The 72,089-nt window shown below is 42.0% G+C and overlaps 4 protein-coding genes across 6 annotated transcripts in view; 2 read left to right on the forward strand and 2 right to left on the reverse strand.

Annotated features, from left to right (window-relative positions):
* Positions 1 to 2,754, reverse strand: part of LOC143292302 (bone morphogenetic protein 4-like) — a 6,730-nt gene extending 3,976 nt beyond the window's left edge. The window contains exon 1 of the mRNA XM_076602490.1: positions 2,466 to 2,754. Within this exon, the coding sequence (XP_076458605.1) occupies positions 2,466 to 2,754 (289 nt within the window). The remainder of the gene's footprint in view (positions 1 to 2,465) is intronic.
* Positions 2,755 to 19,795: 17,041 nt separating this feature from the next.
* LOC143292970 (uncharacterized) lies at positions 19,796 to 45,271 on the reverse strand. 3 transcript variants are annotated; one of them, XR_013056701.1, is made up of 6 exons: positions 45,185 to 45,234; positions 41,978 to 42,148; positions 26,830 to 26,940; positions 25,661 to 25,708; positions 23,807 to 23,917; positions 19,796 to 20,849 (listed from the first exon to the last, which is right to left on the reverse strand). XR_013056701.1 is itself a non-coding variant. In XM_076603697.1 (5 exons), exons 1-5 carry the CDS (start codon positions 28,178 to 28,180, stop codon positions 20,736 to 20,738), a joined length of 420 nt encoding a protein of 139 aa, XP_076459812.1. In that variant the 5' UTR covers positions 28,181 to 28,398; the 3' UTR covers positions 19,796 to 20,735. The 3 variants fall into 3 exon arrangements, 1 of the variants encoding a protein (XP_076459812.1); XR_013056700.1 differs by lacking the exon at positions 41,978 to 42,148 and having other exon boundaries at positions 45,185 to 45,271; XM_076603697.1 differs by lacking the exons at positions 41,978 to 42,148; positions 45,185 to 45,234 and adding an exon at positions 28,145 to 28,398.
* A 62-nt stretch (positions 45,272 to 45,333) lies between these two features.
* On the forward strand, positions 45,334 to 59,523 carry LOC143292969 (uncharacterized). Its single transcript, XM_076603696.1, has 6 exons — positions 45,334 to 45,448; positions 46,266 to 46,313; positions 47,054 to 47,126; positions 47,900 to 47,925; positions 54,888 to 54,914; positions 55,734 to 59,523. The coding sequence occupies exons 1-6, from the start codon at positions 45,377 to 45,379 to the stop codon at positions 55,923 to 55,925; spliced, it is 438 nt and encodes a 145-aa protein (XP_076459811.1). The 5' UTR covers positions 45,334 to 45,376; the 3' UTR covers positions 55,926 to 59,523.
* A 10,097-nt stretch (positions 59,524 to 69,620) lies between these two features.
* The window catches only part of LOC143292971 (ubiquitin carboxyl-terminal hydrolase 39-like), a 47,058-nt gene continuing 44,589 nt past the window's right edge, over positions 69,621 to 72,089 (forward strand). Inside the window, exon 1 of the mRNA XM_076603698.1 lies at positions 69,621 to 69,722. Coding sequence (XP_076459813.1) covers positions 69,662 to 69,722 — 61 coding nt within the window. The 5' untranslated portion in view covers positions 69,621 to 69,661. The remainder of the gene's footprint in view (positions 69,723 to 72,089) is intronic.

Raw genomic sequence — 72,089 nt, forward strand, 5'->3', positions numbered from 1 at the left:
TTGAACTTTGAAATTAATTTCCTGATGATCAAAAGATCTCGAAAGGAAAATCGGTGTCTGTTAAAAGACATTTTTCTGTGAAGACATTTTGTTCATTCAATTTCCAAATAATTTTCCACATCCATTTCCTTTTAAAAATAAAATCCGTATCTATTCGATCCCATCTGTTTTGGAAAAAAAAAGGCAACTCTTATTTGATCTCATGTGATTTTTCAAAAGTCCACATTTATTCGACGTAGAACCATGCACCCCACCCCAACCCACCCCCCAGTCCCCCGGCCGACATTTTGTATGTCTCAAAAATAAATCAAATCCTTTTGAACATGAAATTTATCCTTGCATTTTGATCCTGATATTGATTTACGTTGCTGAAAAATATCGCCCATTTTATTGAGGAATAATGAATGTCTACATGACCCGAAGCCAATGTCAAAATCCATGTTTAGAAACCATAAATATTTACGTAATCCTAAAAACTTCGTAAAGTCAATCCATGCTGACATTATTTACTTGTCCTGATTTTTTAAAATTTCTAGAATACTGCATATGGAATCTGACAAGCAATACATTGTCCTGAGAGACAAAACTTATCCAAGTCCTATGCACACACATTCCGCACAACAACAAGAATAGTATACTTTTTTAAGATCTTTACCGTGGAGTACAATCAAACTCCTGAAAAACATTATCTTAAAAATATCTTGTCAAGCTATCAAGAACAAGCGGCTTTGGTGTTTATTTTCATTTCCGTCCCGATTATAATAGTAAATAGACGCAGTAAAATCTCGTTATATTAGTACAACATATACCTGCTACTGTGAGACCAGTTGTTCTTGTATTCTCAATGAAAATAATGGTATGTCCGTGTCCGAGTTATTTGGCTTACACTTGGTTCGATCAGCTTCTAATTAATCAATTTATTTAGTATAGAAAAGATGCCACTCTTACCACTCTTACTGCGGCATATCTCGACCCAATCGATGATTCCGTGCTATTTCAAATGTAGATACCCTGGTATTGTTTAGCAAACATTGTTTTGGCAAAATCATTTTGATTTTTTTCTTCTTCATTTTCCATCGATTTTATTTCATTTTTATCATTCTTTGTCAAAACAAAATAAGATATCTAAGAGGAATACGGTAAAGTAAAAACTAAATAAAAAGTGTAAAGAAACCTTTTTTTTTTACGAAACACACACACACACACACACACACACACACACACACACACACACACACACACACAGTGTGTGTACAATATTCTTCAGCTCTGTTTTTGACTGACATTATACATATATTTAAAAAAAAAAAAACTCGCGGAGAACTCGCATATATTAAAAAAAAAAACCCACTCACACTGAAGTCAGATTTATTACATATAGCATGTATGTTGATCAACCATTTGAATTATACAGTTCATCTTGCTGTACTGCGACAATCTATAAGAAATGAATTTCACTAACTGAAGCATTTCTGCTTCTATTACATCTGCAATACTGTGATACTGTGGTAAATTAACGTCAATCTGATGCTGACAACATTCCCACGCCCATTTTATCTTTCAGCAACAGTTTATGTCCATTGATGGGAAATTTTGTACCAATTGAATCTGATTCAAATCCTTTTGAGCAACGGGAGCCCGTTATTACACACATCAAGACTCCCTAAAATCATCTGAATAAAATGAACATATCTATCACCTTTTTATTTCAAGAAGATAGAGCGGACAAAGCAATATATACATATATATATATATATATATATATATATATATATATATACAAAAGACCATATAACCCCACCCCACCCCCTGGCCGTTACAAGTGTACATGTCAGCAACGTTGGGTTTGTTTGGGGTATTTTTTTGTTTGTTTTGTTTGTTTTTGTTTTTTGTTTTGTTTTGTTTTTTAAGAAGAGGACTGATAATTTGTGTAAAAAGCCAAGAAATGATCCCATAATTCCTTTATATCCGTCTGCTATTTTCTACTATCATTAATTTTAACAAAGCCGTCAGTGAATTGTCTCGCAAAGGAAGAACATTGGTTATGACATTTCTAATAAGACAAAGGAGATTCGGAGATCATTTAGCAACATTTTTTTGAAAGCTGACTTACAAACAAAATAAAACAAGAGAGAGAGGGAGAGAGAGGGGGGAGGTACTGTCCTGAAGACGGGTAAGGTTGTTTTGTGTGTGTGTGTGTGTGTGTGTGTGTGTGTGTGTGTGTTTAAGGGGGGTGGGGGCGGGCGGGAGGTGGGGGGGGGGGCAAACTTTGTTTCGAAATACTCCTGCTCTATCCATTCTGGTCTCAAGAGGAGTGACTGCTTGGCATCTTCTCAGCATGAAAAATTGATTTTCTCAGTAAAAGCAAACAAGATTAAAAGAAGAAGAAGAAGACCCAACGAGTGTTCGATAAAGTACCCAAACAGTTGGCTAGCAACGCTCACTGCAAACCTCTTTCAACCCACCTCTAGCAGAAAAGCTCCTGATGGTGTTGCCGGGTGGCGAGTGTGTCTGTGGCTGGCCCTGACGACCCTGGATCAGGTCGTTGAAGAGCTCCACCAGGAACACGGTGGAGGCCCTCCGCTGGTAGCTGACGCCCAGAGGCCCGTTCTTATACAGGTGATACATCACCTCCTCCTCCCGCACCGTGTCAATGGCCATGGGAGATCGGCGCATGGAGGCTGAAGCGTCACTGTCCACATGACGACCTTTCCCTGTCGCGGTGAGGAACTCTGAGGGGTGTGAGGCCGGCATGGTGACGGGCAGCGTGATGGTCAGTACTGGCCTGCAGGTCCACACCAGCACCACCAGCCACACCAGCAGGGGGCTCACGTTTCGGCACCAGCGACTATCAGTTAGGATCAAGGACCCGCGTACGCCACACCCACGTCGTTCGTGCCGGCACTTCTCCCGGGGAAGTGGGCACACTGTAGACGGACACAGCTGTAGAAACGCCATTACAGCCGCCGTGTTATGTCTTGCCACAACTGCATGCCATTTCCGTGTGACTGTTGAGCTGTTTATGGGCAGTTCTGGGGACAAAACAGGTAGTGTTCATCTACCCACCCCGTCAACCTCTCGCTGTCCCCATTTCTCTCCTTTTTTTCTTCTTTTTTTTAATAACTTTCTCACGCACAGGATGGGTCACTGGGGATTAACGGCGGTACTATCTCTTTCAGCGAATTCACACTCCGTATATCCGTGTCTTTTTGACGGGGAAGACCTGGCCAAGCCGGCTTCAAAGCGTCGGGGTAGAGGGAAGGGGAGAGCAGGGCTGGAGCAGCTGCGGACCGCCGGGCCGTGAGTGTTGGTGGCTAGTGGTGCTCTCTGGCCCCTGGAGGTGGATTAGTGGTTCAGCAGGCAGGTGATATGTGCCCTCCTCATTGGCCACCAGCACAGACTGCAGGGGGGTAAGGGGGACACGCTTCGTGGCTCACTGCTTTTGATCCAGGGGAGCCCACTTCACTGCACCGTTACCTTCCCTGGTACTTTCCACATTCTTTTTTTTTTCATCTGGTGTTCTGGTGTATAATTCCGTTGAGTTTTCTTCTCTGTTCTACATTTTATCTTCTCTACTTTTTCGCACTGTTTTAAAGAGGGGAGTCAGAGAATGTGTTCCTTTCCTTCGCAACTAAAGCTTCAGGTTTCCAGCAAATTCCTGTCGTTGAAAAGAGTGTGTATCAGAACGATTTCACGTGAGCAATGCGTTCAGGATGTGCACTGACGCTGGGAATGAGAATGTCTGGGTTTCTAAGCGAGACTAACCACGCCTTCCTCTACTCTCCTCCCTTCTTCGTCACCTTTCGTCCTCAACTCTCACTACCGTTCCCTCTTCTCACCCGTGCTCACCCACCCATTCTCCCCGGCCCCTCCCCCCCAGGCCCCCACCAACCCTCTGCCCTGGACTGTACTGGGGAAGCAGAGAGTCTTTCATGCTTTTCAGGTTATCTGGTTGTCCTCGCGCCTGAAAGGCACTGCTGCAACTGTTGATTTTGTAGTATCGGTGACCGGAGGCGGAATGTAACACTGTTTTATTCAACTTTTCCAGAACTCTGTGTGTGTGTGTGTGTGTGTGTGTGTGTGTGTGTGTGTGTGTGTGTGTGTGTGTGTGTGTGTGTGTGTGTGTGCGCGCGCGTGTGTGTGTGTGTCGGTGTCTGTATTTCTTTCCCTTCTTTTAACGTCTGTCAACATAATTGTTTTTTTTAGACGAGTGTGTGTGTGTGTGTGTGTGTGTGTGTGTGTGTGTGTGTGTGTGTGTGTGTGTGTGTGTGTGTGTGTTGGTTTAAACTGTATTAGAACATATGAATTATAAAACGTAGGCCTAAACACTAATCAGAGAGAAGCAACAAACACACAATTTATATCTCAAAAACTAGATAGTGATCCACAAACTGATAAAGGGACTGATGATATTTTAGACAAATGCGATGATGCTGCTATTCTTTTCATACACCAGTAACCATTGTAATATCAAAACGTCTTTTGACGACAACAACAACAAAAAGATCTCCTGCATGGAAAACGAAGTTTTGCAAAAGAAACAAACCATATGAAGGACTGAGGAAGGTATCTAGCTACCAGATAAGAGAATGAATTTAGCTCTACAAGGCTATATAGCCACATAAATGGCATCGGACCCTAAGGCCCCACATCAGTATCAAATAACAACTTCCCCAACGGACTTTCACAACACGCAGCGGAGTGTGGAAACCGATCCCATGTTACAACAGAAAGTGTCAAAGATTTTGACCGACAAGAGATTAGAATTAAATACGTTTTGAAAACTCAGACGGATAGTTTGAAATACATGTTCGTTTATTTCGGTTTGGAGGTCCGAGCTCCCCCTCAAAAGACGTCAGTCTTTCGTGGATATTGTTTTGACAGATTTGAAAGTGTCGGCAGCTGTGTCATTGCAGCGTGGGTCAATAAGAAAACAGAACATGACCCGCCTTGCACTGCCACAATCAGAGAGTGAGTCATTTTCTAGATGACAAACATAATTACAAAATCAAAAAAGCCAATCCCTGTATGAAACCGGCAGTGGGTTTGTTCCTTTCTTTCATCAAGGTAAAATTGTTTGGTCACTATGTTAACATTAGTTAAAAATAACAATAGGTTGTGTAAAATCAAAAGTACCGCAAATTATGTTGCAGCAATATACTTGTTCCACGAACAGTCCCAGTGATTATTGCTCCAGTGTGCTTTGTCTTCAAAAGCTTACCATTGTGTATCAGTCATATACAATGTCGGAATAATCAAACGGGAGCACAGTATATGATTTGATTTATGTATCACAGGAGGCAAAATAAGTATTTAAGGTGTACACCCTTAGTAATTAAAACAGGTTTGACGTTACTAAGGGTTAACACCTTAAAATACTTATTTTGCCTCCTGTGTTATAGTGATTCTTCGGTCAACAGACCATGGACTGTGGACCCTGCTGTAGTTTGCTTAACTTCTAAGTTTGACCTGTTTGTGTTGGGACTTATACTGCCCGGCATTTACAGTATGACATGACATTTATTGGTCAGTTGTGGTATACCAGGATGCGTCTTGCCAAACCCAGCCTTTCAAATTTTAGTAATTAAAACAGGTTTGACGTTACTAAGGGTATACACCCTAAAATACTTATTTTGCCTCCTGTGATATATGCATGATTTCCAAAGCTTTCTTGTTAAATTTGTGCTTGTAATTGTTCAGTATTTGACGGCTTTTCATTGTTTTTATGAAGTGATCTCTTACAAAACTATATTTTAAAAAATCATTCAGCATGTTCAAGACTGTCAAATGTTGTGTGGGACAGACAAAGCAACGTGAAACAATAAAATCTATGAATGACTGAAGCGGATGCACAGAAACATAAATACTTGCGTAACGATCTTGTTATGCTGTGATACATTATGTCAGTGTATCTTTTCTATAGATTTTGTTTTCCGTAGTGTAGTTGTGTAGTGTAGCGTAGGTGGTGCAGCGTATGAATTGCAGTTTAGTGTCGTGTAATGTTGAGAAATGTTGTGTAATGCAGTGTGAAAGCGTGCCTATCTGCGGTCCAGCAAGCGCGTGTGCTTACTCACATGGTATGAGTGTGTGCGTGCCTTTCTGTCTTAAAGAATATTATAAAATCAACTGTGACTTACAGCGCCTTAAAAAAAACACACCCACAAAAAACACACACCCTACAACTTAAGTTCCGAGGTGGAGGGAAAAAACGGAAACATTAAACAGAACATATAATGTTCCCCTCCCCAGACACACACAATTGATCGGAGCTTTATATGGATGTACCTCCTCTTCCCCTTCATTACCAACACCCTCACCCCCTCTCTCTTTCTCTCTCTTTTATTCTTTCTTTCCCGCTTTTACCTTCTCCTTACCTTCTCTGGCCATAAAGCCATCCCCGTCTTTCCCCATAAACATCCTTCCTCCTACCCGCCTCACCCTCCCGCCCTCCCCAAACCGGGGTTTGTCCCAATGGTGAGCCACCCAGTTTCACGCTGACAATGGCGCGCTCCATAATACACGGGCTTAAGTGGGATTAAGGGGAATCACAAAACTTCAAATCAACTTGAGCGCGGCACTGACGACCAGGACAGCCACAACACGGCCTGCCCCCACGAGGCGGGCACTGAGTGGCCTGCCTTCTTTGCTGCAGGCTGGAGGCCAGGGGTGCTATAGTTCGTTTGTGAACAGGCTACAGCCCATGTTGTTTATCTTATGCGTAGTCTCTCTCTTTCGCAAAAGAAAGGAAAGGAAAAAGGACAGGTTAATAGACGTTGATGCACAATATTCCTATTGATGGGGACGGAAAAGGATGGGACCACGGATACAGTCATGCAAAACAGCTTTCCGGTTAAGGACAGTAAAAACCAACACTATATTTTAGTTCGGGTACACTTACATTGATTACCTTCCTCACAAATAAAAAAAAAAATGCTTTTACTACAGGTATTTTATTGCTTTCTCTCAAAACAGGTTCATATCATTTTGGAACAGCTCGCTTAAAAAAAAGAAAAGAAAAAAGATCGTTCCAAAGAACAAACACTATCTGTTGTGAATGCATTTGGCGCGCACAGTTTCGGATCGAGGCGCCGACTTAGGATCCAGCAGTCAAGAGTGATCAGGGTTCGAGGCCCGTTTCAGCATGGTGTTGTGCCCTCGTCTCCCTCACTCCGCCAAGGTGTCAAAGGGTACCTGACTTCACTTAGGGATGGTTAAACGACGGAAGGAGAGGATTTGGTCCCGCATTCCTATGCCAAGCCCTCGACACAGTGTTTATGAATCCACTGCCCGGATGGCCGTCAAGGTCTACGGGACCTTTAATCGTTTTTAAATCTACCCAAAAGACTATCATTCAGACAAGGCCTACTACTCAATGTGTAGAGGGGGAGTAGACGGTGCAGTTAGGGAGGGGTGGTGTCATCCCGCTCATGCGTGATTCGAACCACAGGGTCGCTATTGTCGAGGTAACTACTTGCCGCTCTCTGACATGACCCAAAGCTAAACAAACACTATCTAACACCAACAAAAACTTCCCTCGGGAAAGTCCTGTATGTAGATTCGATTTCATCCAAAGCCCTTTTCAATAAAAGGGCTAAACAGCTCCGCGTACCGGAATAATCTCTCAGTAATACAAAGCTCTGCAACTGAACAGAAACGAATCTACCCAAACTATACAGATAACAACATGAATCGGTTCCTGCACATCGTCCGAAAGTAACAAAGTGGGGCCCTCAGGAGGCAAATGAGAGGCTGTGAGGGTTTCTAATTCGTCGTGTTGATTCAAGTAACGAGCGACATACCCGTGACAGGCGCTGTTTGGCGTGCCTTTAGAAAGGCGCGTAGAACGACGCTGAGGACAAGCGTGCTCAACACGGAAAAATAAACGGCCTCCAGGTTTTCTCCCGCGACAGCGGAATTGCCAACGAGGACGATGGAAGCGTCTGGGCCATTGTTGGCTGCTCAACAGGGGGTGTGAACTCTCACACTACCCGTGACCGCCGCTGAGGAGCTTAGGCCGTCCCTGAGATAGGGCGTAACGGCTTGTGGCTAACAGCGCGCGCTACACCGTCGGACAAAACTGATTTGTTTCTTTTCCGAAGATGACCTTCTAATGTAGAATAAAGACTGGACAGCGGGAGAGTGGATGGTTGTGTCCCTTCTATTCACCCCCCTCCCCAACCTAAACCCTATCTGTGTCACAAATAGAAAGTAGACGCCCGTCATGTTGCCTGACACCACTACGGGTTGAGGCCGTAACTGTATGGATGTGTAATATTTTGCATGCGATTACAATTTATGAATTCATACTGCAGGAATTTGCAGACCCGTTACCCGCTATAATTTTCAGATCCCTTGGGCAGAAGTTATTTATAGAAATCGATTTCAGCCTCTTATACTGATAGAGAGACTGAGAAGCTAAAGATTGACATTCTGACATGCAAACATGCACACGCACTCTCTCTCTCTCTTAATGGAGTTTTCAGTGAAAATTTTTAACATTAATTTGTTTTTTTAGTGAACTTAATCAGACATTTGTTTTTCCAGTGTAACTTATTTGATTGAAATGATAAGAACGTTTCCTTCTTAAAAGAAGAATAGAAAAAACTCTCTCTCTGCCTCTCTGTTTATACATTTTTTGTTTTGTTTTGGTTGTTGTTGTTGCTGTTTTGTTTGTTTGTTTGTTTGTTTTAGTCGCTTTTATTCTGTTTTATTCAGTCAGTATACCACAATATTCTCAGTTCATACAATGTCTGGAGCAATCTTCCTCACGCCAGCTATACACCATTTCACCATTGCCATTGAATTCATTCAACCATTACATGGATCTGCTATGGTCTTCTGAGTGTTTTTTCTGGAACACGGCTAAAGCGGTAAAAACGAGCACTTTCCTGGAGTCCATAAAACGCCCCCCCTCTCCCCTACACACACACACACACACACACACACACACCTCCCCTCCTCCCCTCCCCCATCTCTCCACCACACACATACACAAAAGCATGTGTGTGTGCACACAGAGCGAAGTGGAAGAACTCATTTGACATGGCACTGCTGAGTGTGCCTTCAGCATGGGACTGTGGGTGTCCTGTGAATATTCAGCCAGATCAGGGATGATATAAATGAACACCGCCGGTGATCCAACGGCAAGGGTCTCCTGGATGGCCCAGTTGCGATCAAACTAACTGGCGCTGGGGCTGCTCTGCGACAGAACGATGCTGAGAGCGGCGATGTACCATTATGTAGATGGGGGTTCGGAGTCAGCGGCGTGAAGATAATCAGTTTCTGAGACAGCATGGAAGGTACAGTACAAAGTGAATATATAGATAAATTAGAAGAAAATATTTCATATCGTTCAAACATATCAGAATATAGCGATTTTTATACTTTTATATATACACACACCTATTTATATTCACTCACACTGGGACACACACACACACACACACACACACTGTGTTGTTCATTTAAATCGTGCCTGCGTGTTTCATTTCCATACAAAAAATCTTGCCTACGATTTCAGTTTCACTTTCGTACACTTTAATTAGATCTCTTTTTTTTAAGTATTAGAAGTTCAATGATCTATTTTCACGCAATTTTCGTGCACAGTTGAAAAAGTCGCTTTTGCCAGTAGTAGATATTGCAATCCATTTTCACTGGCTTTCGATTCTATTTTAATGGTTATTATCCTTAATTTTCGTACATATTCAATCCCTACACTAATGTGCAGCCATCTTGCACGGTCAAAAAAATCTGTAATGACGCGTTCGTTCAGTCTGTGGCGGTGGGACAGCCGCTCCTCATTCCATTTTTCCGCATCAAACCCACCATGAAAAGCTTACAGAAACACACACAAAACAACAAAACATGGCAGCTTGAGTCGCAAATGTCGGTTCGTGTATGAGAAGGGTGGATGACACACACATGTCATTGCCTGCATTGCAAAACAAACGGAAACCTTCGTTTAACTAAATCCAAGAATTTAGGAGAGCCTACCAATAAATGATATTACCATTTAAAAAAAATTTTGAATGAAAAACAACAACAACAACAACAACAACAACAAAAAACATCAGCAAGCTCGACATTTTTCCACCAGTAACAATAAAGGCTTGATCACCCCTTTTCATGGAAAGGCTTTCGTATCACTCAGAAAGAATCACTAGCCTGGTAAGGGAGATAATACAATAATTAGTGATGGTGTTTGTCTTCGACCCGAAAGAACGAAGGCGGACCGCAACCCAGTACTCCGGAGAGTAAATCCCGGCTTTGAAGACTTCAGACGGCAGAAACATTTTAGCTATAATCAAACGTCCATCGGGAGGGCAGGTCTGTGATAAAGTAGGGTGTGTGTGTGTGCTCGGGTAGAGCCACCTCCGGCACGGCAGGGGACATTCCTTCACAGACAATCTCTCTGTCAATCAGACACGGCCTTTATTAAGGAGGTGTCTAGCCCGGCTGTCCGTACACTCCAAGTAATTTTTATTATCGTCTGTGAGATCGCCTTTGATGTGAACGTGTGGAGCAGTGCCATTCAAATGATGGACGGACGGGTGGATCAATGAATGAATAAACGAATGAAAATGATTACTTGAGGGATTCAATTGAGAGACACTAATTTATAAAGGGAAGAAAAACGACAGAGTTCTTTTGCCGGTCTAATCCTGTTCCTCAAAAATAATCTTTTTCGGTGTATTGATGTCATTTTACCATAAAGACTGGGTTTTTCGTGCACTGTTCAAATCTTCTAAATAAAACTTGGAGAGTCCCGCTGGAACTATTACAAGTTAGCGTTCTGTACTAGTTGTTCTTGCACGGGACAATTTCCGTGAGAGAGAGAGAGAGAGAGAGAGAGAGAGATAGACATAGTGTGTGTGTGTGTGTTCTCTATGTTTTTTTCCTATGTAGTTTATTAATGCCATGCTTGCGCCTATGTGTGTGTGTGTGTTTTATTACCATGCTTATGCCTTCATGTAGTATTGTGTTCGCATGCTATGACTTTAAGTAGCAGTGTGTAGTGCATGCATTGACATTATTATAGTATTGTGTAGTGTAGACCCTGTTTCAGGGCGGGGACTGGATGAAAAAAAGAGCGTCAATGCTCATCTATTATCCTCGAAAATAAAGAATTCTCTCTCTCTCTCTCTCTCTCTCTCTCTCACACACACACACACACACACACACACACACACACACACACGAAATCACGTGCTAAGTTAACTCGTATGACCAAGGTGCCGTTTAAAGATTATAAAGCATCAAATAGTCTTAACTGTAAATGCAATTGCACGTACGCATCAAAAATTCATTTTAGCCAATGTGGATTTTCGTTTGTCTGGGATGATTTAATCAGGGGAGTGGAAGACAGTTTTTGAAGCGTTATTGGCTGCAGTTGGCAGGAATGGAATGACAGCAATCAACACAGTGATCAATTTGACTTGTACAGAACGTTTAAAACCTAAGCTAGAATGGAGCTATATATATATTTCAATGGGTTTTTTTCGGTGTTAAACAAGCACTGACAAAATTAGCTATGGTGCTTCGGATATTACTGTACATTTAAAGTTCCATTTTCTCAAGGAGGCGTCACTGCGTTCGGACAAATCCATTGCGCTACACCGACCACATCTGCTCGGCAGCTGCCTGACAGCAGCATTACCCAACGCACTTGTCAGGCCTTGAGTACATGCCTGTATATTTGTGTACCTCTCAGAGTGGATTTCTTTTTACATGTTGCCAGAGGACAGCACTCTCGTTGTCATAGGTTCTTTTTCAGTACGCCAAGTGCGTGCTGCACATGGGACCTCGGTTTATCGTCTCATCCGAAAGACTAGACGCTCAGTTTGATTTTCCAGTCGAACTTGGGAGAAAGGGCGAGAGCGGGATTCGAAACCACACCATCACAGACCCGCTGTACTTGCAGCTGAGCGTCTTAACCATTCTGACACCTTCCTCCTGTGCACTTAAAAAGACATAGAAATGATTATTCTCAACATGTATTATGTAATTTGTGCGATTCTACAACTCAGGACTAAACATTTCGTTTTGGAGTGCCCAGCTCTTCGTGACTTGAGGAAAGAATTGATTCCGCAGCCAAATTGGAGCTTCCCCACAGGAGTCAAGTTAACTTTCCTTCTATCATCTGTGAATAACCAAACGGCTGTTAAACAGCAATATTTCTGTATAAATCTCTCAAAAAAGGTTACAGACGTTACAGAAACTATAAACTGATAGTGTATCCTGTAGTTAGAGCTTGCTTTTGTACTGAAACAATGGTTGGATGATTACTACCCTGTTTATACCTCTTCGGTAGGGTCAATGGCCTGTCTGAATAAATCGTATGAAGTCTAAAGTCTGAACTCTCTCTCTGCTTTTTGATTCTGTTTACAGGACTATGCTTTAGCCTATTTTGTTTAAAATCGGTATTCATGGAAAATTATACAGATGCATTGTTAGTATGATTGTATAAAGACTGGGGTGCGGTGTGGTGGTGCATAAACGAACTATACTAACTGTACGCCAGGAGTGAAACAAGGTGATGTTTGCAGCCCTGTTTTTTTGTTTTCTTCATTCTTAAATGATTTTATGGAAGTGTTTATTCTTCTTCTAGCTGATGATGTCACACTTATGTCAGAAACAGTGACTGGACTGCAAACTCAAATATATAGTCTACAGAGAAGTGCCGCATCATTACAGTTAAAAATTAGTGTGGCAGAAAGGTAGCATAATTGTGTTTTGTATTTCTCTTTTTATCACAACAGATTTCTCTGTGTGAAATTCGGGCTGCTTTCCCCAGGGAGAGCGCGTCGCTATATTACAGCGCCACCCTTTTTTTTCTTTTTTTCTTTTTGTATTTTTTCCTGCGTGCAGTTTTATTTGCCTTTCCTACCGAAGTGGATTTTTCTACAGAATTTTGCCAGGAACAACCGTTTTGTTGCAGTGGGTTCTTTTACGTGAGCTAAGTGCATGCTGCACACGGGACCTCGGTTTGTCGTCTCATCCGAATGACTAGCGTCCAGACCACCACTCAAGGTCTAGTGGAGGGGGTGGGGGGAGAAATATCGGTGGCTGAGCCGTGATTCGAACCAGCACGCTCAGATTCTCTCACTTCCTATGCGGACGCGTTACCTCTTGGCTATCACTCCTTTAGATACCTTGCGATGAGAAAAGATTGGACTTTAAACGAAACCATAATGCCAGTGATTAATGTGTATAAATATTTAGGTGTATACTTCTCTGCACGCTTAAGTTTTGCTTTTGCGTGTAAAGACTTGGCCAGTAGAGCAGAGAGAGAGAGAGAGTGCTTTATTTTGCATCATGAAGAAATTATCTTTGTTTAAAAAAAAAGAAGAAAAAAATAATCTCTTGTATTGTTTTGGAAATAATTTGATGCTCAAGTCCAGCCAACTGTACAACATGGAGCCGAAATATGTGGTCTTCATCCTACTGCTGTACAGTGTGAGAAAACCCATCTTTTTGCTCTTGAGGAATTTCTTGGAGGATTGCCACAGCGCCTAACGATTTGGTGTATGATGGAACAGTTAGATATCTCTTATCCTTGCTTTCTATTAAGTGCTTTCAGTATTGACTTAATCAGATCAAATCGCAAAAGCTACCATAAAATATATAAAATATTGCTGGAATAGGATTGCAGAGATAAGAGAAACTGGGCGTTAAATGTATGAATTAATTTTTCTAGTAATCTGGTTGTGGTTCCGTTTGGTTGAATCAAGATGTTGAAGATATAAACGCTTTTGTTCGCATATTTCCAGAAATTATAACTGGTTGTTTGTGGCAAAACTGGAACAATCATGTTCAAAATAGTAAATGATTTGAGTATTACATAATTTTCAGTTATATAACTTGTTATGTTTATGCATGCTGACAGTCATTTGAATCACATTATAACCAAATTCAGGTTTGGAATTTCTTTTTCCATTAATCATAATCGCTATCGCCAGAAATGGGTTCGCAATTCTAAATGCCCAATATGTAAATCTTCAACAAGGGACGAAGGATTTTCGTACTTTCTTGTCCTGGACAAATTGATATTATAGAGCAGTTAAGTCCATTCAAGTACTGTAAAGACCCATGTTTATTTAGATTGATTATATTATTGTCATCAAGGAATATATGTAACATAATAATTTGAATATGTCTTTGTCACTTTCATGTACACCCCCTAAGGAGGTATGACTTGCACTGATGAATAAATGATATCGGACAGTCTCAGGCCCAGCCTCAGTTTCAGTCACACACACACACACACACACACACACACACACACACACACACACACACACACACACACACAAACACATGCGGCCGGATGACAACACCATCCTAACTCATCCCAGATTAAGCGTGGGAAAGGAACTCTCAACTTAGAGACTTCGTCCGTGCCACAACCATCCCACCAAACTACGGCCCCCAAACAAACACACCTCTCTGAAGCCAGTGATGCCGAATTAAAGACGAATCGTTTGAAGGAATGATCAGATCTCTCTTGATATTTTGCCTACGCCTTCACCTCTCATCCGTGACCAAAATGTCTAACGGCCAGTCACAACAAAACACCCTGGCGGCAGTGTGGAGACACCCGCGGTCACAGCGAAGCCTCGAACTCACCCAGCCTGTTTCAACACTTCTTTGTAAAGATTGTTCGTGGGCACATCCCCCGAACGTTTCTAAACGATTCGAAGTTAATCAAAATAGATCGCGTTAATATTTTTAGACACCGACCGAGTTTTCGCGAAGAAGGAACAGACAGAAACGAACTGTGTCCAGCCTGCCAAAGCAACACAAGACATTCGGAGATCTCCCCGTCCCTTTCCCACGGTCTCTAAACGTCTTAGCTTGCTTTTACTAGCCGTTGTTTTCGTCGGACACTGTGAGAAAGGCAGAAAAAAGAAGACAACATGATCCAGATTTATACAATGGTAGATTAATTGTTTGAAGAACATGAGGAAAAGCCTCAACTTTGCAACTGTGTCTTGGACCCTCTGGTCTCGATGCACAGCTGTTTTCACTTTCCGCTGAGATTTCCGAGTCACCAGTGATCGTGTCACAGCAGCGTGGGAACTGAATGTGATATTGGAAGTGAACCTGGCATGTCCACACAACTGATATTGGAACGGATTGAAAGAGAATCAGAGAGAAGATCAGGGGATTGGAGTTCATCTGAAACAGTATGGACGGAGCAGAAAGAAAGATAAGAGAGAAAGGAAAGAAAATAAAGAAGAAGAAGAGGAAGAAAGAAAGAAAGAGACTGATGAACTTTATTATGACAGTTCCTACGGTAACATTCCAAAGGCGGTATACTTTCGATTCAGGATTTTTTTTTTCTCTCCATTAAAGATTTTAAACCCCAGCATCACAGTTCGCTATTTTAACTCACTGGCGAAATTAGGACAGCTTCTGCAAATCTGATCACCCCACTTTAACACCACACACCAAGCTGAACTGACGCATGAATGCTCTACATGATAGTGATTTTAGTACACACCGCCTTGCGTAACATTTTAACTGCTGCGACTTTGGGTCCCCAAACCCCCTCACAACCCTTTTTAGTCCACGCTTTCTCGCAGTCTCATGCTTTCTCTCTCAGACTTATTACAGACTTATTAACAGAATATCTACCGAACCTTCATGTAGCTGGCTCAAGGCGCGCGACTATTGTACTCCCCAACTTAGTGAACGTGAAAGCCGAAAGAGCATCATGCTGTACTGGCAAGGACTGTTATAGGCCCTTCATCTCTCTTTAATATACCCCGCGCTGGAAAGTTTGGATGAATTCGCACCATACACACTATCAAATCATCCAGCTACAAATCCTTTGAAAGAAATTTAATTGGATTTAATCGCAATCAAACTGTAAGTGTTACACACGTTGCATGTCACGGTTTTTTCTAATCGAAAATCGAAATTATTATTAAACAAAATGGCTACTCCCCTTGCGGAAAACACACACTCATAACCCCATTCAGCTCGGCTTTGGCGCTCCAGTTTCTTCGTGATATGCATGTCTTGTATAAAGTATATCTAACGATAATTTTGTCTTAAGTGTTGGAAAACATCTCTTTTTTCAAAACTCCATAGACCCTGAAAGTTCATAGATGAAATTGTGAAAAAAACAACAACATCATTTTGAAGTTTTTGTCTACCACTACTGACTGTTTAAAAAATGTCTTGATTAACAATACCATATCTTATACTTCTGACAAACTGAATAAACAAAACATCATCAGTGTTAAAGCAATATTTTAAAAAGCCAAAACAACAACAACAACAAAAACATTGTAGTTTGGATGAGTTTCATAGAGCTTCCTGCACTTTGCAAAGCACACGAGTATAACCGGCAGATTAAGAAATGAGTGAAAATTAAACTTCCTATAAGTCAGTGCACGCAGTCACATAAACCATCGTGTTCAACGTCTTCCTCTACAATTTTATCATTCCACCACTGTTGATACACAAATCACTTGCAAAAGCTTTTTTTTCTCTAATTTTTTATTTCTTCTTCTTCTTCTTTTTTTTTCTTTAAAAAAACAAACAAACAAATTAAGAAATGAGTGAAAATTAAACTTCCTATAAGTGCATACAATCACACACACAATCGTGTTCAACGTCTTCCTCTACATCAATGTCATCATTCCACCACTGTTGACACACAAATCACTTCACGTACAAAAACATCTTTGCAACGCGTATGACATATTCTGCACGAAATGTGTCAGCAACAAAAAGAGAGCGAAGACTCGCTAGACGCCGCGGGAGGAAGGAGAACGGAAGGTAGGTGGGGGAAGGAGCTGCTGGAGAAGCGAAGTTACCAGAATTTTTAAAGATCCATCATGGTAAGTGAGCATTCGAGTGAACATTTCTGTGTATACACATCGGCACACTTTAAATTCAGCACGTATATTTTTCAAATGTAGCGAAACATTTTGTGTGAAAAAGATGGTCTGGGTTTGATGTCTCAAAATATTCCCACAGTTAAGAACGGAAAAACTTTCACACTTCCGTTCCCTGCATACTTAGTTGTGTTTTTTCTTTGTGCGTACTATAATCTTATGATTGTTATTATAATTTGTATATTTTGTTTTTGTATTGTTATTGTTCTTATAACTCAGCCGACGGTGATACTGATTTTTATGGTTGTTTTGCTCTTTCTGTATCACATAAACAGCGGGGATGAGTGTACGATAAGTGCTGTGGTGATCTTGCTGTTGTGTTTTGTAGAAATTTTATGCGGAAGGAATGTGTTTGTGCATTCACGTGTCACGTGTGCAGTGTGTGGATTGTTGTGTGTGGGGGGGCGGGGACTGAGTCGGCCGCCGGTGTGAGACAGCATGCGTGAGCCACCATTGTTTTTCAGTTGCCGGTGGAGCCGTGCGGGGTGGCTGATGGAATCTATTTTTGATAACCCTTGTCCATACCAAATTCTTCTGTCTAAAGCGAATTCAGTCCTGCAGTCTTGAGAAACAAAAAAAAAAAAAAAAAATGTTTTGAAAACCTAAACTACATCATCTTTAACTTACGATCCTTCCGGACACATCGTAGAATGCTTCAAATCAAGGCCTACAAAATGCTCGTCACGGCCGGTGTGATTTAAAGTTTCATCCACGTTGGCATGTGACGTATTTACCGATTTTTGTTTACCGGCGTTTTGTTTTGCCGGTTTTGGTCAATTGCAACAAAGCCGGACTTGCTCAGTATGCATCGTCTCTGCGGAATCATGGACACTGATCACTGAGTCCGGGCGACCACAGTACGAGACGGCACTTGCGTCACTTTTAAGTTAACCTTTTCACTGATCTGAGACGTCGCTGACTGAAGACTGACATCAGGCTCGATCACGCACTTTGCTTCATTCAGTGTTTCAGTGAAACCGGCTTGCCATAACTTATCATAAATACTATTTAATTAGCATATTTTATTTGTAGTGTAGGCCTACTGTTGTTTTGGGTGAATGACTTTAATAAAAAAAAACCACCTTTATTATTATTATTATTTTGTATTCTTCTTTTTATTTTGTGTTGCTATTTATTCAGTTCCAAACGCCCGCCCGCTAGCAGTAGCCTTTTACCCCCTAGAGAGTTCCGTTCCTTCATGACTTGCAGCGGCGTGTCACATGATCTTCACTCTCGAAGTTGATTGGCTCTCCGAATTTGCGAGCAACGAAGGCGATCAAGAGAGGCAGAACGTAAAAACATCAGGCTTCGTTTTTTCGAATTTTAGCTTCGTATTTCAGTTTTCTTGATGTGCATACGATGGTACTTCATTGTACAGTGTTAAGTTGTAGGAATGAAATAATGGACAGCAAACTGAAATCCACGGCTTTCCGCACGGATCTCCCGAGTGCTTGTAAGTTTGTGTGTGTGTGTGTGTGTGTGTGTAGTTTAACGACCTATCGGCAAATAGCCCTTAAGGTCAAGTTCTTCATGGCAGATGTCTTTGAGTGCTTGTGCGACGGATGCACATTTTAAGTGATCATCTTTGTCAAGGTAAAAAATGATTAGTGAACGCAGATGTGGAAGATGAAATGAATTTTTATTGCCTCAGGGGTGAGAAACTCTGTGGTGAATTCACATGTAACATCAGTATATGCACAATCTGTAAGTTTCACCCAGTGCTGGGTTGGGGGGTTGGGGCTCATCACTCATGCACCAACTAAAGTCGGCCAAACAACATCACAATAATGAATAATGTTCAAACTATGAAACGAACCGTTAGAGATTTCGATACTTGAACATAAAAAGCTCAATGATTTTTTTTTTTTTCTACAAGTCGTATCCTGTTGACTGATGAGACATGAAAGCGGCCGGGTATGATCAAACGCAAAGCAGTACGGCCGGTAATCATCAAGTTCTTCGTGTTCCGGCCGATCACAAAACACACACACACACACACAAATCTTATCTTGCAGCAAGAGTTTGTCAAATGAACCCTACACTGTCTTTTCTCACGCGTAATAACTATTTCATCGCTTTTAGGGTTTACAAACGTGGGGACTGAAGAGAAAAAGTGTCGAGGTCGCACATGTTTGCTTCTTTTGCCCATGTCGATCGCCTCTGGCATTGCTCGCATTTGGGATGAAAGTTAGATGCGCATGCGCAAGATCCAAGATGGCTGCAGAACTCTCCAGGTGTGAAATCCATAACATCCATAATATGGAAATTAACGACGTGCGCAATCGTGCTAGTCAGCCAAGTGGTAGCATGATAAAAGTGGCCATTTGTAAAATAAAGTTTAAAAATTACAAATGAATTAACATGTCAAAGAAGGAAATAAGGAAAAGAAACGACTGACGAATGAATGAAAAAGAAATGGAAGAAAGAAAAAAAAAAGAAGAGAGAAAATTAATGAATAAGGATAGTTTGCATTTATGAAAAATTGTGCTAATACCCAACTGGAACTGAAACAGAACGCAGTATTGATGAGCTAGAAATGTAGCCTACTGACAAAAGACGAAAATAAGAAGCCGATACATGGATGACTAAACCTATCTGGTTTCCAAAAGAAAGCGTCTGGCAAGGATCCAGGACACGCTGCATTGGGTATAAGGAGAAACAAAATCAAAACAAAAAAGGCTGAAAAAAAACCCAAACTTTTGTGGACTAGAAAAGAAAGGAAATTTGCTGGCATTAAATGATAGATATGTGAGTTCTGACATTATTAACAAAAACAAAAGTATGTATGCCTAAAACGAATTCTATCTTTAGAGAATATATCCAAAACTATTAAAGCATTCTAACTTCACAATATTCCTTTCAACATGATATATTTACAACATCACATATTTTGAATTTACATTCACTTTATTGCAATATCAGCAACTTAATACAGGATAAGAGAAAAAATAGCAAAATAATACAGATCTGTCATATGCATCCACCAGAAAGCATTATGAGAATGTGTAGACAGTAGACCACATGTGTGCTGAGCAGCTGTATATATATATTGTTGCATGTATGGCTTGGAACATACACAAAGACAATATGAGGTTCCAAAAGATGAATGAACACAGACCAAGTTTCCTGACCAGTCAATAACATACACTGGACCAGGCGCAAGTGCTTGAGACAAAATGTACTTGACACAGACATATGCATGCACACGTTTATCAATAAGTCAGTGTGTGTACAGATGTGAGTGAATGTGAGTGTGCACATGTAAAAGCATGCATGCATCCTTGCTTGTGTATGTTAATTTGATTTGTAAATAAACTTTCAAATTTGAAACATTTAAGATGATGATTAGTTGGTCAACAGTTGTCATGCAATTTCATAACCATCCCCATCAGATTCAAATATTCAAAGAGAATAGACAAAAACATAAATTGTTCATCACCAAATCAAATTTCTTACACTGTTCATTTTTATCAGAACCAAACGAGCAAACAATGGTACAAGTCCAGTTCAATACAACACTTTAAAGAAAGAAGATAGGATGTTTTACTGCTGTACTACACTGTACCATATTACGGTCTGCTGCTAAATGATTGCAGTGTTTCACATTCATTTAAACAATAGAAACAACATCAGTAATAATATGCAAGAGTAAATATATATATATATATATCTTCAGATCAGATAAATGTGGGTATTTACCAAAATACTTGTCAATGTGCAGCTGTAATACAGTTCCATAAACTTTTTTTAAAGTTCATGTGTTCCACACAGTGCAAGGAAAAGGTCCTCATCAGTACAATATGTTAATTCCATATATTGTATCCAAAATCACTGGAAAAGAGCAATATTAGTGAAGACTGATTCCAAAAGAACAGCTCCACCAACAAAATACAGGAACCATGTTTTTCCTTGAGGCAAATGTCCTCGCTGAACAAATATGATCTGAAACAGACAAAAGCATATATATGAACGCATATATGCATGTGTGTGCAGCCAGACATTCAGAAACACGCACTCACATAATAAACACAAACACATGTGCATGCATACTAAAGTGCCAATACACTGAACAATAAACCCTCATATGTCTGCTCTCTCTCCCTCTCAGTCAACATAAATCTATATTTTACAATAATAATACATTTGTATGGCACCCTTTCTCTCTAAGAGCTCAGAGTGCTTTACATGAAAAAGTTACAAATTACATAAACCACTTATGACCACCTTCTGTGTGTGTGTTTGTGTGTGTGTGTGTGTGTGTGTGTGTGTGAGTGCATTGATTTCCACTGACTACCAATGTTATTATGTGCTGCATAAGATACAGGCTAAAAATCAATGCAAACAGAAGAGCAAAGACTGCTGTGCAAAGCATACAAGATGCTGCTGAACCTGACCAACAGAGATAAAACTAATTGGCTTCAAAAGTTTGTGGCACTTAAAAGCTAAAAGCTTCTATTACGTATGGGAAAATCAAGATGTAGGATGTTTAAGTACATTAATATAAAAAAAAAAATCCAGACAAAGATTAGTAGACTGCAGATGGTAGAACTGGGATTAACAATAGTGATAGATTCATTCAGTACAGGAAACAATACAATATGTAATATATAGTTATATTTTCTAATGGATTTTAACATATTTTCTAGCTACATAATATATTTGGTTTCATAGTGCATTCTTCAAGATATGAAATAAGTGGAGAAAGTGAAATGAAATGTTCCTTGTGTAAGTCTGCTTCAGAAAATGAAATCCATTTTGTTATTTCTTGTCCTGCTTCAGATGATTTGGGACAAAGTTTGATGCATGCAAAATACTACAATAATTCTAAAGACTTCAGACTGATTTTGCTATTGGCTTCAAGAAGGGAACGTACCATTAGAAATCTTGCTGTACATTTCTGCAAAGCATTCAAAAGAAGAAACATTGCTCTATCTTGAAGAAAAAGGTTAACTTGTTGCTGTTTGATGACTATACTACACCATGAGTATTTTATCATCTTAATTTCATCAATGTCACAATTTATTTCTATTTCAGGTTGACTTCATACTTGTGCTGGTGACATGATTGTTCATAATTATTAGTGTGTACTTTGCTTATTTGTTCACACTCCTTAAAATGGGGTGTTAGTCCACAATTTCTCGCTATTTTTCACTTTCTTCTACATAACAAGAAAGTGTGGTCATTCACCTCCCTCGTTTTCTCCTAATAGCTAGAAAGCATGGGGAGCTCCCTCTTATTTATATCAAAACTATTTCCTTTATCATTGGAGTTGGTTTCTTATCTTTTCCCAAAGCAAAATCTTAGAGAAAAAGAAAAGGGAAAGAAGGGCACGACGACAACGATCATGATAATAACAATGGTGTTAACAAAGACATCAACAGTAATGAAGCTGAAACTGGCATCTATATATTTTATTTCACATAAGATGGGTCACTGCAATGCATCAACCTCAAATTCAACATCTGAATCAATAGCAAACAACAAAAGTAATGCAAATGTATAACTCTAACAGAAATCTATATACCAAGACTTGAACCGAATCTTTCCCATGGGATCCTGGGAATAACATTGAAATGATTCAACTTTCTACATAAACGTGAGAAAAAGGTGTTTCACAATGTTTTACAATCACATAGGCAGTGTGAAAAAAGGACCAAATAAAGTTTTTATGTTTGTTGTGATGCAACCTTTCCTGTCACATTTATCTAGAATGTTCAACGCTTGTTCGTATGCTCATCTGATTGTGTAAGCATCCTTTTGTATGCAAGGTTGCACTAAAAATAGATTCTCATTTTCAGAGATGACATTCAGAACATGAAAATATAATTTCAAAAATAAAGTGTAAGAAGAAGAAAAAAATCAACCAGCCAAGGAATCAGACAAAAGGAAACACACACACACACACACACACACACACACACTAACACTAACACTAACACACACTAACACACTCATACATGCACATATTTTCTGAAACCAATACTGTGCCATTGCTGTCACCATCTTCACTAACGTCACTATCATTATCATAACTGTCATCGTTGTCGTCTCCCTCTTTCTCTTTTCCTTTTCATTCCCAGTTTTCTCTAAGATTTGTGTTGGTTAAAGACAAGAAACCAATGCTGATGACAATGGAAATGTTTTTGACAAAAATAAGGGGGATTTCTAAAACATTGTGAGAAAGCATGTGGGCGGCCCTCATGCTTTCTCATAACTGAGAGAAACAAGGGAGGGGAACAATCACACCTTCTCACAATTCCACGCTTTTTTGTAAAATGAGAGAAAGCATGGGAGTGGGGATAGGGGCACCAGGGCGCCTCCCCCCTCCCCCACCCAACCCCCCCACCCCACCTCCAACCCTCCATGATTTCTCTCAAAGAGAGAGAAATCATGGGATTGCAAGAAATCATGGGCAAACATGGGGCTTTGGCCTTAAACTGAATTGATTCTCTCTCTGTTTAAGCATTCCATCAAATTCCGGGGTGGGAGAAAGAAAGGGGGTGGTCTGAGAGAAAAAGAGACAGAAACTGAAACTGACACACACAGAGAAATAAGCCTATCACATGTTTACACAAAAAAACTTGCTTTATCAAGGTTTTTCTTTAGAAAGGATAAATGGTAAACTCTCCATTTAATACAACCATAATTCTTTCTTTCAAATCTGCTTCAAAAGCCCCACTTATTAAAATCATATTCTTTTCTGCATCTATAACCTTGAATACTTTATGACCAACTACATTGGTACTGTCAACATTTGTCAGAATACACTGCCTAATACAACTCATTTCTACTATGCCTCACTCATCTTTTTGACACTGTTCATCTTTCATAGTCTCCTAATCAGTATCAAAGTGTGTACAATTCTTTACAATGTATACTACTTTGTACATTTGACTCACCATAATGATTTCTAGAACACCAAAAGTGATGAGGTTAACCCCCAACAAAAGATACATGATGCCATGACCAGTCGCATCAAAACTTCGGTAAATACTCAGTCCAATGGTAATCTGTCAAGAAAAAAAGAAAAAATAATGTAGCAACTTTTCTGATCAGCTGTGCAATGATTAAGAAAATACACTAGAATGTGTGTGAATTTGTACGTGGGGTAGGTCCAAGGGATTTAATTGCTCAGCTAACAACCATGTGTTGCAAAAGCAGAGTTGCATCCCTTGGTGTCACCATCCAGAAAAGGGAGGGTGCTTTGTGCTTGGTGAGCATTTATCCCTTTGTGTATGTCCTTCATCCCAGCATGGAAGGAGGGCATACCTGAATCGGGAGGGGCATGCTGCGGGAGGGGGCCCATGGCTGAGCGCCACCATAGCCGTCACAGGTCATATTGGTCATGTAGTGTTGGTCAGCCCAAGGGAGGTAATTACATCACTGCGTGACAAGGTTGCTGGCAAGGGGATGAGCGTGTTATTTGTGTGTCTAGAGGACCAGGTACCTATCTGTGTAGAGGGAGGACATCCCTACTTGATCATGGCCTGTGCAAGGCCCAAAATGGTAGGGGCATGCCACATGAGGGGTCCATGAGCAGGTGTCATGGCTGCCATGAAGGGTGAATGTATTGTGGGGGCTAGTCTGTCAGCATGCCATGGGATTGCATCCACCTGTTGCTGGAATGGTTCCCCCAAGTGGACCACCCATCAGATCTGATGGATAAAGGGATGGACAAGGGTAGCTCGGGCACTGCCGAGTGGCAGTGGCCTTTCAGCTGATCTCCTGCAGGCTTGAAATGTCCCTCAGGTTTATCCTGTGGGCCTAGTCCCTGATGATGTGGAGTGTTTTTGAGCGTGATAAGGTCAATGAGGAAGACCATGCTCTGATCTCATGAGCCCTGTCCAAAGGGTCCCCCACATGGAATCCATCATAAGCATATGAGGCTTTAATAGTATGCAGTACCCATTAAGACAGACAGGGGCTGCACATGTCACATGCACGAACAGAGTTGCAAGAGAAAAATTGGTGTCGTTTGGATGACTGTAAGGCCCATTGTACAAGGGGCATCAAGCAACAAGTTTCAGGCGTCAAACATCAAGTTTCGTGAAGAGCCTCATGTGTGAGCTTTTCAGGCAACAAGTGTCAGACAATGGGCATCAAGACCGATAATGCCAGGCCCAATAAGACGTTGCATGTCCTGTCCTAGTCAAATGTAACTAGGCAGGCAGAGGTTGAACTTGACTGCAATGAGGTGCACATACAGCCCGATTCAGTGGTCCACAGGGCCAAATGTAACAGAAATTAATCTGTTTTAAGGCATCTGTGGGATCAAACATCGGTAGCCAACCAGGATGCTGGGTTTGCCTTGGACGTGACAGGCAGATACATAGAGCTCTCCATCTGTTCCCCAATTGGTGAGTTCCTCCACATGGACAGGTGAAATATTCAAACAACTGCATGTGTCTTAAGAGCTAATATTGTTAAGTATTCTTAACACATAATATGTTGATAGATGTGTTGATATAACTTGAATGTAGCTTTATAATTTCATGTTATCTCTTGGCTACTTAAACACATATGTGTTTATTATATGCACATTTTACCTTTGAAATGTGAGCTTGAGCAACACAACCACCTGTGAATTTCTCTTTGGAAATAATAAAGTTGACTCGACTTGACTTGACTCTACTTTCTTTCAAAAAATATGATGGAAAAGGACAAGAAAAAACAATCTAATTTAATATATGAAAAGCATTTACTGTGAAAAGCATATAAAACCAACTGACAGAACAAAATAAACAAAAACTTACCAGTACCAACACCACCACAAGACCCACAAACAACAACTGGCACATTTTCTGGGGAGAAAAAAACAACACAGGAAACAATTAATGAATTATGCCAGTATTATTAGAAATACAAAGACTTTGATGATAGATCTGACAGATGGTTTTCAAACACTGGAAGTAATCATGATCTTATAATATTCTCTTTCACTAGCCTGGTGTTGCTGATGTGATTAGTTGTGGTGTTGACAGGTGTGTTTATGTCATGACAGTGGTTTGTGTAATTGTATACATGTGTGTGTGTGAGAGAGAGAGAGAGAGAGAGAGAGAGAATGCAAATGGGAACACTTCATTCATTATAGGCCATAGCCCGTCATGAAGGGGTGGTGTGAAAACAATAGTTCATTTGAACACAAAATCAGAATTGAATTCAGCACACAAAATCATAACAACATACCGGTTGCATCCAACAAATAGATAAAATCTTAAACATCTTATTCAAATACATTGCAAAATTGTTTGACAAATCTTCATTCACATATGTCAGTGGACTGGTGTCTATAAAACTTCTTATGTATTCATTACTGTTCTCTGTGATCATCCAGGCAGAACAACATGATACAAAATGTACATCACTTTCACATGCATCTTAACTCAATGGATAAATAAGATCACTTTCAGTATACTGTCTATAAAACCCATGAACAGGAATATCTAACAAGTAAAATCTAAATACTGTCATTACAAACTTATAATGTTTGTTTCATTGACACAGAAGTTGGAACACAATCAAGTAAGAGAGAGAGAAGTTTGTACATATCTTTCTGAATGCCACAGAAGTGATCCATGTCATCCCATTCACATCTGTTTTTGAGTGCTTCATGATATTCTGGCTGATTCAATCTAATTAAAAAAAACACAATCTAGTGCTTTGTATATGCAATGCACTGCATGTAATCATGTAAATTCAATGTCTGCTGCAGGCAGGATCAGCCCTGTACCTTCCCCCTTTTTACTTCCATCCCTCCAAAATATAAATCTGAAATACAAGTTGTAAATTCTATAAAAATTTTAAAAAATTTAAAAAATGATTAAGTGAATAAATAAAAACTAGACAGAAACAACAAAATGGTGTGGAAACAAACTAAAGTAATGCTACAGTGCTTCATGTATTCTTTTGAAGAATTACTCACTGATCGTGAAGACTGTGACTCCTCTTGGTATGACATTATGCCCTCATCAGATGTGGAAGATTGGGGAGGTGGTATGATCGGTTCTCTCTCTCCTGATGACATTGTGTTGCCCTACAAACATTTTGACATTATCATATCATTTGCTATAGCTACCAACTAATCCGTTGTTAGTTGACAATAACAGAGCATACCGCTGTATCTGTGCATGATGAGGTAAATGTATAGTGATGAACTGTGAATAAAAATGGGGGAAAATTGTTAAATGTTATTTTCTATTCATTCACACATGTGCATGCATGCACACAGTTTGACATCACTGGAAGACAAATGCACAATGACCACTTCAAACACAACTGGAATAAAAATCACTACAGGTATGAATGAGGTCTGCTGCCGCTCCACTCTTTGAGAAAAAACATTTCTCAAAATGCTCTACATTTGTTGAAATACTTAATGCACGATGATCAAAATAACAATGCAATGCACAAGCACAACAAAAATAATAATTTCACACAAACTAATGAACGATATATGACAAGCCATGACCATAGGCAAAAGCAGTAGTTATTTTGTCCAGTGCAATATCATCTGCATCTGCTTGCAAAAGTAATATATATATATATATATATATGCATCTGACAGAGGAGGGACAGATGCAAAAATGTCACAACTTCATTTTGAGGAAGTATATGGGTTTGTCTCAATGTACCTTTTATTTACCTGTGTGCTAGCTGAATCAGTGTCATTGGCAGCATTGACTTGAAGTTGCATACCTTGTGTATGGAGAGAGTTACTACTCTTCAATGTTTGTTAATCATTTACTCTCTTAGCTTATCATTCTTCATATAGATGTACATAATAAGTATTTTAAAATTGTAATAATAACAATAATGATGATGATAATGTAATAATAATAAGAAGAAGAAGAAATCATTCAACTCAGTGTGCTGAACATAGTCTTTCAGTACTTATCTCCTCTTCCTCCTCCTATTTTCCAGATATGTCTATATGGTCCGTGGCTAAACACTTCTACATTCAGAATGTAGCAGAAGACAGGAAACAGAAAGGAAGCAGCATCTATGACTAGCTGCTTTAGTGCCCTGGACCAGAGGTTATGTGGTGGTTATGAGTGTTGAGGAGTATTCAAATGCACTGGTCTGATGTAAACTGCAGCCTGTTTGGTGGAGCAACTGGTGTCACTAGGAATGATGCACATGGTGTATGGTGGTGTAACTGGTGTCAATGAGAATGATGTACATGGTGTTTGGTGGTGCAAGTGGTGCCAATGGGCATGGTGTTTGGTGGTGTCTCTCACATGGTGTCTGGTTGTGTCACTGTGCATATTGCACATGGTGTCTGGTGGTGTAACTGGCGTCACTGGGCATGTTGCACATGGTGTCTGGTGGTGTCACTGGTCATGTTGCACGTGGTGTCTGGTGGTGTAACTGGCGTCACTGGGCATGTTGCACATGGTGTCTGGTGGTGTAACTGGTCATGTTGCACATGGTGTCTGGTGGCGTAACTGGTCATGTTGCACATGGTGTCTGGTGGTGTAACTGGTCATGTTGCACATGGTGTCTGGTGGCGTAACTGGCGTCACTGGGCATGTTGCACATGGTGTCTGGTGGTGTCACTGGTCATGTTGCACGTGGTGTCTGGTGGTGTAACTGGCGTCACTGGGCATGTTGCACATGGTGTCTGGTGGTGTAACTGGTCATGTTGCACATGGTGTCTGGTGGCGTAACTGGTCATGTTGCACATGGTGTCTGGTGGTGTAACTGGTCATGTTGCACATGGTGTCTGGTGGCGTAACTGGCGTCACTGGGCATGTTGCACATGGTGTCTGGTGGTGTAACTGGCATCACTGGGCATGTTGCACATAGTGTCTGTTGGTGTAACTGGTGTCACTGGGCATGTTGCACATGGTGTCTGGTGGTGTAACTGGGCACGTTGCACATAGTGTCTGGTGGTGTAACTGGCATCACTGGTCATGTTGCACATAGTGTCTGTTGGTGTAACTGGTGTCACTGGTCATGTTGCACATAGTGTCTGGTGGTGTAACTGGCATCACTGGGCATGTTGCACATAGTGTCTGGTGGCATAACTGGCGTCACTGGGCATGTTGCACATGGTGTCTGGTGGTGTAACTGGTGTCACTGGGCATGTTGCACATAGTGTCTGGTGGTGTAACTGGTGTCACAGGGCATGTTGCACATAGTGTCTGGTGGTGTAACTGGTGTCACTGGGCACGTTGCACATGGTGTCTGGTGGTGTAACTGGTGTCACTGGGTATGATGCATGTGGTGTTTGGTGGTGTAACTTGTGTCACTGGGCATGTTGCACATGGTGTCTGGTGGTGTAACTGGGCATGTTGCACATGGTGTCTGGTGGTGTAACTGGGCACGTTGCACATGGTGTCTGGTGGTGTAACTGGTGTCACTGGGTATGATGCATGTGGTGTTTGGTGGTGTAACTGGTGTCACTGGGCATGATGCACGTGGTGTTTAGTGGTGTAACTGGTGTCACTGGGCATGATGCACAATGGTGTCTGGTGGTGTAACTGGTGTCACTGGGCATGATGCACGTGGTGTTTAGTGGTGTAATTGGTGTCACTGGGTATGATGCACATGGTGTCTGGTGGTGTAACTGGTGTCACTGGGTATGATGCATGTGGTGTTTGGTGGTGTAACTGGTGTCACTGGGCATGATGCACGTGGTGTTTAGTGGTGTAACTGGTGTCACTGGGCATGATGCACATGGTGTCTGGTGGTGTAACTGGTGTCACTGGGTATGATGCATGTGGTGTTTGGTGGTGTAACTGGTGTCACTGGGCATGATGCACACGGTGTTGGGTGGTGTAACTAGTGTCAGTGGGTATGATGCACATGGTGTTGGGTGGTGTAACTGGTTTCACTGGACATGATGCAGTTCTGTCTGAACTGCTTTCTAGTGACTTCAATTTTCTCAGCTTTCTAGATGATCAGTAACATTAAATGGCTGCCAGAGGGTGATGTCTCCTCCTCCTCCTTTTGTCTTTGTGGGCTCTGATGTTCACTCACACAGATTCATGAGTGGGCTTTAACATGTGCGACCATTTTTTACCCTGCTGTTCAGGCAGCCATACTGTTTTGGGGAACTTCCTTTTCATATGGTGCTTGATATAGAAGCCAAGAAGCTTTTAGGAACACACTGGCACTTTCTCCTTCACCCTTTATGGGTGGTTAATTGATAGCCAGTAAGTGATGAAGCTTCTGTACTTCTCACAGGCACTCATTCACATTTTACAGCTTCTCTGAACTTTGTTTCTTCTTTGAAGCATCTAGCTAAGCCTATTCCAGTATTCCAGTTGTTGATAGTCAATCTGTGAGCTTGGACTGCCAGCACTTTGTGTGCCATCAGATATTTCAGAACTGCTGGTCATGTGTCTTTCTCTGGCAGTTTGGGGCTGGTTGGCCTGGGCAATTTTTTTTTTCAATCTTGTACATGACTGTGAGCTGTGCTGTCCTCTGCACAACTGTTGGGCATGCAATGCATCCTGATCAGACCAACATGTCACTGCCACTGGAGTGTCGAGACAGCAGGTGAATGCAAAGTGGATTGCTGGCTTTGATTCTGTCCACATTCCTATGTGTATAAGGATCCCACATAGAACTCGTGTACTTGAGAAGGGACGTACCATAAATGAGATGCCATTTCCTTCAGCTGTGTGAAGCTGTAAAATTTCAGATTTTATGTAAAAAGTCAAGCTAGTGTTCTGCTTGCCTTCACAGTGGAATGCGTCCACCTAGGAAGCGAAAGAATCTGAGTGCGGGGGATTGTATCCCACACTCTGTAGTATTTTCTCCGCTTCCACTAGACCTGGAGTGGTAGTGTAGACAGTCATTCAGATGCAACAATAAACTGATATCCCTTGTATAGCATGCATTTTACCACACAAAAAACCCAATGCCACCAAAAGGGTTGTCCCTGGCAAAATTCTGTTGAAAAATCCACTTAATTTCAAAAATAAAAAACATTTGCAGGCAGAAAAAAAGGGAAAATATCAGTGGTGCTGCACTGTAGCGACGTGCTCACCCTGTGGAGAGCAGCCCAAATTTCAAACACACAAATCTGTTGTGACAAAAAGTGATAATACAATGCAATACAATACAGTGGCTGCAGTAATGTGGACATTCAAGCTGATTTTAATTTTGCAGGACTGGCACCAGTCTATGGACTCCTGCTTTCTTGGAAATAATAGGAAATTTTCTATCTAAAATTACGTTTAAATAACATACTTATCGTGACCCACTAGTGCAGACTCCGGCAGGGGTCTGACATTCCTGTCCTGTGCAAACTACTATCTGCCTATGCGGAGAAAATGAAAGTAGCTATGGCCGATAACCTCCCGGAAGTAGGTAACCTCCCCTTTGCCCCCCTGACTAGCGCCCTCTTTTTACAGCAAATCGCCGCAACCAGCGCAGTGTGCAGGGAGAACAGAAAGCGGGGAGGAACGGGAGGGTCTTAAATGTGGGTCACGGTAAGTATGTTACTTAAACGTAATTTTAGATAGAAAATTTCCTTTTAATTACACATACTTAACCATGACTCACTAGTGCAGAATGGCATGACAAGGTGGAGGGCTCGTCTGTTGCATTGTCAGTGCACTGTGATGGCCTGTTGTGTGACCACCGCAGAGGCAACGCCTCTTGAGCCATCATCCCTAAAGTGATAGATGTCCCTCAGTAGAATTCGATGAAGGTAGAGTGTACTGTGTCACCTAAGGATATTGGTGCGGGCAAAGAAGACTGAGGTCCGCAGCTGTATTGTGGGAGAAGCCTGTGGACCACAGCTGTGCTGATAAATGTAGCGCAAAGAAAATTGGGTCAGTGTGTTGAATCCACACTTTATTGAGAGCCCTTCAAATCAAAGGAAGGGAAGGAAACATGTACCCTATAGGGTTGTCTCACTTGAGCGCGGTTGAGCGTCAGTGCAAGGAGGTGGCTTGATCTGATGATTCCACATCGGTTGTGGGCCGATTGTGGAAGTGATATATATGTGTTTGAAGGAAACTGTGGCATGAAACAGAGGTAGGCCACCATGTTGGGCTTGCCTTAGGCGTGACAGCCAGATCGGTAGAGCTCCTCCATGTGAGCTGACAGGCGATGGGTGCTCCCCCACCACTTTTTTGTCGTTGCCAAAAAAAGACAGCACTGGTATGTTGCCTATGCATAGAATGGCAGACATTTGGCAACAAGAGACTTGAGGTCCCTGGTGTCTCTGGGACAGGGCTGTGTAATTGCCCAGGTAGGTACCATCACAAAGGGGCATACAGAAGGCTTGGTGGCTTCTCTACCCAAGTGTGGCATGTTGGAGCAACCTGCAGAAAGTTGTCGGCAGTCAATGGCTGGGTTGGATCAGGCTGTGGGAGTGCACTTCATGTGCCTCCAGGTCACTGAGTCTCATTCTGTGGTGGAATTCCTAATGGAAGAGGATTTCCATGGGGAAATTTTTCGCTGAAGGTTCTTTAGTGAGAAAGGGGAACGGATCCATGACAGGCCTCTGGCTGTGTGTGGTGCGCACTAAGTCTGGGATGGAGTGGGGCGGGGGCAGGGAGGAAAGTGGCTCTAGATGTGTTGTACTGGCCATTTACATCAAATCACTGATCTGACATACCTTTTCAGTATGACCAACAGCAAAGTGAGAGCTGTATTATCAGTGGTTTCTTTATTGCAAAGGAAAATCATTTCCAGTTAAGTCTTTCATGAAGGACTATGTCTCTCAGACTAGAAGTCAAATTGCACTGGGACTTAGTGCTGTAGCCTTCGGGGCTAATTAGCCTTTGTGATCTGTCCCAATGGTGAGTCCTAAGGCCCTCTTGATCGAGGGACTGGGGATGCAACTTGGGCAAAACACTCTCTACTATAAATTGTATAATCAAATTCCAGCCCAGATAGTCGGGACAGCAGTTGCCTGCTCTGCTGTTCTGATGGTCATTGTTGTACATGACTGATTACCATATACTGGTCCTAGGAGGACACCAATCAGCATGGGTAAATCAGGAAACAGCTGCTGTGTGCTTGAGGGATGAAGGTGTCCACCATGCAGGTTATGTTGAAATGTAAGGAAGCTGGAAAGAGTTGACGGGGTCTTGTGGTGCAACCGTGTGTCCGAAAGACATGGTGCTTGCTTCCAAAGTGACAACAAAGTCATCCTCTGACAGGCCCTTGACTGAAGGCTGGGACTCCATGATGGGATAGCCTGCCTAGGCTAGAAACCCCTGGAAGTGTCTCACTGGAAAGACAGTGCTTGAGAAGGAATGCCCATGTGTAACCACAGCAGAAGGATCAGGCAGGGAAGACCAAGTGCAGAAAGTGCTTTCAAGCGCCAATTGTTTGAGAAGTCGATGCTGGATCTCTGTTCAAGCAAGGTGATGGGGCGAACTAATGTGCTTGAATGCTGCATCTGCCATGCTGGTATGAGTGGGCAGAAAGGTACGACCCTGTTTGTTGTGCTTTGTGAGACGCATCCGTCCTCGTCAATATGCCTTTCTCCCGAGTGAAGAGGAAAACAATTATTACCTAGGCCTTCTGCTACTAGTGAGGAGTGGAAGAGATGGACTTAGGGTGATTGTCTCCTGCCCAGTGGGCAGTTTTTGGGCCTGGTAAAACTTGGGAGGCAAAGACAGACACCCCTTCGTGGGAGGGCTGGCTAGGAGGTAGGGCCTGTGTGGAGCTGCTGTCACAACCACAGTGGTGCAAACCAAGGGTTGTTGTAGGCAAGAGAGGGAAGAAGGGATGCCTTACAAACTGGGAAGGAATGAAGGGCATGTGTGTCCGGAGTGGCACCTCTAAGTTGGACTGACTCATCCCTCCTTGTACCAGGTTAGGGCATCTCTAGCCCTGTGGGTGATTGTTGTAGGCAAATGAGTTGGGTTGCCTTGTCCCTCCTAGCACCAAGAGAGGGCATCCTTAGCCCTGTGGGTGGGAAGGGAGTGTGTGTGGGTCCCTAAGGACCAGCCACTATTGATATGTGAAGGAGCATACATTCAAGCGTGAATGAGGCAGTTTTGTCTGTGAGTGCAGTCGTCCTCCGAAAGCAAGGTAGGGATGAATTTATGAAAGTGAATACATATATGTGCAAAGGGATTATAAACTTCCATCAACTCAAGTGATATGTCAGGAATATGCCAATGACAAGAGATCAAGTCACAAGAAATAAGCGGCTGTATTAGCATACATGTAGCGTGAACAGATATATCCAAGTAAATGGGTAAGTGTGCATAATCAGTAATGGAAAGGAATCTGTGTATGCACCTATACATTATAAGAGATATACATACACATATGAATAATGTGCCAGCATGAAGATGCAGAGTTTTCTGGGCATTGTGTACAGAATGACGCAAATGCAAGCGTGCATATACTGCTATGTAAGGAATCTCAATGAATAGAGATAGAAATATAATTGTACATTAATATGGAAAACGTATGAACCTATCCCCTAAGCACACACACATGTGTATACCGAGGGTTAAGTATATATCTATAAGTGTAAATAGAAATGTTTATAAATGTAGCAAGTTAGCATATTTATATATATATATATAAATAATATATATATATATTTTATGGTCATTGTTGTTGTTGATTTTGATAATAAATCAAAAAGAATAGAAAGGGAAATATTGTGATTTATTTCCTGTTATTGTGTATAACAAGAAAAGAATGGTAATAGGATTGGCTGCCTGCAGAGGACTGTGTGTAAGTGTGGGGGGATGAAGAACCCAAAAGTTCAGTGGCCTGAGAAACAGCAAGAAAGGTGCAGTTGCTGTGCAAAGTTGTGCAGAGCCCATGAATGGGCAGCAGGACCCAATGAGAAACCGAAAAAACATCGCTGGTGGACAGCTCTGGGGGCAGGAGTGACGTGCTGTGTTGGCACTACAGCGTCAACCGCCTAGGTTACTAATGCGGAGTTGCCTCCCTTGGCGCCAATAATCAGCAAAAGGGATGGTGTCTTTATAGAGCACATATCCCCTGGTGTGACGTTTCCTTGTTGTAGAGGGAGGAGTGTCACGCTGCGTGTGGGAGTCCATGGTTCGATGCCACCGTAACCAACACAGGTGAATACAGCCCCAAGGGGGATAATTATAATGTCCCTTGGTGCAGTGGGCATCCCTACCCGAATCGGTCACCATCGGACACGAGACGGTAGGGCGTCGTGGACAAGGAGGTGGCAAGTCTGTCGGCTTGCTGTGGGATGTGCATCCCCCTCTAGCTGAACGGCGGTCCAGTCTCGCGAATAGTTCCTGCAAGAGGACCGATGTTCAGCTGTTGTGAAATGAAATGAAATTATGGTGCTTAGAGCCTCGCCGACCACTAAGGCCATCTCAAGGCTATCGCCGCGTCAATTACTACTACAAGGCTAAAAAAAAAACCACCCAATTAAAACGAGTCACCACTTCAAACTTTCCACTCCAAAGTTAAAAAAAAACTTCCATACTTTAAAACCTTCAAATCTGGTTAAAAAGGTTCACTTCTTTTAAGAAGTCCATCAGCGCCCACGGAGGGACATCACGAAACAAAGTCTTCAAAGAAACCGCCGTGTAATGTCTGCGTCTAACGTCATGCAGATCCCAACAGTCAAGGAGCACGTGTTTCACGGTGAGAGGCTCGTCACAGGGAACGCATCGAGGGGCCTCCTCCCCCTTCAACAAGTAAGAATGAGTAAAAAAAAAGTGTGCCCCGTACGCAGTCTGCACAGCACAGATTCCTCCTTTCTGTTCTTCACCCCCGAAGGGAGGGTCTCTTTTAGGTCCGGACGGATCTGGAAGAGCTTGTTGTCCGTCTGGGTGTTCCACTTCTCTTGCCAAAGATCCTTAACGTAAGTATTGACCTTCCACTTCATGTCTGTATAGGGTACCAAGGATCTGGACAATTCTTTCTTTACAGCGTTCCTGGCCAGCAGGTCCGCCCTTTCGTTACCACGAATGCCAACATGTCCGGGAACCCAGGCCAACACAACCTCGTATCCTTTCTTCGTTGCGAGAGTAAAAGTTTCATAAAATTCCAGCAGTTTGGGATGAGTGATATTCCTGCAGGCGATCGCCTCCAGGGCTGATAAGGAGTCGGAAAAGATCATGAATCTCTTCTGTTTGGAAGAGAGAACCATTTTTAACCCCAGGACCAGTGCGGTCAGTTCCGCGGTGTATACCGAGCTGTCAGACAGGATGTGTTCCGTTGAGGGCCGGTCAGGAAAGGCGGGACAGAACGCAGATGCGGCGACTCCGTCCTCTGACTTGGAACCGTCAGTGAAGATGCCTTGAAAAGTGGGGAATTTGTGGCACAGTTCCGAAAAGTAGGTTCTGTAGGCCAGAGAACTGGTGGTGTCCTTACGGTACGAGGCCAGATCGAATCGGACCTCAGGTGTTGTAAAGGTCCACGGGGGGCTGTCAGGGAACTTAGAGAAATCTGAGATGCCACCGACATCCAGATCGGCATTTTCCAAGTGCGGCTGAATGCGGAGTCCGAGAGGAGGTATGCAGTTTGGGTTGTCTGTAAATTTCTTATCGAAAGGGTTGTTGAATACAGCGTCGTAAGCAGGGTTTGTAGGTTCCGAAAACAATTTCAAATAATAGTTCAGGGTCAGCTTCAGTCTGCGGTTGGAAAGAGGCGGTTCCCCCGCCTCTGCGTACAGGCTGTGCACAGGGGTGGTGCGGAAAGCACCTAAGCTGAGACGGAGCCCTTGGTGGTGTACAGGGTCCAACAGTTTCAGGTAGGACGGTCTGGCCGAGCCGTATACAACACTTCCATAATCCAGTTTGGACCGGACCAGGGCTCTGTAGAGGTGCAAGAGAGTCCTCTTATCAGCACCCCAGTTCGTGTGTGCCACAACTCGGATGATGTTCAGGGCTTTTAGGCAAGATATTTTCAGCTGTTTAATGTGGCTGAGAAAATTCAGCTTCTGATCGAAGACGACCCCTAGAAATCTGGCTTCCTTGACCGCCGGGATGGTGGATGTTCCCAGACGGATTTCAGGGTCCTGATAGAATTGGCGAAAATTATGAAAGTGGATGCATTCAGTTTTGGAGGACGAAAATGTGAAGCCATTCTCCTCTGCCCAACACTGGATTTTGTTGACGCAGAGCTGAAGCCGTCGCTGGATGCTGGCGTACGTGCTGCCGGTTGCATATAAAGCAAAATCATCCACGAACAGCGAGCTGTCCGATCCTTTCTGAACGGATTGAACGATGTCATTAATTTTGATGCTGAACAGAGCCGGCGACAGGATGCTCCCCTGCGGGACACCCAGCTCCTGCTCGTGAATGTCGGACAGGGTGGTGCCGACTCTCACCTGGAATTGTCTGTCTTGTAAAAAAATTGTGGATAAACTGAGGCAGGTGTCCTCGGAAGCCGAGCTTGTGCAAGTCGGAAAGAATACCAAATTTACACGTGGTATCGTAAGCTTTCTCCAGGTCAAAAAATATGGCCACCACATGTTGTTTGTTGACGAAAGCATTTCTTATCGTGGTTTCCAGACGAACCAGATGGTCAACGGTAGAGCGATGCTTGCGGAAACCGCACTGTTCCTTCGCCAGAAGGCCGTCGGTCTCTAGTTTCCACATCAGTCTACCGTTGACCATCTTCTCCATCAGTTTGCAGACGCAGCTGGTCAGTGCAATTGGGCGGTAGTTGGAGGGGTTCGAGGGGTCTTTTCCCGGTTTCGGCAGCGGGATTATGAGGGCTTTCCGCCAGGAGGGTGGAAAGAAGCCTGTGACCCAGATGTGGTTATAAACTTTAAGCAGGGTGTCCAGACAGGTTTGGGGAAGGTGCTTTAGGAGTTTATAATGGACTTCGTCCATTCCTGGACAGGAATCCGTACAGGTCTGAAGGGCAGATTTAAGTTCGTTCATTGTGAAAGGAAGGTTGTAATTCTCTGTGTTGTCGGAAAAGAAGTTACATGGTGTTTTTTCTGACAGGTTTTTGGTTTTAAGAAAGCGAGCAGATTTGTTAGCAGATCTCGAGTTCTGTTCTATTGTGGAGGCAAGCAAATTGGCAACTGCTTTCTTCTCTGTGACCAGAGCGTCTGAAAGTTTAAGATGGTGGAAGGTCGGGCATGCGTTTTTGCCCTTAATTCTTTTTAAAACCCTCCACACTTTCTTCTTGGGTGTGTTGGAGGTTAAGGAAGAGCAGAAATCTCTCCAAGACTTCCTCTGGCTCTTTTTAAAAACATACCTGGCTTTCGCCCTCAGCTGTTGATGGGTTCGAACGCTATCGGACTCCGGTCTCCGAAAGACGCGTCGCTGCGCTCTCTTCCGAGACTTGCGGGCCTCCCGACATTCCGCGTTGAACCAGGGCGTTCTAGGGACCTGAGGCTTGGAGGTAGACGATGGGACTGCTGCTTTGGCGCAATCTAAAACGATCCGAGTCAGAGCGTCAGCAGGGTCCTTGCTTTTCAATACTGTTTCTTCCTGCAGCTCCGCTCTTATCTTGGTGGTAAAAAAACTCCAGTCTGCTTTGTCGTAGTACAGGCGGTCAGGCAGAGAGTCACCTTCTCCATCTGTGGGGCGGAGGACGACAGGAAAGTGGTCACTCCCGTGCAGATCGTCGTGCACTTTCCACTCGTAGTCCAGGACCAACGATGGATCGCAGACCGACAGATCTAAACACGAGAGCTTTCCAGAGGACAGATGCAGGTAAGTGGGAGACTTGTCGTTAAGACAGCACAAGTCCATGTCAGAGAGAAGGTTTTCTAAGAGAAGACCTCGGGCTGATGTCATCTCACTTCCCCAGAGCGGGGAGTGTCCGTTGAAGTCGCCCAACAGTAAAAACGGACGTGGGAGCTGGTCGACCAGGTTCATGAGGTCCTGCCTCAGAACACGGACGGAAGGGGGAAGGTAGAGAGAGCAGACAGTGATGGTTTTCTCGAGCGTGACTCTGACTGCCACCGCCTGTAAAGGGGTGCTTAAAAGAACTGTACTGTATAAAAGGGACTTTCGAATAAAAAGAGCGACACCTCCCGTCAACCCCTCTTGCTTCGGTTGAGCGGGTTTAAAAACGGAGTTAAAACCAGAGAGAGATAAAACCTTGCCATCTCTTTGCAGAGTCTCCTGCAGTGCCAGCACTGAAGGTTTCAAAGCACGACAAAGCAGCTGGAGTTCCTGGAAGTTGGCATAGAATCCCCGGATATTCCAGTGGATCACTGCCATTAAAAAGGTTTTAAAAAAAAATAAATAAATAAAGCAGCAGCCTATTCCATCGCTACCCCCTGCTCCTCCACTTGCGGTGGCTCAAGGTCCGCCAGGATGGAGTATTTGTTTTTTGACATAAATTTTTCGGATTCCGACCGGGTCGGAATATCCACCACCTCGGCCCCTCCCGATCCCGCCGTGGCCGCAACCCTCCCCTCCTTGAGTTTTGGAGGTAAGGGGGGCTTCCGGCCACTTCCGCCAGCCCGAGGGCCAGGCAGACGAGAGGCGGGGCGAGGGGGGCCGGGGGGTGGGGTGGGGCGGGAGGCGGACAACGTGCCTCCGCCCGAGGCTTTTCTCTCCCGCCCAGCAGCCCCTGAGGACTGCCGCGCAGGATGGGAAGGGGTGGACACAGCGCCTCCACCCAAGGCCAATGGTTCCGACGAGGCGGTTAAGTCGTCCGTCTGCGTTCCTGTGGACGTCGTCTGGACCGCGACGTCCACCGTCCTGGATCTGACGACAGAGGCATACGACGCCTTAGGCGACGCGGCCTCCACCTGTTTCCTTGCCTTAAAGAAGGAAATTTTCTGTTCTGTCTTGACTTTCTGGATTTGTTTTTCTTTCTTCCAGGCGGGGCAGTCCTTCAATGAGGACGGGTGGCCACCTCCGCAGTTCGCACACAGGGCTGCACTGACGCAATCGCCCTGGTGCGCCGCCTTCGAACAGGTGCCACACGCCTCTTCCTCCTTACATCTGTCTCTCACGTGTCCGAATTTCTGACACTTAAAGCATCTCAGAGGGGACGGTACGTACAGGCTGACATTAACTAGCAGGTATCCGACCCGAATGTCCTTGGGGACATCCGGGCAGCAGAAGGTGAGGAAGAAAGTGTTGGTCGGGACTCTGTCCGACCCCTTCCTCACCGTCACCCTGTACACATCGGTCACTCCCTGAGAGGACAGTTCGCTCTTGATCTCGGCCTCAGACACACCTTTCAACTCCGGGCATCTGATGACTCCCTTTGAGCAGTTGAGACCTTTGTGAGGGGAAATCTTCACTGCCCTATCCACGAAAGTGGTCGCCTTGAGAAGGAGCTGTGTCTGTCTTTTGGATTCTGTCTGTACTAAAAACGCTCCGCTCCTCAGCCTCTTGATGGATCTGAGCGATCCTGCCAGACACTGAAAGCCCTTCTGGACAGCGAAGGGGCTGAGAGCCGACAAGGGCTTGTCGTCATCAGCGCCCTCCATCAATAGCCACGATGGCCAAAAACCAGAGGTCTCAACGACCTCCGACTCAGAGTCTGAGTCGTCCGTTCCCTGTCGTCGTCTTTTTCCGAGTTTGGGGGGGTGTATTTGTTTAGGATTCATGTTGAAAGAAAAATGTGAATTCATCCCTCCCTTACCCACCCACCATGGGGTCCAACTTAGGGGCCAGGGTCAAGGGAACACCAGCTTGACCCCTTCCAGGTTTCGGGAGGGATATACAACCAGCAGCCCAGCTCCAACGTGCTCCCCCCCAATCATGCCCAGCTCCCGGGGACAGAGAGCCGAGCACTACGGGGGTTACCTTCGTCAGCCACTAAACTGCCAGTCTTGACCCAGCCCCACGAAGGGGTAGCCGATTGACACACACGGGCCAATGTGTGCCGCCTGTCTTAGGAGAGGTCCGAGCCAAAGGGATGTGTTGAGAGCAGCGTGCTCTCTCAATCCCCAGGATCTCATTCCCCTCCATCACAGGTCGCGCCGCACGGCAAACACGGCGGGCCTAAAGAAGGCCGCAGAGAAAAAAGAATGTGGAAAAGAAGGCTTGATGGGGAGCTGAGGACAGAAAAGAGGCGGTAAAAAGAAGAACAAAGAATAGCGAAAGGGACAGTGGGTCACGTTTAGTTTGGGCCTCACTCACGACCTGTTCGGCATGGGAAGCCCTATCAGGGGCATCAGTACAAAACCACCACTTATTCAGCCCTAACAGCTACGATGGCTATGTAGGCTGTCAATTAAGACCTGGGACCAGAGCACCAAACCCCAAGAAGCACTGATGCCCCCGCCGACATAGCTCGCTCGATCACTGGCCACTAAGCCTCCCGACCACGACAAGGTAGTGACCCTCCCGGGAGCGGGTCAGGAGAACACCAGCCTGACCCCCTCCAGGTTTCGGGAGGTCAGCTGTTGTGTGTTGACGGATAAAGGGATAGACAAGATCGGCCTGAGCACTGTCGAGTGGCAGGATCGAGCTATGAAGAGGCACTCCGACGTGGAATTGCCGATATTAGTCTGGCTAACAGCGGTGTAAGGCAGTTGGGCAGAAGAAACCAGCACTACCGAAGTTCAATGAGCCGTGCACGCACCTGCTCTGTGTGCAAGGGGCGGAGCAGGCGCAAGGTGTGGCACAGTGTGTTGCTGGTTGTTTGGTTGAACAGCTTGTTGAGACGCCATTAGTGGATCGGGAACAGCAGCAACTGGCGGTGTGGCAGATGGGGTCATCACCGCATAGCTTGGAGGGACCATGCACGCACCTGCACTGTAGGCGAGGGGCCGTGCCGGTAAAAGGGAAGTAACTGCGGTGGTCACCGGTAAGGGTACTGAAGCAGGAGTTGTCTCCCTTGGATTGGATGCTCAGGGCAAAGGGAGGGCGCATGCACATGGGCGAGCGTGTCCCCTAGTGGTCCACCTTCCTCCCTACACATGGGGAAAGCATCCCTAAGCGCCTCGGTCGCCATAAGATCCAAGAAGGAAGAGGCATGCCGCGTGGGGGGCACATGATCCTATGTCATGGCCACCGCCACAGACGCATCGTACATAGGGCCCAGTCTAGCATGCAGATCCAAAGCCAGTGTATGGTGTTTTCCCAAAGGGATTATGGCACATTCCATTGTTGAGACTGTGGGCATGGGCAAAGTGATAGAGGAGATCGACTCGGGCGTCCTGCCGACTGGCAGGGCTGAGAAAACGCGGAATGAATAACATCAATGGCACCACTGACCTGAGTATGGGGTAACGAACCCCCAGAAGTCACCGGAGGGGGTGCAGGAGGTGGTGGAGGTCTGGAGTCGACTGGAGGGAGCGGAGAAAGTGGAGGAGGCGACAGGTTGGCGTTGTTGAGAGGGCCAGAAGTAGAGGGCCCAGAGTGTCCGCGAATCGATTGCGATCACACCTTAATTTTAGCGCGATCGCCCAATCGAACCAAATAATTATGTGACCTGGTTGAAGACATAATTTGACAAAAAAACAAGAACACCAGAGAACTGACAGACAGGCAGAAAATATGAAAAAACTTAGCCATATGAAGAGCACAGGAACAGGAATCATGATGGCTGCCGGAAAAAGAGGGCGCTAGTCAGAGGGGCAAAAAGGAGGTTACCTACCTCCGGGAGGTTATCGGCCGTAGCTACTTTCATTTTCTCTGCATAGGTGGATAGTAGTTTGCACAGGACAGGAATGTCAGACCCCTGCCGGAGTCTGCACTAGTGGGTCACGGTTAAGTATGTGTAATTAAATATGAGTTTAGCAGCACCTTGGCAGACACTGAAATCCGAGAAGGTGTCAAAAAGCTCCTCACTAAGCTTAAAGTCAGGAAAGCAGCTGGACCAGATGGCATCCCCACCATCCTGTTGGCAGAAACAGCAGACACCCTAGCACTACCTATCAGCATCATCTTCAGGAAATCGCTGAATGAAGGACACCTCCCAAGCATATAGAAAAAAGCCAAAGTTACACCAATCTTCCAGAAAGGGAGCCGAACTTCAGCAAATAACTACCAACCTGTCAGCTTGACAAGCATACTCTGCAAGACCATGGAGACACTCATCAGAAACAAAATAATGGAACACATGCAAATGAACAACCTCATTTGTTTCCATGTCAGCAGTTACGTATATTCTTGCCCAAGTATTTCACAGAGAGTAACTATTCTGCAGATGATTTTGGGGAAGTCATTTCTAACGAGGTTCTTTTAGTAGAACTTTCAAAGGCACTAGTTCATAACCCTATTTCTACATTCCTTTTATGTACTTCATAATCAAGTTAATGGTTTTAGTTATTATTATCATTATTTGATTGTTACTGTTAAAGCTAATTTCATGTTAGTTATGCATTTCTTAGTAGTTTTCTACCTTTTCTGTATTATCCTGACTTCTCTTTCCCCTCTCCCCACTCCTCCCCACCCCACTTTTTTTTCTTTTTTTTTTTTTTAATTGTCTAATATCACTTATAGTGAAAAGACGCTAAACTAAAGAATGAACCTCATATGCAAAGAACAACATGGCTTCATCCCAGGTCGCTCATGTGTAACGCAACTGGACACACTGGATTGCTGGACGGAAACCCTAGGCAGGTAGCTCCATCGACACAATATACATGGACTTCCACAAGGCTTTTGATTCTGTTTCCCACCGCAGACTGATACTCAAAATGAAGGCCCATGGCATCGAGGGAAAAGTGCTGCAATGGACAGAAGCATTTCTCAGTGGCCACAAAAAGCAGGTGTTTGTCAATGGAAGCAAATCAGAAGAGGCACGAGTCACAAGTGGAATCCCCTAAGACAGCGTCTGTCATCTACATCAACGACCTGCCACACCAGGTACAGAGTGAGGTCTGAATCTTTGCGGATGACATCCAGGTATTTGCCCAGAGCAGTGAGCAAAGTGCTTCCCTCCAGGAAGATTTGGACAGACTGCACCAGTGGTCAGTAGCCTGGCTACTGAACTTCCACATGGAAAAATGTTGTGTCCTGAAACTAGGCCACTCAGAGATCGACCAGACCCAAACAACAACAAGCATGCCCTGATAACCACTAAAGCAGAGAAAGATCTTGGGGTAGTAGTGGACAGCCAACTGACCTTCAAGGACCATGTGTCACAGGCATCATCTAAGGCCAACAGAATCCTGGGCGTTATACGGCGATCCTTTGACCATCTCACCGAGCATACCTTCATCGAACTCTACAAAGCACTCATGAGACCAGTCTTGGAATATGGCCACTCAGTCTGGCAGCCATCCCAGAAACCCCTCCAACGAGAGACAGAAGACATTCAATGCAGAGCACAGATCCCACCTAGACATTCGGAGTTCATTCTTTTCTGAAAGAGTGGTGTCGGTTTTGAACAGCCTACCAGAGTCAGTATATAGTGTCCGCACCCAGCATGAATGCATTTAAAAACAGACTTGACGCCCATTGGGCCAACCACCCAGCACTGTACATCCCGGACTGCTATCAGTAGACCTTGCAAGTGCAAGCAGCTGTGGATATGGCCAACATACCGACTGGTGAACTGACCTGCAACCACAGGTCTCAAACACTGACAACATCATGTATCAAGTATCTAAGGTTACAAACATGCTCTCAAAATCCTAAAATCAAGGGAAGCAAGTTGTAGGACTTGAACTGTGACAGTGTCAAAATGGTTGATTTGATAAGATATGCTGAATGCGCATTACCAGCGCTGGGAGACTTTAAGAAAGCATATTAGTGATGGATCAGAACATCAGTTTTGACAGGAATCTGCAAAATAGTGTTGTTTGCAATTAGACCAAAGGATATTTTGACGTGAGTCTATTTGCGAACGATGCTGCACAGTCACTGAGCTCTCAAATGGGTGTGTCTGTGTGCGGTGTGGGGTGTTTGTGTTTAAATGTTTGTCTGTGTGTTTTGTGTGCATGGGTGATCAAAACCAACAGCTTGGTGCGATGTTGCAATAATATGTTGTGTATAACGAGTTAAATACCTGCTTCTGTTTTAAAAGTAATCGTTCGCAATTAGATTTGCCTGTTCGCATTTACCCTCAGGCACCCCTGCTATTTCAAACGTCGACAAAACGTTGGAAAGAATGAGCAGGCGAACTTTTCCTGGTGCAATCAGTCGGAGAAAGCCTTCAAAAACAAAAACAAACTACGTTTGGCTATCATACGACATGTTATCTTTACAGTACACACGTTGAGCTAGTCGCTTTGCAATTTGGCATATCTGCCCTAAATGATAATACAAAAACATGACAATGAACATGTCCACATGCACTGTTGTACTGATCATTGCAACACCCACTATACAGTGTAAGTACTTTCTGTTTTTTGAGTACTTGATATCATTCACGAGACAGGCATATTTGCTGATAAACCGCTACAGATTGACTCTTATCAACCGCCACTAAACAGGTCATGCTTATCAGATGCATTAAAACATGTTTCTGCTTACTTTGAAGCTGATCACTTTCACACAACGTTGTCACATGCTCCTCAATGTCCGGTTTTGTGTGTGTGTGTTGTTGTTGTTGTGGGTTTTTTTGTCACGAGCTATTTCATTTGTTAAATTCTACTGCTATTTATATATTGGCCAATCAGAACATACCGTATGAATGACCCCGTCATGTGATTTGAAGCACAAAAGATGTCGTCCAGTTCTACGTCGACTAAAAGTGCTATTCCTGATGGCATTTATTTTGAGTTGTCACCCAGAATTGTAAGTTTTAATTTTTGTGGAAGGCTTAGCCACATATTCTTCCAATATTGAGTTTATGAAGTATTATGTCAAATCATGCGCGGAGGGCGAAAGCACGGTTTCGACTTTAATGGCTGCAGGCTTCTCAAGAGCGAAAGTAGGAATGACATGAAGTCGCAATTTTATTTAATCGAAGGACTATTTTTAAGGTCTTCTTCCTCACTTTGGATTAGCCACGTTCACGGAGCTGTTGCGCTGCACTGTAGATATTAGTTACAGCCATTTTTCAAATCTCCCCTGGTATGTTTTGACTGTATCCAGACCATTTCCTGTTTCGGAAAAAGGGGGTTGTAAAATAACAATAATTTAACTTATTTTAAGAAGAAGAAAAAAAAGATAATTATAATGTTAAAGTAATCTCCAGTTTTAGCATCCTAAATACCTGGAGCTAAATGCACTGTATATTTCGTCTATATTGCATTGCAGGCATGAAATATAACATAAATAACAATGATTTGACCGTTGTCATCCACTCTGAGTAGGTCAATTGTGGTGTGAATTGCCTGTAAAACCACTGCCATAACCTCTTTTTACCTGATATTTGTGAACAGGCTGATTCATTTAAAATTTGTTTGATGATATTAGCACTCAGACAGGTTATTGGGTAAACAAGTTAATATTGTGTGCTGCTCTTTTTATTTGACATTCTTTAATTAGTGTACATAAATTTCAATAATAACACTAACAGTGATATTTTACATGCATATAGAAACAAAGGAGAAGACTTAGAAGTGCTCTACCCAGTGCACCTATAATTGAACTGTTTTTCTTTTGACAGGTCCTGGGTGTACGCATTGTCAATGTCCTGGTTCTACTTATGGTTGTGGTAAGAAAATGCAGCTAGCAGTGCATTCCATTGTCTTGCAAGGCTACTTATAAGTTTAAGCATACTTTTTTTTTATACCAAAGGAATAAACAAGCAAAGAAACAAACAAAAAGCAGAAAATGTCATGCTTTACTGGTGTGCTGCACCATTATTCTGAGTCAACCTGCACAGGACTTGACCTGCAAAGCTCTTTACTATAGTAACAGTGTGAGTCAGCATCTTCTTCAGTGGGATAACTACTGGTGACAATATTGCTTAGTTGCAGAATAGGACTGAATGTCTCATCAGAAGTGCAGACTTTCACTATATCCCCTTAATGACAGTCCCTAATAATCTGATAACACACACACAAAAAAAACTTTTACATAAATGCACCATGGTCCTGGAAATGGGTAATAAACTTTAGTCACCACAAGCACAGTTCTTTTCATTTCAGGAAACACTCACAGTTTACTCAAATAAAATTGTCTTGTGCAGATGACAGTGATAATATTATTATGAAGATCCATTACTTGCTTCATGCTTCTTTTCATAAGATATCCTTGAATGAATATAAGACCTGCAAATACAGAAACTACAATGTGGACATAAAATTAAGTAAGCAACACTTTAAAAGATGTGGCCATCAAATTGTGTGTGTGTGTGTGTGTGTAGGAGAGAGAGACTGTAAGTATGAGTTGGTGTTTTTGAAAGTTTTTGTTTGGGTCAGCCTCATTTTATATCATTATTGTTATTTTCAGATCACATTTATAATGTGTTTGGTTCGAGGTGGTATAGTTCCTGCCTACTACCTGCTAGCATGCAACACTGTCAGTAAGTGTCAGTTGCTGATTTTTCTTTTGTTACAATTGTTGTTTGTTATGGATTTGAAATAGCAATAATTAGCCCTGATGAAAAAATAGAAATTCAGATGATTTTTTTTTTCAAATTCACAGGGCTTTGACTGCATTATTTTGATAACATATAAAGTGGTTTAAAAGGATAAGGTAAAACATGCACATCTGTCAAACCATTTTCCAAGGAATCTCAAGTGACTTACTTCTAGTAGTGTAACTGAATGAATATTCAAGACACTTTGTTTTACACATGCACCACACACATGCATGCACGTACACACACAGATTGGTTGTTTTTTGTTTGTTTACTTGTTTTTTCAGTTGTGACAAAGTTTTGTGTTTTATGTGGTTGAATTTATTTTTAGTTGAGCAGTCCTGATGCGGCCATGTGGTGTTGGCTGGACTACAAGCAACTATATGAAATGTCCCACATTATCTCAGTTAACGTTAACATATTTTGTGTTGATTTAAAATGGCTTCTCCATTCAGATAATAACTTAAAACTCTGCATAATTATATTTGCATACACATTCATTATATATTTCATAATCTTGCCTCTGAATTATCACCATGTTTTGTTTGCCTTTTTGTTCTCTTCGTTTTGTTTTCCATGTGCCCCCATTGGGTCTCTTGTAGAATAAACTTTAACCTACATACATATATATGTACATACAATATTTAATGTTTGTATTGTAATATTAATTTCCATTTTGTCCAAACATTAAGATAAACTTCTTTGTGTTTTTACAGTAAGTGCCTGTGTGGGAATTGTTGTGGTAAGTGATTCTTTTTTTACTCATTGTTCAAGTGATTGTACTTCCAATGATTCATATTCATTTTTTCATGTAACAAATATGTACAATAATCATATCAGCATATTTATTATGTTATGTTCATGAAGCTTTTAAGAAAAAAATAAATTCCCTTCTGCATCTGTTACATGAAGTGGTGCCTTGTATGGTTCATTAAAGTCACATGTACTGATCACATTTCTCCCCACCTCTGCACTCTACATTGGCTCCCCATTAAAGCGATAATTAAATACAAAGTTGTGTGTCTCTGCTATTCTGCTTTCCACTCTGCAGGACCTACAAATCTTTCTGACCTAATCAGTGTTTACACTCCCTCAAGAAATCTGTGCTCTTCCACTGACTGTTACCTTTTGAAACTGCCTCATGTCAATTAAAGAACCATTGGTGAATGTTCTTTCTTCTTTGCTGCTCCTCACACCTGGAACAACCTTCCTCATCATATTCGTGCATCTGATTCTATCTCTGCTTTCCACTCATCACTAGAAATTCATCTTTTTAAAACCTATCTATAAACACTCTCAGCTTCCTTGTTCTCCAGCACCAGCCATGTCAGCTCACTTTGGATGCATGAGGAGAGCGAAAGGGAGAGTTGGGGTAGGGGGGATTGTGAAAGAGTGGTCATGAATGATTTAAGTAATTTGGTATATTTTTCTTTCAAGTAAAGAGCCCTGAGCTCTTAGAAAGGGCGCTATATAAAATGTACTTGTATTTGTATTACTCTTTTTTGTAACAAGAGATTTCTCTGAATGAAATTTGGGCTGCTCTCCCCAGGGAGAGCGTGACGCTACACTGACAGCGCCACCCTTTTTTTCTTTTTTCTTTTTTTGATTTTTTTTCCTGCCTGCAATTTTTTTTTTCCTATTGAAGGGGATTTTTCTACAGAATGTTGCCAGGGACAACCCTTTTGTTGCTGTGGGTTCTTATGCATGCTGCACACAAGACCTCGGTTTATCGTCTCATCCGAATGACTAGCATCCAGACCACCACTCAAGGTCTAGTGGGGAGGAAACGTTGGTAACTGCCGGTGTTATTCGAACCAGTGTGCTCAAATTCTCTCGCTTCCTAGGTGGACGTATTACCTCTAGGCCATCACTCCACATTATTATAATTATCATTATTGTTATTATTATAATCATTACTATTGAATAGAGAGAGAGAGAATGAAAAACAAGCACATCAAACTGTCATGAAGATTATCACTAAGTTTCAGAACATTCTAGTTCTATCCTCAAGGGACTGATTTATTTACATGTTACAAGGGTTATGTTATAGTCTTACACAGTAAATAGATGCAAACACACCATGAAGTATATGCTGTGATGCAAAGTCACCACAGCCAGGCTTTCAGGAGTCCACTGTACACTGTACAGAGCTGTGCTGTGATGTGTTAAGACTACTGCCAGGGAAAATCTTTTCAAGAGTGCTTTCAAAGTTTAAAACACTGTTCAATTACACATACTTAACCGTGACCCACTAGTGCAGACTCCGGCAGGGGTCTGACATTCCTGTCCTGTGCAACTACTATCCACCTATGCGGAGAAAACGAAAGTAGCTACAGCCAATAACCTCCTGGAAGTAGGTAACCTCCCCTTTGCCCCCCTGACTTTCGCCCTCTTTTTTTCTTTTTTTTAAAACACTGTTTTGGAGATCATTCTCTGTCCAGAGCCACTGTTTTCAGGTGGTTTAGAAAGTTCATGCCCGGCCACACAACTTTGGAAGACGATGACCATTGTGGTCGAATGGCAGTTACCGTTACTCCAGAAAACAAGCCACCCACTTGCTAAGAAAATTTGACAGACGAAGGTCTACTTCAAGGTCTGGGACATTGTAGCACGTATAGCTATATGACCCCAAAATGAAACAACAGTCAGCAGTGTGGATCTTCCCAGATGAGAACCCACCTGTGAAATTCAAAAGAAACAGAAGTGCTTCCAAACAATTGATAGCGTGTTTCTTTGCAAATTCCAGCCATGTTGCCACCATATTGTTTGAGGACAGAAAAACAGTTATGTCCCACTGTTTGCCTAAAGTCTAATTAGACTTATGCAAATGGCATTCCCAAACGGGTGTCAGTGGTCTACTACTCTGTTATGTCAATGCCAGGGTGCACATAGCAGCTGCAACTCTGGACCTTCTGGCTGACAATAATGCTCAGCTGGTCACCCACCCACCTTATTCCCCTAACTTAGCCCCTAGTGACTGGTTTTTGTTCCCTTCCATCAAGAGGCAGTTGGAGGGAAAGTAGTTTCAGAGCACTGAAGATGCACAAGCTTTCTTTCAGGGTTTTATTTTGGATCTGCCCCAGTCAGTGTGGTCAATTGACATGGAAAGCTGGTTTGAGAGGATGGTAAAAATGTGTGCAGGTTGATGGGGGGGTTCTTCAAAAAACTGGAGTGGAGAGACTGGCTTAAGTGTTGTTTAAAAACCAGGTTGCAAAACATAATGCATGACCCTCATAATGAAACTCTCCCAGTCTTACCTGTTGACATCCCTCTCGGACATCTAGAATCAGCTGCTCTTGATTGAAAGACTAGAGTGTGAGGCAAAACTTTGGACCAAGGTACAACAGTGTTTTTTTTTGTTTTTGTTTTTTTAATCAGATGTTAGGATACAGGTTGACAGGTTTGGTACCATGCCTTCAGTGTTCAATTTACTTGTCTGTTTTGAGCTCCTATCTTTCATTGTCCTCAGGAAACATCTTTTGCACTCTTTCCCGGATGGGGTTGATTTGCCCGGTGTGCAGGGTGGATGGAGTGTATGGACCCTTCAGGAGAATACACTTTTTGTGTCCTCTCTCTGTTAATACCCATAGTATCAAGTGTCTCATTTCCAACATCAACTACTGTTGTTGCTACAGTGTCCCTGATGGCAACACAGATAGACGGCAACACATTTTCCATTCTATGAGCTGTGTATGGCGTCATATTTCTCACGGCATTGGTTGAGGATGACATCATGTTGTTCACGGTGACAGCTGGAGCTGTTGTCATGTTACTCATGCCACCAGTTGTAGACGGCATCATGTTACCCATGACACCAGTAGAGGACAGCATCATGTTACCCTATCAGATCTAGATGGTGTCCTGTTACTCATGACACCAGTAGAAGACAGTAGCATGTTACCCTATCAGATCTAGATGGTGTCCTGTTACTCATGACACCAGTAGAAGACAGTAGCATGTTACCCTATCAGATCTAGGTGGTGCCCTGTTACCCATGACACCAGTAGAGGACAGCATCATGTTACCCTATCAGATCTAGATGGTGTCCTGTTACTCATGACACCAGTAGAAGACGGCATCATGTTACCCTATCAGATCTAGATGGTGTCCTGTTACTCATGACACCAGTAGAAGACGGCATCATGTTACCCTATCAGATCTAGATGGTGTCCTGTTACTCATGACACCAGTAGAAGACGGGATCATGTTACCCTATCGGATCTAGATGGTGTCCTGTTACTCATGACACCAGTAGAAGACAGACCATCGGCTGCCCAAAAGACTCTTCTATGGCGAGCTGCAACAAGGGAAGAGATCACACGGAGGTCAGAAGAAGCGCTTCAGAGATACTCTGAAAGTCTCTCTTAAAGCGTTTGATATCAACCCTGACTCCTGGGAGGAATCTGCAGTGGACCGTGACAAATGGCGCGCTGCTGTGCACAAAGGCGCCAAGTTGTGCGAGGCCAACAGGACTGCTGCAGCTGTTCAGAAGAGGCAGGCTAGAAAATCACGGGCAAACAAGCTCCCTGACAATGATATGCCTATCTTTGTCTGCCCCAACTGTCAGCGAACATTTCGTGCGCAGATTGGACTATTCAGCCATCTGCGCATTCACAGATAGATTCATGAGCATCCTCCCCCCCACCCCACCACCACCCTCCCCCCAATCCCCAGCTGGATGACAACGATGGTCATCATCGATCTCGATGGACACACCACAGAAGACGGCATCATGTTACTCACCCCATCAGCACTAGATGGTGTCTTGCTACTCATGTCACCAGATGACATGTTACTGGCTATACAAGCCATAGATGGCATCATGTTATTCATGACACCAGGTGAGGTTGTTAGTCATGGCAGTAGATGAAGATGGCACCATGTTACTCATGGCACCAGCTGACATTTTACTTGTGACACCAGGTGAAGATGGTGTCATGTTACTCATAACACCAGCTGCTGACATGTTACTCATGATACCAGATGAAGATGGCATAATGTTATTCATGGCACCAGCTGTCACGTTATTCACAGTTTCAGTTGTCATGTTGTTCACAGCCCCTGTTGTCATGTTGTTCACAGCACCAGTTGTCATGTTGTTCATGGCACCAGTTGTCATGTTGTTCATGGCACCAGTTGTCATGTTATTCACGGCACCAGTTGTCAAGTTTTCATGGCACCTGTTGTCATGTTATTCACTACACCTGCTGTCATTTTGTTCAAGGCACCAGCTGAGACTGACATGTTATTGACAGCCCCTGATTCCTGGGAAATTATTCATCAGTTTCTTTTCTTTGTTTTCTTGTGGTGCTTCTTGAAACTATTGTACCTGCTGTTATTACTATTTATCCAGTTCAGTGCCAGGCAATTTTGTATTTAAAAAAAACAAAACAAGAGAGGCAAGACCTTCAGGACTCACTTGTGATACACTTAAAAAAAAAAAAATCCAAGCTTTTTATGTATTGAGAATAATTTCAAAATGTAATGTTTAAGATGAGAAAGATCAGTTTAAAGCAAATTAAGTCCCCTAGCATTACAGAGTAATTTCCCTTTTTTACTATCTGCACCAAAACCTTTGCAAAATAAATAAAACTTCCATGCTTAGCAAAAGAAGTTCCTGTTTGAACAAAAAATGATAATAATGACTGCTCTAGCTGTTGGGTCAGAATATCAGATCAAAGTGCCAAGTTTAGAGAATACAAAAAATATAAATATAACAGTAAATGCAGTTTGCATATAATTAGGCTTCATTCTTTATTTTTTGTGCCCATCCCAGAGGTGCAATATTGTTTTAAACAAGATGACTGGAAAGAACTGAATTTTTCCTATTTTTATGCCAAATTTGGTGTCAACTGACAAAGTAGTTGCAGAGAAAATGTCAGTGTTAAAGTTTACCACAGACACACAGACACATACACACACACACACACACACACACACACACACACACACAGAGAGACAACCGAACACTGGGTTAAAACATAGACTCACTTTGTTTACACAAGTGAGTTAAAAACAAAGAAAAAAACTGCTCTCCCCTTGCAAGGAAATTTTCAGGATTCAGGGGTAATGAATTTTTTTAGAAAATTCTAGCACAAAAACTACGTAAAATACAGAAACAAAGTAAACGTTTTTGTAAAGGATTCTGAATCTGAGCTTTTCCCTCATCTATTTTCATTGAAGATAAGTATTCAAGCATTTCAAAGTGATGTTAATGATTTTTGTGTACCAAAAAAGTCTTATTCTACCTCCATAGAGTGACATCTTAAAAGCAAGCAAACAAAATATAACTGGAAATTGCATGCTTGTAACTGGAAATTGCATGCTTATAGCCAAATTATACCTGTATAAGAAAATAAAACATGTTGTATGCTTATAACAATTACAATGCTTGTAAACATGTGAGTGAATAACTGTCCCAACAATGACAAAAGAGAATTCTGTCAAAATAAAAAGTAAATCATGTTCTCAGAAACTGAAGAGTCAAGCTTTATATTATATCAAAGAGCCTTCCATGTTTAGAGGGGGTAGCTCTTTGATGATACTTTCTCCTTCCTGGTTGCAAGTGAGCTGATAAAGTGACTGCTGTGCATCAGTTTCTCTACTGCACAAAGGAGTCAGTCAACAAATCAGTGACAAAAAGCATGAAAAAATAAAATCACGAGATTCTCGTCCACTGTCTGTCAACCCTAGGTTTCATGAAAAACATGGATGACTGCCTTTTGTCCAATTCCTGCTAGATGAACACTGTGAAAGACAGTTCAGTGAAGTCATGGACACGCCACTTAACCATGCCTTCTGTCTGGTCTTACACCACTCCACTCTCCTCCTCCTCTTCTCAAATTGCAGGAAAATGCTGCACCCTTATTATCAGTCATTGTCACCCGCTCAAAATTGATGTCTAATTGGACAGATGGACTGGACAAAGCATCAAACATTGCTGTCAGTTTTGTCACTGTCAGTGTCATGACCTTCGAGTTCAAACCAATCATTGACTGGGACCACTGTGTCAGCTGGGCAAAGTTTCTGACATTATTTTTGCATGACGCAAACCCACTTTTCAGGTCTGCTTGACCAAGTCCAGTTAGTGAAACATTGAGAAGAAAGGGGTCTTCCACCTGATATGTGCTCATTGATTAGTATGTCCCCACACATTAAACTAACCATTCAGACCCAGCTTGTGATCACTGAAGGAAACATTGGAATAGATGCATGATGTCAGTGGATGTCTTATAGGTACTATGGCAACATTTTTTGTAGGACTTCAGCTGATGTCTTACAGGCACTCAGCTAGTTAATAGCGCTTCAAACTTGACATTGCTGTGTGTGTGTGTGTGTGTGTGTGTACATACATGTATACAAAAAAAATGTATGTGTGCGTATGTACTTGTGCATGTACATTCATATGTGCACACTTGAGGCTCCTTTTTTCAGTGACCTGATTTTAGAATTTTTTTTATTGAAGTTGTTAGCTGATGAGAATTACTGGAACAGACTCTGCAAATTAGTTATTTCTTTTCTTGTGTTTGGCAGTCAGTAAATTGAAATCCTATTTTTCCCTTTTTTTAAAGAGCACCAATGGAATGGATAAAATGTTCATACAGAGTACACATTATTTTTATCATTTTGGTATATCTATATTCAGTTTAAGGTGCATGACATGTGTATGTATTATTGTAATTTTCTGGTTCTTGTCGTTTTCAGAATTGGTGGTACAGGTCAGGTGATTTGGTAAGGATTAAATCTTTTTAATGTTTGTTTTTTTACATTTGACATGTATGATTATCCACTTAATACATATGATTGATACGTATGTGTCTTCTCAACCAGTTGCAGTAGTTAAGTGGTTGGCATTTCTACTGACAATCAAGAATGCACGAGTTCAAACCCCATCAGATTCAGAGGCATAGCTTGGTGGTATTTTTAGTTCTTGTCTGTCTCTTCCTTAAGTGCACTGTTGGTTCAAACAGGGAGGCTGGAACCACATAGTTGAGTCAACCACTCTTAAGGTGTGTTTTTGAGAGTGTTGCTCAAATGTTTTAACCAGTGCTGCAGTTTATTTATTTATTATTGTGTTGGTTTCTTTATTCACTTTAGTAATTTGTGTATTTATTTATCCCTTGCAATGACTTGCTTGTCTGTGGGAGTAATTGTGTGCTTATGTGCAGGTTGGTGGGATAGCGGTTGGGAGTGTTTATGAGAGTGACAATGCACCCATGACATTTAAATGTATATGATTTTAGAGAGAATCTTAATCATTTGTTCTTATTGGGATGGGAGCTTATGCAGTGAATGGGGGTAGGTGGAGGGGGAGTGGAGGAAGTCCAAGAATGGCACAATGGAGTTTGTGGGTTACAGATTGGAGGAGGAGAATGATGTGTGTGTGTGTGTGTGTGTGTGTTCTAATTTACATACAAATGTTTATTCTTGCTGAAGACAGTGGAAAGGTAAAGGCACTTTGAAATTCATAAAGCTTCATATTCTCATCCATCCGAACTATGTGATGTAAAATTTAGTCTTCTGTGCCTATTTTTTGCTGTGTACCAACAGGGCAGCGAGAAGTACTGGTACATCTTGGTGGTGGCTGCGGTACTGTTTTTCCAGTGCATCACCACTGATGTGTTCATCTTCAAGACAGAGGAAAATCCGGGTCCAACCACACAGTCCTTCACGTGGGCAACATTCAGACATACAACCAACAAAACTCTTCTGCAGCTGACGACCCCGACATTCAAACACTAGGTGTCTCCATGAGTTTCTTCACAGCTGTTTCTGCACACTATATTTGAAAAGGGAAGAGAAGGGAGCTATAAAGCTCAGACTTAATGATTTGAAAACCCTGTAGTTTATGAAAGATTTTATCTCATGATTTATGACTGACTGTGTAAACATACTGAGTCTGTGTAATAACCTGTTTCGGTTGTCTGTGTGCCCATCTGTCTGTGGGTGTGAGTGTCTGTGTGTCCTTGGTAAACTTCATTTTTTCTGGAAATACTTTGTCAGTACCAAACTTGGATGAAACGTAGTGAAAAATAATCTTTCAGATCCACTTTTACCAATGATAGGTTGTAAGTCTCCCGAATTAAGCCATAAATTCCCTTATCATGAATAGTTCATTTCATTGAGCATCTAGTTCCAGAAAATCTGATTGGGTTGCAGGGTTTAGGTTTTGTTCAGGACATGCACACAGATTAACAAACAAAAAAACCAACTACAACATTACATGATAAAACAGTTCTTACTAAACACACACACACACCAATAACAACAACAAAAGTAAACACGGATGAACAACTGAGTAAACAAACTTCACAACAACATTACATGATAAAACATGCAGTTCTTATTAAGCATTTCTCATAAAACAACTGTAATTCTCTTCTCATAGGCTGCCCACATAATCTTCAGCGAATTCAAAATCTTCAAAACAATGCTGCCCATCTGACTCTCAAGAGTCCCACGTACTGATCACATTTCTCTCCACCTCTGCACTCTACATTGGCTCCCCATTGAAGCAAGAATTAAATACAAAGTTGAGTGTGTCTGCTATTCTGCCTTCCACTTCGCAGGACCTACATATCTTTCTGATTTTATCAGTGTTTACACTCCCGCAAGAAATCTCCGCTCTTTGACTGTTACCTTTTGAAACTTCCTCATGTCAATATAAGAACCTGAATGTTCTTTCTTCTTTGCTGCTCTCATTCTTTGCTGCTGTCATATCTGGAACAACCTTCCTCATCATATAATAATAATAGCAATGATAATAATGTACATTTATATAGCACCCTTTCTCTCTAAGAGCTCAGGGCGCTTTACATAAAAGAAAATTATTACAAATTACATAAATCATTCATGACCACTCTTTCTCAACCTCTCCCCCATACCCCACTCACACTCTCCCTTTCCCATTCTTCATACATCCAAAGTGATTTGACATGGGTGCTGTTGGAGAACAAGGAAGCTGAGAGTGTTTATAGATAGGTTTTAAAAAGATAAGTTTTTAGTGATGAGTGAAAAACAAATATAGAATCAGGTGCACGGATCACTAAAACCTCATCTTTTTAAAACCTATCTATAAGCACTCTCAGCTTCTTTTTTGTCCAACCCCATCCATATCAGCTCACTTTGGATGTTTGTAGAGTGGGAGAGAGAAGAGTGTTGGGGGGAGGGGTTTTGAGAAAGAGTGTTCATGAATGACTTAAGTAATTTGTAATACTTTCTTTCATGTAAAGCGCCGTGAGCTCTTTGAGAGAAATGGCGCTGTACAAATGTATATATTATTATCATCATTATCATTATAAACATTTGTATATTATGCTCATGGGATAAAACTGAAAAGTTAAAAGTGTGCAGGCAATTAGAACACTCTACACACACGCACGTGCGCGCGCACACCCACACACACACACACACACACACACACACACACACACATGTATGTGCATCATATAAACGGCACACATGCACACACACACTTGTACACTCATACATGCACCCATGCATGCACATATATGTGCACACTGCATTTTTATTTGAGATTGTATTACTGTCTAGAAAGGTGTGTCTTAAGGGCAGTTTTGAACTCTGAAGGGTTCCAGAGTGTTTGTTCCAAATAGTTGCAAAGTGAGAGAAAAGACCAGTGGCTACAAGTCTTTACATTTCTCAGAGTTACCTTATTCTGCAGCTGTAATGTTGAAAATTATCATTCCGTTTGTTTTTTTTTCACAGAAAGCGATCTTGCCCCATTTCTTGACTTGTACCTGTCAGACTTTACTGCCCTGCCTTTCCCTTCCATGGGTGATTTATGTAAATAATAGACTAAAAGGTTAACAGCCATGCTTTGATCCTTGCTGACAATTCAAATACAGCTGATAGCTTCCATTTTTTTCTCTCCTTTTTTATGAATTACATTGTTTTATATTTTTGCCTATTTTACTCATTTTGACAGCTGATGATGGTGCACTTGTGCACACATGAAGTGTTTGTGTGTGCATACGCAAACAAGCCCACACACATGCATTCACACACAATCATTCGTCTAATATCACTTACAGTGAAAAGACATTAAACTAAAGAACGAACGAACGAACACACAATCATGTATGTGCTCACATACACAGATATATTTAATTGCCTATACATCCTATGCATATATATCTGATTATATATGGCTGATCTTCAGATTATCCAAGCAAAATTCAGAATACAGTATTAACCGGTTCTGATATGTTGTCTGTTCATATGGCTGAAAGGGTTTGGCTTAAATGGTCACTTTTTGTGTATATTAGGATTAAAACTGAATAAAAACCAAAACTGTTCAATTTCATGTCAATGAGGTTGGCAAGTAAAGATTGAAATTGTTGAATTTTGTCTGATAAATTCTCACTGAATTTTTATTTTCATTCCATTTCAATGTGGGTGTTCTCATTGAGGTAACAAAATGTTTTGATCAATAAGTGGGAAAATGATTTGACGACAAGATCCTAAAGACCATTTTGGTTTGTGCAATATTTTTTGAATTGTAATTCTCATGAATGTTACAAATTCAAAGCTACTTATTTTGTGCTTTGTATGGGGAGGGGCACATGGGGGGAGAATTAGTGTATACATGCATGCACATGCACACTCATGTGTGTAATCATGTCTCCATCTGACTACACACAGTAATGTTCATAGGCAGAAAAATTCCTGATGCCAATTTTGCAGATGCTCTGTGTGTGTGTGTGTGTGTGTGTGTGTGTGTATTGAGAATATATTTTGGTGTGGTGTGGATGTGTGTGTGGATGTTTTTTTTTGCATGTAGGTGGTTTGTATATGTGTAGGTAGGTGTGCATGCATGTATAAGTGTGCATGTGTATAATGTGTGTGTTTTAATTTTTATTGTCACACAGCTGTTATTAGTCAGTTTGCATGGTGTTTGAACCTTTCGGTTTTGTGTTGTTCCTGTGATTTCAAGGCCTAGCTATGATGGTAAAGCGTGGCTATGATGACGAAGTATTGTGCTGCTTGTTTTCTTCAATCATGGAATTTTGGAGATTTTGATTAGCAAAATTATTGATGGTGATTTTTGTGTGTGTATTTATAAAGAGACCATTAAAAATTATTTATTTTAAAACTTTTTTTAGTTGCAAAATTTGGTTCACTTATTCATGTAACTAGCTTTGTGCATTTTGGAGAAGAAAAACAGAAGGAAAGAAAAGGAAAAACAGCTGTCAGAATCAAAACAATCAAGCCTTTCAGTTGACTTTTGATTAATTTTTTATAAATAAAAAAGAAAATAAACGTTTAAAAGTGAAGTGGTTGGCCAACAGCTTAAAGACGATGGCCATATCATCTTGTTCCAATACTTGTGTGTGTGTGTGTGTGTGTGTGTGTGTGTGTGTGACTTTTTGCAGTAAAACAGTGTTTGAGAGCAGGAAAGGCACGGATGAATTCCTGGGTACAGATTATGGTGATATGTGGGTACATCTTTGTAATCATGCAGAGAGTGAGTGCCTTTCAACTGATGTTTGGCTGCATAGCCAGATACTAAGGTGAGGACTGGGGTAATCATCAGATTTCTTAGTTCTGTGCCCTGTGCCCTGTTTTCCTGCATGACAGTTTGTCTGTCATTTCATTCTATACCCATATTTAACAGTGGATCAATATTTCGGGGTTCAGTTTTCATTCAAGCAGTTTATATAAATTGTTAGTTAATCTTTTTGTGCCCTGTGGCACATACAACTGGCACTTATGATCTCACTGCTGCCCATCCTGTGCTGTGTTTGTTTGCTTCCATCAGGTACAGCCTTCAGTTATTTTTCAGCTCTTCTTTGCCATGGTCCATTTGTCTTCCCTGCATTCGTTTTCCATCTGGTGTCCAGAGCAGGGCTACTTTTGAAAGGGTATCTGGTGGCATTGTAAGGACATGCCATATCCAGCACATCTTCTTCACTTGATCTTAGTAGTGAGTCTGGCATAGAGGTTCTTTTCAGTTGTTCAGTTTGAGATTATGTATGGCTTTTTTTCAGAATTAGGCATGTGGTTATTCTGATTATAGAAAGTTACAGTTATGACTGTTGCTCGGTGGTTTTCCAGGATTCTGATCCATACAAAAAGTATATTGATAACATCACTTTTGAACTTTCAGATTTTGGTTTTGGTGCGGATGGTGCCAGATAGTCCAGAGTGACACAGAAGCCTGCCTGGCCTTTGAGATTCTTGACTTAATTTCTGCATCTGAACCACCATCCATTGTCATTTTTTTAGCTAAGGTAAACAAACGTGTACAACCTCTTATGTCTTCTCCCTGCATTTTTGATTAGCCCATCAGTGGTTTGGTTTACTAACAGCTATTTGGGGTCTACTTTATGCTAATCTTGAATCCAATATTTCCTTTAATAGAGGCAGGCAAGGTCTTCTTGGTTGGTCTAGGGATCTGCATGGTATTGGAGAGAAGGCTCTGTGTGTGTGTGTGTGTTTATATGAAATCTAGACTAGCATGTTGCACTCGTGTCTTAACTTGTGAGTCACAGAAGTAAATTAAACATACCTATAAGTGAAAAAATCCTTTTCAGTCTGCATGTGTTTGTGATTTAGAAACCAATAAAAACATTGGTTAGGGTTCCTTGCATTGATAAGCCAAATAAAAGCTTATCAAGTGATATGCATGTCCACCAAGTTGGCAATATCGGGATGCTTTGTTTCCCCAGTAAAAAGAAAGTGGAAAAAGTTATGATTTGGGAACTGTATCACATGGGTCTACGGACAGTGATTTATTGTAAATCACTGACATTCATATAGATATTGACTTGCAGATGAACCACTTTTCTCTTAAATTCATTTTGACTTGAGGCCAGAGCTAAGAAATGTTTTATTGTAGGCCTTCTGACCTGTTAACGTTGAACGTCTGTCATTTGACTGAGGCCAGCATGCCATGAAAAGTGATTTCTTGACTTTCCCTGCACCCCTACCCCCCCTTGAGTAACTTGAATAAGAGAAATCTGCAGAGAAATTCAACCAAAAGTTTATACAGACTAGACACGATGATAATGTCACAATAGATTATCTGAATGAAGCAATAGCAAAATGCAAGAAAGATCTGTACCTGGCCCAGACAAATTTTGCAGCTCGGATATCAAGGTGCTTTCGCAAGAGGACAGAAGCAAACTTTTCAATTCCTATCAAAACAGTGTACACAATAGACATGTGCCAGAGAATTGGACACACAGCTTCTTAGAAAAAATAACAAAACCAGGAAATGATCATCGTCAGGTAAGCGGCTACCATATCCTAGCTATGCAAAATATTGCTGGAAAGCTCACTGAATGCATAACTGCCAGGCAACTTGGGATCTTGAACAGAGACTTCTGCGTTCGTGGGCTGCAACTATCACATTCACTTGTATGTACACGAGTGGGCTTTAACGTGTATGACCGTTTTTACCCTGCCATGTCAGCAGCCATACTCCGTTTTCAGGGGTGTGTGGGGTGCTGCATTCTGGGTATGTTCTTGTTTCCATAACCCACTGAACACTGACATGGATTGCAGGTCTTTAGCATGTGTATTTGATCTTCTGCTTGCGAATACACACGAAGGTGGTTCAGGCACTGGCAGGTCTGCACATCCACCCTTTACCCACCAGGCGCCGTAACTGAGATTCGAACCTGGGACCCTCAGATTGAAAGTCCAATGCTTTAACCATTCGGCTGTTGTGCCCATCAAACAGAGACAAATTCTCCCTCCAAACCATGGCGGGTACAGAACAGGTAAGTGTTCATGGGAGAACACGGCTGCTTTCACATATGAGGTGATTGGAGGATTTCATAGGAATGAAGAAACATCAGCAGAGGCAACTGCCCAGGAAGATGCATGCAATAAAGTCTACCTCATTGATCTGCTACTTAAGTATGGAGTAAGCTTAACACTAACAAGATGAATAGCAGCAGCACTTCAGGGAATAACTGTCGTCCTATGTCTTGGAGATTGGATGTCTGCACCCTCTAAACTTTACATGGGACTGCCACAAGGATCTCCACTCACTCCTGTCCTCTTCACCCTCACCTCACCTCATTCCCTTGACCGCTGGGATCGTTGGGGGGACATGAGGAAGATGTCATCGCTCGCCACACCGTTCTGTTGGCAGCTGTCGTGAGGAGATCTGGCATCATCATTTTGGTCCATTCCTTGACATTGTCGAATGCCTTCTTGAAGTCGATGAAGTTGTGAAAGATGTCCTTTTGGTGTTGTAGATGTTTTTCAATGAGGACTCGACAGTTGAATATTTGTTTGACAGTGCTCCGCCCTTTTCTAAAGCCTGCTTGTTCTTCTGATAGCAGCTCCTCAGCCTTGGATTTCAATCGGTTGAGGATGATGTGGAGCATGACTTTGCTTGGGTGACTAATCAGACTTATAGTCCTGTAGTTTTGACATTGCTTGAGGTTGCCCTTCTTGGGTAGAGGAATCACCAGCGATTGGGACCATTCTGTTGGCCATTTCTTTTCTGTCCAGATCTTCTGACATAGCATTGTTAGTGCTTCTGTGGTCTCTTTCCCTCTGTACTTCAAAAGCTCAGATGGGACGTTGTCCACTCCTGGGGATTTCTCTGGCTTCAGACTCTGTATTGCAGCCTCAACCTCCTCCTTCAGTACTTGGAGATTTTCCTCACTGTCTGTGAATTGTGGGTTGTCCTGCAATATGGATGAGTCTGGATTGAGCTGGTAGTTATAGAGGCTGTCGCAGTATTCTGTCCACCTCTTCAGGACTTCTTCGCTATCTGTCAGTAGCTTGCCATCCTTAAGTTCGATGACAGCTTCAACGTCTACACAAAAGGGTTTGCAGACTTGAACGAACGAACGAATGTTTTATTCAGATAAGGCCAGAGCCCCTTACTGAAGGGGGATTCATTGATAAATAATAATTAGAAAATGACATGACACAGTAAGTAGACAATTCAGATCAACCAAAAATTGTTAGCACAATATCAACCATATCACCCAAAATAGTCCACACAAATATTCAACAACATTCACGAGATAACTGTACATAGTCTCTTCAATCCTTCATATATATATATATGGCTAAGTTATGCAAAGTACATTCCTGTCTTGAAGACATGAGTAAATTGAACCTAAAATTAGACGGATCTCTATAATATTTCGGTTGAATAAGTTTTTGTCTAAGGTCACACAAAGCAGGGCAACATAACAAAAAATGCAATTCATCTTCTTTACCCGAACTGCATAAACGGCATGTATACATGGGTTCATTTAGAATGCTATACCTGAAGCTATGAGAAGCAATACTAGAAATACCAAATCTAAATTTTGTCAGTGTACATTTTATATATCTGTTCAGTCCTAACTCAATGTATGGCTCAATCACATGCGATGTTTTAAAAAGTCTAAACTGTGCGAATCTATCACTAGTTTGTATATGATCATGCCAATCTTGCCACCTGCAATCAATAATACGTTGTCTGAAACACTTTAAGAAACCTACAATATCTTCCACCCCTTGATTATCCCATACAAATGCAAAACCATATGTATTTAAACACTGACGAACACTCGTTGCCCAAGTCTTCTTACCATTATTATCTAAACTATATAACATTTTATATGCTTTAAATGGATATCTGTTTTCATTCATTCTAGTCAACTTTAGCCAATATTTAATACATTTGATATAAGAATTTAGATAAATAGGGTATCTCCCCAGTTCACCATAAACAAGATCATTTGGAGTTCGATTGGCTACATTAAGAAAACGTTTCAATGCAAACAAGTGCACTTTTTCTGTTACTATCCTATTTTCCAGTCCCCAGATTTCTGCTCCATACTGTAATATTGGCTGAACTTGCGAATCAAATAATCTAACAAAAACACTAAAAGAACTACAGTCTACTTTACACAAAATATGAAGAATCAAAATAACTGCTTTTTTTTTTGCTTTATTAGCAATGTCTTGACATGCAAAGTTGAAACTGAGTCTTGTTGAAATATAAATCCCAAGGTATTTATATGCATTTACGACAGTTATTCTTTCGCTTCCATATGACCATCTTTCATTTCTTGCCAATACCCTCCCTTACGATAAACAACAATATTTGTTTTATCCATATTTACTTTTAGCTGTAAATTAGTTGCAGCAGTGTATAAACTGTTAAGTTGTCGCTGTAAACCAACTGTTGTTATAGACAGCAGAATCATGTCATCAGCAAAAAGTAAAACAAACAGTTCAATCAAATCGAAAGTAACACCATGTTGACCATTTTGCATAATTTCTAACGCTAGTTCATTAATAAAAAGTGAAAACAAGACAAGACAGGGCTACAGACATCCCCTTGCTTAACCCCACGAATACAATTCACACAATCTGATAATTTTGCCCCTGATCTCACTCTCGCTTTCACTTCATTATGCATACTTTTCACACAAAGATACAGCTTACCACTGATTCCATTTTCAACAAAACAGGCCATAAAAGTTTTCTGGAAATAGAATCGAAAGCCTTTTAAAAGTCAACAAAAGCAACATACAATTTTCTATTATTTGCAAACTGTTTTTGTATTGCGGCCATTAAAGTAAATATATGATCAATAGTTGAATAACCTTTTTTAAAACCAGCTTGATATTCTCCAATTATGTTATTCTGTGTTATCCATTCTTGTAGTCTATTGTTAATAATGGAACTGTATAACTTACTACTAATATCACTTAAAGAAATGCCTCTATAATTGTTTACATTGTTAATATCACCTTTCTTAAACAATGGCATAATTATGGATTCTGTCCAATTGCTTGGGTAGATTCCATTATCAAACAAATAATTAAACAGCTTCACCAGGAAACTAACAGTCATCTCACCAGAATGTTTGAAAAATTCACCAATCAGGGCCAGCAGATTTACCATTTTTTAATCTTCTAATTGCTAATAAGACTTCTTCATGAGATATAGGTCTATCTAGTGTATAATTATCCCCTACATTTTCTGTATTCATGTTTTCAGTTACTTCCCCCTCGTCACCATCTTCATTTTCTAACACTTTTTTTGAAATGTTCGAACCACTCTTGAATAGAAATATCATTTAAAGGTTGTACTTTCTTTTTTGAGATCTTTTGTACTGTGTCCCAAAATTCCTTTTGACTTTTAACAGAATCTATAAGTTCGTTTACTAATGAGTTATTATATTCTTTCTTTTTTCTCTTATTTAAATTTTTATACTCACGTCTAGCAATACAAAACAAAATGCGATCTTCTTTATCTAATGTTCTTCTACATATCCTCAACAGTCTGCGTACCCGGCGTTTCTCCATTTTACATTCATGATCAAACCAATTTCTGTCTGCTGCTTTTTTATTTATAAATATACGTTTTTTTCATATATTCTAAAAATAACTTGATAATATTGCCCAGTGGAGCAAGGACACTGATGGGATCTTCCATTAATCCAGCGAAATCCAAAACGTTCCTGTGCAATCTCAGCAACAAAACTGCGAGCAAATCGCCACCAGCTGTTTCATTCGATGGAACACAGATCGAGAAAACCGACTGTCTACACTACATAGGAATGCATTTCAACAGAATGCTAACCTTCAGAAAACACTAAAAACAGTTCTAAAATGCAATAAGGGTCTTTCAGTCTTTAAGACAATGGCAGTCAAAGGCATTGAACAACACCACCTCTTCCGCCCGCTATATCAATCACTAGTTTTCAGTGTGATCGACTACTATGTATGATAGTCAGTTGCATCTGACTATGACTATCCAGCAAAACGGCAGAAGAGGCAACTGCTGTCCTGACCATCTGGGCTAGAAATTGAGTATAGTGGAGAGTGTCTTGCCCAAGTTACATCCCCACTCTCTCGGCCAAGAGGGCTTGACTGTCAGCATTGGGATGGTTCTCAAAGGCCAACTAGCCCCCAAAGCTGCAGCACTAAGAGCCAGTGCAATTTTTCCTCCTGGTCTGAGTCATAGTCCAACGCTTTAAGACTAAAGCTGTAAATGATTAAAGCAAAAGACTAAAGCTGTAAATGATTTCCCATTGCAATGGAGAAACCATTGATAATACAGCTCTCACTTTGCTGTTGGCCCAACTGTCAACTTACATCAATCTGTGATATTAGCTGTGTGTATCGACTACAGACTAAGGCCAACAACACTTTCTCAAAGCAGCCTCCTTAAGTTAGAAAGAATTCAAAATGAAGCCATGAAGCTGATCCTTTGAACAACGAAAGACGCCCCTATGGAGACTTTGTGATACCTGCTTGACCTTCCTTCAATGCAGGCCAGAAATAAGAATAACAAGTTAAGGCCTATTAATTTTCAGAACTTTAGAAAACCCTCAAAACCCACTGTATGGTGCAGTTAAAGAAATCCTCAGAAAAGTCAAAGAATACCAAAAAGAACAGGTACAAGGCCATCACACCATCGATCGCCTCAAAGAAATAGAAGCAGAGAGAGGGAGCGGCCGCAAATCTAACATGAAAGGTAGAGCACGATGCTTTGCAAATCAAACAAATATCGGCATCATTTCCAAACCAACATTGCGCAAATTCCTTCAAAACGGAACAGAGTCTCTGTGGGCCTTTCCAAATACAATAGACCGAGCAACACACTAGACGCCACGTTCTTGGCATCAGAGATCTTTTCCCATCCCTCTTGCGGCCAGTCAGTGGCGGCTGTGTGTGTTTGTGTGTATGTGTGGGTCTGTGCTTTTGAGTGCGTTTGTGAATGCGCGAGAGTGAAATTGTACACAAGCGTCAGGAGAGATATGTGTACGTGTGTGTGTGTGTGTGTGTGTGTGTGTGTGTGTGTGTGTGTGTGAGGGGAGGTGGGAGTGCGGGGGGAGGTGGGGTAGAGGATGAGGTATGTGAGTGTATGCATGCCTACACTGTGGGAGCAACAGGATATTGGAACGTGTATATATATGTATGTATATATATATATATATATATATATATATATATATATATATATATATATATATCTTTGTATGTACGTGTGTGGGGTTGGGGGTGGGAGATATGGGCGTATGTGTGTGTGCTTGTACAAGTAAGTGTTCATCTCTGTGAGTGTGTGTTTGTGTGTGTGTGTGTGTGCCGTGGAAGCTGCGATACGTAGACTAGAAATGAGTGTGTGGAGGAGGGGGTAGAGGAGGTGCAAGGTAATGTGTGTGTGTGTGTGTGTGTGTGTGTGTGTGTGTGTGTGTGTGTGTTGGAGCTCATGTACGTTTATATGTATTTGACTGTGCTTTCATATGTGCTTGTACAAGTAAGTGTTCATCTCTGTGAGTGTGTGTTTGTGTGTGTGTGTGTGTGTGTGTGTGTGTGTGTGTGTGTGTGTGTGTGTGTGCCGTGGAAGCTGCGATACTTAGACTAGAAATGAGTGTGTGGAGGAGGGGGGTAGAGGAGGTGCACGGTAATGCGTGTGTGTGTGTGTGTGTTGGAGCTCATGTACGTTTATATGTATTTGACTGTGCTTTCATATATGTGAAACTGCATGTCTGGTGCATTTCTGTTATGCATGTGTGGGTGTATGTGTGAATGTGTGTCTTCATATTTTACATTTATTTGCTTATTTATCACCATTGTTGTCTTATTTATTTATGTTTTATTATTATCATTTTATTAGCATTACTAATATTATTACTACTACCTTTTTCTATATTATAATTATTATTTATTTATTTATTTATGCAAGCTTATCTATTATTTATTCCCCCGTTTTTTGTTTTGTTTTGTTTTTTGTTTTTTTTTTTGTGTGTGTGTTGTTGTTTTTTTGTTGTTTTTTTGTTTTGTTTTTGTTTTTGTTTTTTTGGGTTTTTTTCAAGGCCTGACTAAGCGCGTTGGGTTACGCTGCTGGTCAGGCATCTGCTTGGCAGATGTGGTGTAGCGTATATGGTTTTGTCCGAACGCAGTGACGCCTCCTTGAGCTACTGAAACTGAAACTAAAGAACCAAAAGTTAGCCGTCTAGGATGTGGAAGATCATATATGGATGGGACAAGCAGAAGACACAATCCAGCTGGTATGCCAGCTACAAGACATGAAAGAAACAATAGAATGGGAGAAAAACCTCAGATATCTCTTCAACACAATCATTTCACCCACTTTCGGAATAGCCAGATGGCAGAACAGATGTAGAGATGAAGCTACTCATGGAAGAAAACGGTAAAGAAGGGGTTATCATATACGCAGATGGCTCAGTCACCACTAAGGCAAACCCGGATGGGAATTCACTGCAAAGCAAAAAGGAAAAACAATTAGGGAAAAGAATGCCTCATACAAAGTCACAACATCCAACCTGACAAAGGAAGATGAAGCTGTGACACTGACAAACTTTCCAGCAGCTGTCATCTCTTCATACGCCTGGAATGCAACATGCCATGGTTCTGGTTGACTCAGTGACCCTCCTACAATACATTGAACTGAACTGGAATGGGGGACCCAAAGTGGCATGAGGGAATACACAACTTTCAGATTCAAAATCTTACATTAAAATACTGCCCTGGGCATGCAGATGTTAAGAGAAATGAGCGAGCTGACAGGTTGCTGGCAGTGCAACAACAACGAGCTATCTACATGTGTGAAAATCTGAAACCCTAAGAACAGTATAATAGAGTAGGCCTATCTCAAGATTCAAGTACAAGGCCATCATAACATTGATCACCTCACAAAAAGAAAGAGAGGGAGCGGCCATAAATCTAGCATGAAAGGTAGAGCACGATCCTTTGCAATTCCAACAAATAATGACATCATTTCCAAACAAACATTGCCCAAACACTTTTCAAAATAGAAGAGTCTCTCTAGGCTTTCCCGCAAATACATTAGACTGAGCAACACGGTAGACATCACGTTCATGCCACTAGAGATCTGTTCATAATTGGTGGTAGTGTGTGTGTGTGTGTGTGTCTGTGTGTGTCTGTGTGTGTCTATGTGTTTGTGTCGGAAGAGCTGTGTTCTTGTACGAGTGCATGTGCGTGTGTGTGTGTGTGTGTGTGTGTGTGTGTGTGTGTGTGTGTGTGTGTGTCTATGTGTTTGTGTCGGAAGAGCTGTGTTCTTGTACGAGTGCATGTGCGTGTGTGTGTGTGTGTGTGTGTGTGTGTGTGTGCGCGCGCGCACGCACGTGTGTGCGTACTGTGATGGGAGCTGTAATATGTAGGAATGTGCGTTTGTGTCTGTGTGTTTTGTGTGGTGAGCTCTGATTTTCCGCCAGCAATATACCATGTTATTCTTTATCATTGATTTTACTTCTTTTTTCTATACCTCAATAAGGGAGTCATTTCAATTGTCCAATGCTAACTCCACGCCACTGTGCTGAATAGGAGCTCGATGCTCCATGCTGCATGCTGTAGTCATTTCAGGCCTATCCTTGACAAACTCCATATAGTTGATTTGAGGATGGGGTCATTCTGGGGCGGTACACCGGCTTGGGGGAAACACGTGTGCCATGAAATTCTGCACTTGTGGCGTGGAATGTTTTGTACCAAATAATCAAGATGGCGACTGCCGGCAGTAAGATCCGTGCAAAGCGTCAGCTATCTGAAGATCCTGACGTTGGTAATGTTTGCAAACACGCCTTGTGATATTTAGTAATTAGAGGAGAAGCCTTTACACTTTGTGTAGGGTGAGCGTTTTGTCTGGCGATTATCGTCAGTTGGTGAAAACAAAAGTGACGGGGATAAGGGCCACAACTTTCCGTGTGTTCTTTCCGTTTAGTTTCGTTCCTGAGACAGGAAAATTGTAAATTTGTTTAAACAACATTGTTAATCTACATTTCTTCCCCTGTCAAGAGACGTAAAGAAAGCCTGTCAAAGAGTGGACGGGAAGAAATATAGAATATATGTTACAATGCTATTAACCAATATTTACAACGTTAGCTGTTCACGCAGTATGAGAATGTTAACTTTTTTAATGAACTATGAAGGCAATTGATAACAGTGTTTTGTTCACTTTAGCACTAGAACGAAGTGAAAGGTGTAAAGTTTGCGATAAGGGGACCCTAACTTCGCTCGTTTACATGGTATATCAGTTCACACTTTAAGCTTAATCCAGATGCTTTTTTTTCATCCACATATCTTTTTAAGCCAGAAAGAATGACAATCGCGATTCATATGATTAATCAGTGTAACCCATTCTGATTGAAAATGACATGCTCTCTTAATTTCAATGGGGAAATGCCCAAGGTCTGTTAAGAAAGTTTATTTCAATGGGGAAATGCCCAAGGTTTGTTAAGAAAGTTAAGAAAAGAAAGGTAAGCAAGTGTGGCCACGTAACAAGATCCAATGGCTATGCTAAAACAATCCTCCAAGGAACTATTGCGGGAGGGAGACAGGGTGGATGAGAGAAAAAACGGACTGACAACATTGCAGAATGGACAGGAAAATCATTTGCAGGGACCCAGGCTTTGACACACAACCCACAGACCTGGGAGAATCAGGTGAACAGTGACTTCACAGAGTTAAGGGGAAGAAAAAGAATGTCCAACCTCCATAGCATCGTCATCATCATCATCATCATCGTCATGCTCCTCCTTTATCATCAATAAGAAATAAGTCCCAAATTCTGTGGTCTTTAATTCCCTAATGGTGACTTCAGTTTCGATTCCCTTCCACTTCTGTGCTTGGGGTGAGTCCCGTCAGGTCTTCAGTGATGGCAGATTCAAAGGGGACTGACATTGGAGGGATGTGGTGGTGGTTTCTTGGGGGGACGCTCACTCAGTCTGGCTCTGCGACTTAGACATTATTGTCATCAGTAGGGGGCTTAGTTACATAGTTAGTATGTGGTGTCCTAAGTACATTAAATCAGAACAGGCACTACTGAACACCATCAAAGTGACTCCGCAGCAGTGCAGGGTCTCCTCTGGTGTGTTGCCTCCAGGCGACCTAACAAAAGTAACAATGGTTCCCTGCGGACTATCGATGTAGGGACTGTGACAGACGAACCTGGGTGTGGCTGTGTGTGGGGGACTTGGAATGAGCTGCGTGGGAATAATACTAATGAAACGGTTCAGGTGATCAGGCAGCAAAAAAAAAAAAAAAAAAAAGAAAGAAAAAAAGAGAGAGAAGAAAAATGTCCAAATATCATGGGTCATTGATAGAATGTTTTTTAGCCTTATTACTAAACTGTTGAATAACGAGTGTGGAGAGACATATATATATATGTGTTCATATGTGTTTTTTGTGAAATATTCAGTGAAGGTGCTACAGCATTGGACTTATGAGGCCTGGATTCGATCAATGCAATGTCTGATGATTTAAGGGTGGAGATTTCTCTAGTCTCCCAGGTCAATAGACTTGCAGAGCTTTAAATGCATTAATCATCTTTATCCTGTGTATAATATATACATGCAAATTATATTCATGTGTATATTAAAGATCTTGAAATCCATGTCAAGAATTCAGAGGTTTTTAAGACACAGAAACATACAGCTTGCACCAACCTTAATAAGAATCATCAGCAAGTTCATGTTGATAGTTAAATACAATAACCCACAAAGTGGCGACCACCTTTACTAAAACATAGAGTGAAAAAAACAACAACAAACCAAAAATGAGACCAGACTTTATGTACCCATTTGAGTACTCCTTGTATCAGTTTCCATTAACCCTTTCCGGACGAAGGAATGCTCACGCATTCCTACACAAAACGTATTCGGTTTCGGACGAAGGAATGGAATAGCATTCTCCGAAAGTAAAATTCCATCATGCGCTGTACACGTGATTTTGTGATTAGCCAAGCAGAGTGCGCTATTCTGGGTCACTCCACAATCGAATGGTATGATTGGTCAGCCTGGGATGTGTGGCCCGTCTCGCACACACGCTGACAAAGTCACTGACCGGTCGTCTGCTCGCGTGCCAGCCTGTGAGCAAAGCGGGCTCTTCTCAGAAGAAGGCTGTGACTGCAACGTTTTAGGGTTGCCGAAGT

The sequence above is a fragment of the Babylonia areolata genome, chromosome 18, assembly GCF_041734735.1.
Source record: "Babylonia areolata isolate BAREFJ2019XMU chromosome 18, ASM4173473v1, whole genome shotgun sequence".
Classification (NCBI taxonomy): domain Eukaryota; kingdom Metazoa; phylum Mollusca; class Gastropoda; order Neogastropoda; family Buccinidae; genus Babylonia; species Babylonia areolata.

Bases quoted from the DNA above. Each gene is read 5' to 3' on its own strand.
- LOC143292969 (XM_076603696.1), top strand. From the start codon at position 45,377: ATGTCGTCCAGTTCTACGTCGACTAAAAGTGCTATTCCTGATGGCATT. The intron at 45,449-46,265 runs GTAAGTTTTAAT...TTCTTTTGACAG, and splicing joins TTGAGTTGTCACCCAGAATT to GTCCTGGGTGTACGCATTGT. The intron at 46,314-47,053 runs GTAAGAAAATGC...TGTTATTTTCAG, and splicing joins TGGTTCTACTTATGGTTGTG to ATCACATTTATAATGTGTTT.
- LOC143292970 (XM_076603697.1), bottom strand. From the start codon at position 28,180: ATGTGCAATATGCACAGTGACACAACCAGACACCAT. The intron at 25,709-26,829 runs GTGAGTAATTCT...TTTTCTCCCCAG, and splicing joins AGTCACAGTCTTCACGATCA to AAAATGTGCCAGTTGTTGTT. The intron at 20,850-23,806 runs GTGAGTCAAATG...TGTCTGTTTCAG, and splicing joins GTGTTCTAGAAATCATTATG to ATCATATTTGTTCAGCGAGG.